At 34.1% G+C, this 68,244-nt stretch overlaps 5 protein-coding genes and 1 pseudogene across 5 annotated transcripts in view; 2 read left to right on the forward strand and 4 right to left on the reverse strand.

The window, feature by feature from the left end:
- LOC146932227 (Tetratricopeptide repeat (TPR)-like superfamily protein) overlaps window positions 1–3,990 on the reverse strand; it is a 4,457-nt gene extending 467 nt beyond the window's left edge. The window contains exons 1-5 of the mRNA XM_085703877.1: window positions 2,557–3,990; window positions 2,006–2,137; window positions 1,481–1,662; window positions 1,082–1,193; window positions 100–234 (exon numbers count right to left, since the gene is read on the reverse strand). Of these exons, the coding sequence (XP_085560003.1) occupies window positions 100–234; window positions 1,082–1,193; window positions 1,481–1,662; window positions 2,006–2,137; window positions 2,557–3,759 (1,764 nt within the window). The 5' untranslated portion in view covers window positions 3,760–3,990. The remainder of the gene's footprint in view (window positions 1–99; window positions 235–1,081; window positions 1,194–1,480; window positions 1,663–2,005; window positions 2,138–2,556) is intronic.
- A 21,540-nt stretch (window positions 3,991–25,530) lies between these two features.
- On the forward strand, window positions 25,531–30,604 carry LOC146932228 (uncharacterized). Its single transcript, XM_085707735.1, has 4 exons — window positions 25,531–25,987; window positions 28,844–29,004; window positions 29,092–29,437; window positions 30,244–30,604. Exons 1-4 carry the CDS (start codon window positions 25,531–25,533, stop codon window positions 30,303–30,305), a joined length of 1,026 nt encoding a protein of 341 aa, XP_085563861.1. The 3' UTR covers window positions 30,306–30,604.
- On the reverse strand, window positions 30,309–33,012 carry LOC146932229 (phospholipase A1-IIgamma-like). The gene is made up of 3 exons (XM_085703883.1): window positions 32,533–33,012; window positions 32,135–32,346; window positions 30,309–31,150 (listed from the first exon to the last, which is right to left on the reverse strand). The coding sequence occupies exons 1-3, from the start codon at window positions 32,930–32,932 to the stop codon at window positions 30,536–30,538; spliced, it is 1,227 nt and encodes a 408-aa protein (XP_085560009.1). The 5' UTR covers window positions 32,933–33,012; the 3' UTR covers window positions 30,309–30,535.
- A 6,068-nt stretch (window positions 33,013–39,080) lies between these two features.
- Window positions 39,081–41,557, reverse strand: LOC146932230 (phospholipase A1-IIgamma-like). Its single transcript, XM_085703884.1, has 3 exons — window positions 41,112–41,557; window positions 40,795–41,006; window positions 39,081–39,928 (listed from the first exon to the last, which is right to left on the reverse strand). The coding sequence occupies exons 1-3, from the start codon at window positions 41,482–41,484 to the stop codon at window positions 39,311–39,313; spliced, it is 1,203 nt and encodes a 400-aa protein (XP_085560010.1). The 5' UTR covers window positions 41,485–41,557; the 3' UTR covers window positions 39,081–39,310.
- A 4,775-nt stretch (window positions 41,558–46,332) lies between these two features.
- On the forward strand, window positions 46,333–47,070 carry LOC146932231 (uncharacterized). Its single transcript, XM_085707736.1, has one exon. The coding sequence runs from the start codon at window positions 46,333–46,335 to the stop codon at window positions 47,068–47,070; it is 738 nt and encodes a 245-aa protein (XP_085563862.1).
- Window positions 47,071–58,120: 11,050 nt separating this feature from the next.
- Window positions 58,121–59,610, reverse strand: LOC146932232 (uncharacterized; annotated as a pseudogene).
- Window positions 59,611–68,244: the final 8,634 nt, after the last annotated feature.

Consider the following 68,244-nt stretch of genomic DNA (forward strand, 5'->3'; position numbering starts at 1 on the left):
TTACTTAGAGTGGTCCTTAACATTGCTCAGAATGGTCCTTTACAATGGTTGTATTGGCATCATTTTTTACTAAGTTCATAAATGTAGACAAATTTTTACCTGATGTACACGGAAAGCAAATCTGACTCCTTGGACAATGAGCTCTTCTTCTTCAGGCCCACCACCAACAGTTTCAAGCTCAGCAGAAACTCTCTTCATATACTTCATAGCCAATTTTACAGATGCCAGCTTTATCTATAACACAATTAACATTGCAAATATAAAACATAAATAAGCTAGCCAATATTTGAGATTTCACCTCACCGTGATTAAATATGAAACAAAAAAAAAAAGGTAATTAAAGACACAAGTATGCGACTTGCGTTTTTCTTTATAATAATTTTAAAGATAAGCATATAGGCATTTTAATTTGTATTCCTTATAAAATATAGTTTCCCTTCAAAGTTGAATCTCCTTCTCTAAAAAGACCAAGCAGACACAAGCATACAGTCCTAATAGATTGTGGAGATCTTGGGTATCTATCTAGGGTCACATGTGTTAAATATATTGAAAACACAGAAACCAGAGGATGAAATTTATCAGCAAAGTTAACAATTGTCTTGTCCTTTTGCTGTCAGCAGCTTGTCAAATATATTGTGCTATAAGAAACTTTACCATGGCTACTGTTTTGAGTACTATAGACAAGTTGGTCAATACTCAATACTAGAAGATTAATATTTACGAAAGGGCCCATTCAACATCAACCAATAAAATAACATCAATTCATTCACTTAATGATCCAAAATATAATAACTGGTTGATAAAAGAAGGGTCATGTTAACTTGTGCCCTAAGGACACAAGTTAAGAAATTAAAAATGGAATTAAAAACTAACTTTTGTATTGAAAAGACAAAATTTCAAACTTTTAATATATTGAATGCACAATTTCCAATGAAAAGTTTCTATGTTTAGTTTCTAAACTTATGCCCTAAGGGCACAAGTTAACATTTCCCATAAAAGAAATAGAAAATTCCATTTTTCTCGTTCGTGAAAACTTATAAAAAAATAATAAACAGTGATAAAGGAACTTGATTAAAATTACCTTGGTGGCATAACCGCTATCAAGCAACCAATCTACAGGTATTTGGAAGACTTTGAATCTCTTTGTTGCTGACTCTCTCATTCTAGAAATGTTGTAAACCCCATGTTCTAATCTGTTGCAACATTTAAAAACAAAAGTGTTCAGTAGTTTTCTATACGTTAATGTTTAATTCACATGTTTATCTTAAATTTGAGTTTCATTTCATTATAAATAACATGTATTAACTTTTAATAAAGTTAGGTGTTATATTCTTATCAAAATTGAAGTTTCATTATTCATATATTTACTTTTTACGCATTCATTTTAATGAAGTTAGGTGTCATCTTCATATCATACCAATATGAAACCTTAAATAAGGTACTAGCTAAATTTATCAAGAAAGTTAACAAATTCACATACTTCTCAAAGAGAGTCTGCATCTTCTTTAGAGCAGGACTACAGAGCTGCCGAGGATCGTCGCGGAAAGACGAAGCCTCGGATTCTAGTTTCTTCAGATCACAATATCCAAATGCCGCTTCACGCATAGCATCAGCCTTCTGCTCAGGCCAATCAAAGTGTTTGAGCACCGCTCTTTCATCCACCTATAACACCAAAAATAGAAAAGACCGTAAGCATAACTTACTCTTATTTTGGAAATTTTGATGAAAATAAACAATAATGACTAATGGACACATTTTTATACGCGTGACACCTTAACTCAGTTGAGTAGATGATTAATTCAGTTCACACCCAAAATTGTGGTTAATTCAACCACATGATTAACAACAATTTTCAATGTGGTCTATATTAACGGTCTACTCAACTGAATTAACCACATTTTTGCATGTGCTTAATAAGGTGTCGTAGGTATGCAAAAAAATGGGTGTCATGAAACATTATGATAAATAAATAGTAGACAAAATAGTTAATTAGAAGAAACGGTACCAAATAGGAGAGTTCGTCGTCAAGCCATTTAACAAAAGGCACCACATCTTCAATGTCCGTAAATGCTGCACCCTCCACTTCTTTAATCAAGTATCTAATAAAATCTCCTTGTGTTTCTACATCAGTTTTTATCTGTAAATAAACAATGATTATTAAGCAGACATTGCCTCAAATACAGTAAATAGAAAACCCTAAATTGATGCTAACCAGTTTAACACTACTATAATTAAGCTTTAAAGTTTAATCACCTACTATTAGTATAAAAATTAGTACTGCTACTTTATTTAACAATATTTATTTGACTTTATTTGGGATTCAGTATATAGAGAATCTTTTCTTTCGTAAATGACCACAAAGTGCCATACTTTTAGGTATATTTACGATTTTGGACATTAAAATTCGAATCAGATTACTGTCTTATCTACGAAAGAAAATCAAATTCAATTAAATTCAAATTAAAGCAATTAAAGCGACTTGACATGTCAGCAGACACTGACATAAATGACAGTGTCAAAATAGTAAATTACGCAGCGAAACTCACGTGAACTTACCGCTAGTAAGTGAGTTGAACGGTTCTCGATTTCTCCGATCATGTCACGTGCATTCGCCGTTGCCGGAACCTCCGCTGCCGTACCGGAGTTAGATTCACGACGTGTTTGAGAGTCTCTCCGCATCAATGAATGATAAAACTCTACCACTTCCGGTACTTTTCTTACCTTTGCCGGAGGCATTTTTCCTCCCTTCGGCGGTGGTGGAGGAGGCGGAGGAGCTGCTGCTGCTTTCGATGCAGGTTTCCGTGGAGGAGGAGGTGGTGGAGGCGGTGCTGCTGCCTTCGCTGGTGGAATCGGTTGCAAAATTTCTTGCTCTGTTTCGGCATTGTTGTTCTCCCCAGCGGAACAGCTCGACAGTGACGATGATGACGACGGTGAAGAAGACGACGGCTTCGGCGGTGGATTAGGAACCCTAGGACCTCTAGATCTGACGTTAACGTTCAAAACTGAGTCAGTACAATCGGCGAGTTCCTCCGAGTTACAACGAGAGTGACGTGGCTTTTCAGTTTCTGAAAACTCTCTTTTCAAATCAACACTTTCATTCTGCTTCTGCATCACGATTCCATGATCCGACATGGTTTTCTTCAACGTCTTCATAAGATTCGACTTCACAGAAACTTCTCCAATCCCCTGAAACCTCTGTGAAGTAGAAAAATGCTCTTCACTATGTAACGACGCCGTTTTCTTAAGTTCGGTAACTTCATCTTCCAACGCTTTCAGTTTCCTTTCACTATCTCTTCGTTCATCTTCCATTAATTGCTTCAGTTCCTCCAATTCTTTCTTTAGCTTCTCGTTTTCTGCTTCAGCTTCTTCTGCTCTTTTTCTGTTTCTTTGAATCTCAGTTTCCCTAACTGTTAGCTCGTTTTCTAAAACCGGAACAATGGCGATGGACTCTTTAAGTAGTTTATGCTCGAGAAGTTCTGTTTTCAAACGAGACTCGCTTTCACGAAGCTCCTCCACCAAACGGAGAAGTTCCGTTCCGTCTGGTGGCCGTGGCTGTACTTGAGCGGATGAGCGCGGGAAGTGGAAGCCGATTCGCGAGAATGAGGATTTATGAGAGGAGGATTTTGCGGAGGAAGTGGTGGTGGACGGTGAAGGAGGTGGTGGTTGTTTCTTCTTCTGCGGCGGAGGAGTGCTGTGTGCATGCGCCGGTGACGGCGACTTGGAGAATCCCATTACTACCTTAACTTTACCGGCAACCATTAGAAAAGAGTGAAAAGGGTTTGTGTTGTGTTGTGTTGTTTAGGGTTTGAGTTTGAAACTCATGAGATGAGAGCGATGAAAGTAACAAAAGACGACGTCGTTTTCTTTGGGTTGATAAAGGAAACTAGTACTAAATTAGAGGAGGAGAATAGGATGGTGTAAAGAGTGGAGTGAAGAGTGATGAGAGAAAGAAATTGAAGGCACAGTTAACGAGGAACGGTCTTCTCTTTTCTTCTCAGAGAGTGAAAAAAGGGATATTAAAATATTGGGCTGTTGTTTTGAAATACCAATAAAATCAAAAAGAGGACATGATTTTTTATTTTTGACTATAATAAAGCAACTCTTCTTATATTTGTATCCCTTTAATTAATCTTTTTAAACTAATTCAACATCTAATTTTTCTATATAAAAAAAATATCAGATTTGGAGTTCCAAAGAAAAAGAGAGGAGAAGGAATTAAGAGGTGAACAAAGGTTTATTTCATTAGAATAGAATATATAACGTATTGAATGACAACTTTATATAAAAGAATAAATATATAATCATGATATTAATAATAGTAATAATTAATATGATATTTAATCTTAAAATATAATCTTTCTTTGTTAAAATATACGACTCTAAAATACTCTAATATATCAAAGATATTTATAGGTGAATACAAACATCTTGAAGGGGGGTTTAATGACAACTTTTAAACTTAAAAAAATGTACATTATACTAAATATTTAAGTATCATAAATGAGGGAGGGGCTAGTCACGTAGTGCCTCTCTTAAGATCGTCATTGGGATTGAGTGATGATAAATATAATTCACATAAAAGAGTTAACTGTATTTAGAGAGTGGAGAGTAGAGACAATCATTTTGAAGGGGTTTAACGAAAGCTTTTGAACTTAAAAAAACTGAAATATACTTTTATATTTTTTTTTTATTTTGAACTCCTTGATTTATTTTTGCACCATTAGTCCAGGAAATTGGATAACTAAAAAGTTTGAATTTCTTAGACCAAGTTTTGGATTAACCACCGTTATGTCAATGTTGCACACACTTTATATTTGTTTGAACAAGATTATCTCTAAGAATACTTATTTGGTTTTGATTCCCAACTTCAAATACAAGCATGGCGCTGTTAGGGGTGTCTTTTTTATATAGTTAGTCGAACAAGAGTATTTGCGAAGAAGGAGTTGCATGTGAATTTTTTGACTGATCCACATGAAGGAAGATAAACACTTAGACCAATAGATGTTTTGGTGTGCATGTGGGTAGGAGGGAAACATGCATTTGTGGACTTGACTGAGGTCTTCCCTCTTGTGCGATTAGTGACCAAGGTTTTAATTGTGGGAAAAACAACCCTTAAAACCGCTTTAAACAAAGTGACCAACACATGAGAAAACATGCTATAACAATCAACGTGTTTTTATACTATTTGTGTTTGACGATTTTGACTGTATAACATAAGAGGTTGTTGATCTTCTACAAATAGTTCAAAGGGTCATGCATAGTAATGTTGGGTCACCTAAATCTATGAACTTTATTTAAGAGGATTGGTTTTACCGATCAAAAATAATTAACGATGCAGTTTGTTGTTTGCTTTTATTCTATCATGTGTAAATTGCATTTCTCTTAGAAAAAGAGATTCACATTGCAAAAACAGTTTTGATTTATTATTATTATTATTATTATTATTATTATTATTATTATTATTATTATTATTATTATTAGGGTTAAATATGTTTTTAGTCCTTACATTTTGCGCCCCTTTGAATAATAGTCCCTACGTTTCATTAAATATTTTGAAAATTCTCACATTTTATCTTTGTTATCAAAATTAGTCCCTCATGTTAATTCTCTAACGGAATGTTGATGTGGCAGTTAGTGGGTCCCGATCATTTTACGGTTAAATATGTTTTTGATCCCTACATTTTGCGTGACTTTGAAAAATAGTCCTTACATTTCAATAAATGTTTTTAAAATCCCTAAAATAATAAGGATTATTCTTCAAAGTCATGCAAAATGTAGGGACTATAAACATATTTAACCCTAAAATAATTGGGACCCACTAACTGTCACATCAGCAATCCGTTAGAGAATTAACAGCAGGGACTAAATTTAATAACGGAGATAAAATGTGACGATTTTAAAAACATTTAATGAAATGTAGGGACTATTCTTCAAAGGGACGCAAAATGTAAAGACTAAAAACATATTTAACCCTTATTATTATTATAGTTTTTGAAGCATTATCATTATTATATTAGTACCGAAGATGAATGTTATTTGAACAACCAATTTGGTGACAACTTATTTGACAACCATACTTTACAAAGGAAAAAATGGTATTGACATGGAAACCATAGCAAGGAAGAGATAAAGTAAAAAATAATGTGAGTATAAGAGAGAAAATTGTTGCAAAAATTGTCAATAAATAGATGTTCAAATATCATTTCTCTATTGTGAATGCAGTGTATACATATGGCAAAACAATACCGGGATGTTTATTTTGGAACTAGAACATTGTCTAACGGTTCTTTTCTGAGACATCATTTGGTTAATTTTAATTTTTTGTCTGAGATCTTGCAACGGTTTGATTTTGAACGACTCGCCGAGTACTGTAGTTTGTCTATCACATAATCTCGCGATTTCTCGTAGTGGTTGCGTGTGCAGTGGGGTCATTTGCTTATCGTTTGCATTTTGCACTGCTAGTCAAAATCAGTCAAGGGATCAGATGCAAGTGTAAAGTAAAATCCAAATGATGATAATGCAATTTATAATTATTTTAGTAAACAATTTATAAATATATATCGTCTATTATATTTGATTTATACTCCCTCCGGTCCTATTTACGAGAGACATTTCAGTCAACAAAAGTTAATGTATCTGGTCTAATTTTTTAACCAGATAAATTAGCTTTTGTTGACCCAAATTTTTCTTATAAATAGGACCGGAGGTAGTATGATTTAGAAATTTCATATCAACAGAAAATAGTTTATTTATGATGCCATCAAATATAAATTTCAGATGAGTAAAAAAAAAAATTATATCATAAATGATAGATTATTGACTTTTATTTTGGTGGTTTCCTAAAAAAAAACTTTCATTTTGGTGGTGAAAAATTATTTTTTGAGATATTTTGGTGGTGATAGATTATTATTAACTAAGCATTGAGTAAAAAATTTAAAGGATTAAGCATAAAGAATAAGTTCAAGATAAAATGCTTTCTAAAGTTAAGAGCTTGATGACCAATATTTATAAATTGATTTTCAGCTTAAAGATGGTATTACTATTAAACAGGGGTCCTTTGCATGTCCTTATTTTTAATGCAGAGGAATTGCGGGAATTTGATGTCATTTGCAAACCATATAAAGAAAGAAAAAATCTATCAAATAAAGGGTAAACTTTCCAATTTGAATTTGTCTTGGAAGTTAGTGTGTGTTTGGTATGGCGGTAGCGAGAATTGATTTTGATAGAAAGAATTGATTTTGGTTAAAAGTGAGTTGGGTGTGAATTGATTATGTTTGGATACACTTATTAAAAGTGATTTTTATGAGTTGATATTGTTTGGATAGTTTGAATAAAAATTGATTTTGATTGCGTAATGACCAAATTACCCTTTTAACTGTGTTTAAAATTAAATATCTTATTCTTAATTTAGATAATCATTTGAATATATCTAAAATCATAAATGGATTTTTATTGGTTCACAAATTTATTTTAAAATAAAATCAGTTTATGAGAGTCTTTTTAAAAATTAAAAAAAAATCATTTGACATATTTTTAAAGAAAAACGTTATTCTCGTTATAAAAAAACTCGCTTAAGCTAATGGGCTGGGTTAGGTAAGAAAATATAACATGCCCAATTAATGCTTCATCTCTATTGTTCTTGAACGAAAGTGGCGTGATATTGTAAAACTAGTTAGATGCGCTCATCATGTATTGCACTATTAGAGACACTCTTAGTTTGAGCTTGTTTTCTCCGTCATCAAGAATTGACCCATTCCTTCTGCACTTTAAAAGATATTTTTTAAATGATTCTAACTTAAATTTCAATTATGTGAGCCATTTTTCTACAACGTACGAACTAATATTCAAATGTTTGTTGTGAGAAGTATACATATTTAATGTTTAGAAATTCCTTGAATATGTTTCTCTCCGTAAAATAAGTGAGAAACAAAAAAATAACACGAGCTTTCTTTGTTGTATCACTATTTATGATCCGACGTGACAATATGATTTAAACTTGAGGATATCTGCTCAAACTCATCTCAATTTTGATGGAGAAAACTCGCTTTAATTATTTGGAGGTGCGTGTTTTGATTTTCTCATATGTTCAAACTTCAAACTACCAAGATGTAGATGGCGTCGATACCTGCCTCTCGCCTCTAAACACGTGATTCCTTTTATTTAGCCACCCAATAATTATAATATATTATATTTATTATCTTAAATATATATTTTTAATTTATATGAACAGAGATGAGGCGGAGCAGGAAAACCTAACTTGTGTGGGCATGTGCCCCCACTTAGTTTTAGCTTGCTTATACATTGGGATCTTTTATGTGTCACATATAGATTTATCAACAATAATAGTCCTAGGTATTGATCTTAATGATAATAGAAATTTACATTTTGCAAAACATATAGAAGAGAACATGCAATATTTTTAATGATATTAATTTATATGTAAATATTGCTCCCATTAATCAAAATTTCTAGGTCGGTCACTTCTTACTGCCATTCTTAGTTGTGGTGGCGATCTCTATCCATGTATCATGTGCTAGCAACAATTCATGTGTTGCATTGACATTTTTTAATCAGGAATGTGTTACATTGACATCATCATTATAAACCGAGTTAAAGACTCTTACCAACTTTAGTAACAAAAAAATTATTGACTTGCTCAGGAAACTAATATATGCATATACCGAGTTAAAGACTCTTTAATGATAATATATGCATAGTTGTTGTCCTATTGGTTGATCAGTAACAGTTTTCACAAATTCAGGTATAGGCAAGAAATAAATACGTTGTTTGGGGACAAAAACAGTCTATATATTTAAGTAAAGTTCTGTCGACAACAAAAAAAATTAGTGTAGTTGGTATTTGGTTAGGGGTAACGGTAATATGTTGCTATGTACGTATAGAGAAGAAATCAAATGGAGTTGTTTTCATACTTTACTATTTTTGGCATGGATCTGCCAATTTCATCAACAATTTTTGGTTAGAAAATTTCATCAATCATTTTTCTTCTATAGTGCACTTGACAAAGCCAACTATGCATATATTATATGATAATATATGGTAATTTTGGTTATTTTCAACCACCATTAGGTGTGAGGCAGTTATATGAATCCATCATGTGAATCATTTGCTTTGGAATTACACAGGGATGTTACATATCAATATCATTCTCATTGCATGCACCAAACAACCACCAATTAACAGATTCTGAAAGATCATCCCCATGTTCTGTCTTCTTATTTTGCCAGCTTCAAATTCATCATAGGACAGAATATGATGAACATTTGATTTTTAACTTAAAATGCTTTATAATAGTTTGTACTAGTGACCGGAACATGAAAGTAGATGAATCTAATTTGTGAAAATGGGGTATGAATAAAAAAAGACAAATAATTGTGAAGGTAAAGAAAGCTAGCATGAAAGGAATGTATCGTGGTGGTGGGCTTTTAATGAGTAAACAGCTAGTGGTCCTCTCAAGGAGACCGATCCTTCATTTGCTACACATTTATAGATACCATGGGCATATCATGGCCAACCAAGCAAGACTTCATGTGAGACAAATTAATAATTTACCAATTTCGATAGTCTTTATCAAAGTAACAAATTAAGTATATGCACAATACTCTCTTTTACATTATTTTTTCTTTTAAAATAAGAAAGTTTAACTGAGTTGGATTCCGGAGTTTACTAGGTCAATGCAGACCTCAAGCTCAACAAGCGTTAACATAAGTATTACTTAAAAGTGTTAACATAAGTAGTTACACATAACCAATTAAAGAAATTATCATGTTAACAAATAGAATTTGAATCCACAACATTGCGAGTGAATCAACTTCTCACTCTAACGAAAATGATTTTCTTTTTTTGGGTTTAAGAATACGAGCCATACAAATGGTGTTTTTTTTTTATTTTTTTGGTTAAACTGAGATATCTCCATGCACAAAGTAAATTTTAAAATATGGCAATAATGATTTTTCAAGAAAAACAATTTTAAAATCTCATGGGTGACAATTTTCTATTTTTGTTTTGATAAATAGGCTTGGTCTCATCGCAAAAGCTAACGGGAACCTGAGCAATATGGGACAAACAACAAACTACAAACAACTTCAACACCCACCCTCACGTCTAGCATGGGCCGATGTCCAATTTCCACCTTGCAATCCTTAATCACTCTCATACCATGATAAATAGGCTTGGATCTCATCCCAAAAGCTTAAAGGATGAGGATACTCACATATTCATACACTCAACAGTCCGGGAAACTGAGCAGCGTGAGACAAACAACAAGCAACTTCAAAATCAACTTCAACATGTTTTATGAACCCATACCGATGTGACTATATATTACCATGTATAAAAGTGTCTATAAAATATAAAGAAAATTACAATGTAGAGTTCTCTATGAGAGGATCCAAAGGTCTTACAATAGTTATGACTGGCAGTGATGGTGATTTGGGCTTAGGGTTGTTTACAATTTGGCTGCCATGGAGAAAGGGTAAGGGCCATGGCCTCACATCACATGGAAGTTAGGAGCAAGAAACATAATTAATTGCATATGAGGAATAAGTACGTGATATGGTCTTATTCACCATTCACTTGTCCGCTCCTATCATTCACGCCATTCCCCCTGTTCCGTGCTGTCACCGTTAGAAAAAAAACCGACATATAATGGTATGCTTAGATGAAATATTTTGAAAGGTGCTTGAAGAGGGTGTTAGATAATTACTTCGTCTGGTGATAAGGAGCTGACTCATTCACGCATGGACATGAGTTCAACTTTCGTTGGAGCTCTTGATGAGCTCTCATCCACTCACACAAACTTTTGTTTATTATACAACTAAAAAAGAAAGTTACTCCATGTTTTTGTATGTATTTGAGATTTAAAAGAAAATGAAAAAAATAATATGATATTTCCATGTAATTCATTTTTATTACTATTCTGAGAAAGAAAAATAAGTCACTCCAACCTAACAAAATTCTTCATTCAAGCAAACTATAGAAGGGTACATTAATACTCTTACGAATTCAAGTTTATGTGATCACTTCAGTATATATCTTTTTGATGGTTACCCTTCACTTAACCTCTCTCCCTTTCACACTTGTCACATTCATACCCTAAAATTTTTAGATATTTGATTTTATAAGCAAGCAAACTAAAAGACATGGTCTCTTAAGTTATATGCTTCCCATGATCAAGAACGTACGTTAAACACATAATTTGATTTAGGAAAATGTTGTGTAATTTCGATGCGGGTGTATATCTTGAAATAAAGAGAAAAAAAGAAATAAATAAAGAGTGAAGTGATAGATATATGGACCAGTTTGTTATAGTTTTTTTTTTCAAAATAAATTTTTGTAGTGTAATATGTTTTTGTTATAATTTTTTTAACAAAGAAATTTTCAAGGAAAGCTTCAAATGGAAAATCCGTTTGAATAACTTATCTTAAAATGTCATTCTAAGTATTTCATCATTTTGTTTAAAAAAAATTTGGATACTAAATTTTGAAAAAATCTCTAAAAAAAAGCTATTTCAAATAGCTTTTCATAAAAATCATTTTTGAAAAATGTCATTTTGAAAATATATGTAAATTTTACTATGTAAAATCTCGAACAATGAATATTTAAGTTAGTGAATGTCAAAATCTCTTTTTTAACTTATACTAAATGAGTTTGAAATAACTTCTACTATTTTTGACTAAATTTTCAAAAAAGTCTATTTTTAGAAATACAAAGGAAAATCCATTTTTTTAGACTCTAAAATAAACGGGCCAGTTTGACGACATGATAGAAAGAAAGAGATAAAAAAAATGTTGAATGAGCATGTAAAGAGGGTGTTAGATAATTACTTCGTCTGGTGATAAGGAGTTGACTCATACACGCATGGACATGAGTTCAACTTTCGTTGGGAGCTCTTGATGAGCTCTCATCCACTCACACAAACTTTTGTTTATTATACAACTAAAAAAGAAAGTTACTCCATGTTTTTGTATGTATTTGAGATTTAAAAGAAAATGAAAAAAATAATATGATACTTCCATGTAATTCATTTTTATTACTATTCTGAGAAAGAAAAATAAGTCATTCCAACCTAACAAAATTCTTCATTCAAGCAAACTATAGAATGGTACATTAATACTCTTACGAATTCAAGTTTATGTGATCACTTCAGTATATATCTTTTTGATGGTTACCCTTCACTTAACCTCTCTCCCTTTCACACTTGTCACATTCATACCCTAAAATTTTTAGATATTTGATTTTATAAGTAAGCAAACTAAAAGACATGGTCTCTTAAGTTATATTCTTCCCATGATCAAGACCGTACGTTAAACACATAATATGATTTAGGAAAATGTTGTGTAATTTCGATGCGGGTGTATATCTTGAAATAAAGAGAAAAAAAGAAAGAAATAAAGAGTGAAGTGATAGATATATGGACCAGTTTGTTATAGTTTTTTTTCAAAATAGATTTTTGTAGTGTAATATGTTTTTGTTATAATTTTTTTAACAAAGAAATTTTCAAGGAAAGCTTCAAATGAAAAATCCGTTTGAATAACTTATCTTAAAATGTCATTCTAAGTATTTCATCATTTTGTTTAAAAAAAATTTGGATACTAAATTTTGAAAAAATCTCTAAGAAAAAGCTATTTCAAATAGCTTTTCATAAAAATCATTTTTGAAAAATGTCATTTTGAAAATATATGTAAATTTTACTATGTAAAATCTCGAACAATGAATATTTAAGTTAGTGAATGTCAAAATCTCTTTTTTAACTTATGCTAAATGAGTTTGAAATAACTTCTACTATTTTTGACTAAATTTTCAAAAAAGTCTATTTTTAGAAATACAAAGGAAAATCCATTTTTTTAGACTCTAAAATAAACGGGCCAGTTTGACGACAGGATAGAAAGAAAGAGATAAAAAAAATGTTGAATGAGCATGTAAAGAGGGTGTTAGATAATTACTTCGTCTGGTGATAAGGAGTTGACTCATACACGCATGGACATGAGTTCAACTATCGTTGCGAGCTCTTGATGAGCTCTCATCCACTCACACAAACTTTTGTTTATTATACAACTAAAAAAGAAAGTTACTCCATGTTTTTGTATTTATTTGAGATTTAAAAGAAAAAAGAAAGTTACTCCATGTTTTTGTATGTATTTGAGATTTAAAAGAAAATGAAAAAAATAATATGATACTTCCATGTAATTCATTTTTATTACTATTCTGAGAAAGAAAAATAAGTCATTCCAACCTAACAAAATTCTTCATTCAAGCAAACTATAGAATGGTACATTAATACTCTTACGAATTCAAGTTTATGTGATCACTTCAGTATATATCTTTTTGATGGTTACCCTTCACTTCACCTCTCTCCCTTTCACACTTGTCACATTCATACCCTAAAATTTTTAGATATTTGATTTTATAAGCAAGCAAACTAAAAGACATGGTCTCTTAAGTTATATGCTTCCCATGATCAAGACCATACGTTAAACACATAATTTGATTTAGGACAATGTTGTGTAATTTCGATGCGGGTGTATATCTTTAAATAAAGAGAAAAAAAGAAAGAAATAAAGAGTGAAGTGATAGATATATGGACCAGTTTGTTATAGTTTTTTTTCAAAATAGATTTTTGTAGTGTAATATGTTTTTGTTATAATTTTTTTAACAAAGAAATTTTCAAGGAAAGCTTCAAATGAAAAATCCGTTTGAATAACTTATCTTAAAATGTCATTCTAAGTATTTCATCATTTTGTTTAAAAAAAATTTGGATACTAAATTTTGAAAAAATCTCTAAAAAAAAGCTATTTCAAATAGCTTTTCATAAAAATCATTTTTGAAAAATGTCATTTTGAAAATATATGTAAATTTTACTATGTAAAATCTCGAACAATGAATATTTAAGTTAGTGAATGTCAAAATCTCTTTTTTAACTTATACTAAATGAGTTTGAAATAACTTCTACTATTTTTGACTAAATTTTCAAAAAAGTCTATTTTTAGAAATACAAAGGAAAATCCATTTTTTTAGACTCTAAAATAAACGGGCCAGTTTGACGACAAGATAGAAAGAAAGAGATAAAAAAATGTTGAATGAGCATGTAAAGAGGGTGTTAGATAATTACTTCGTCTGGTGATAAGGAGTTGACTCATACACGCATGGACATGAGTTCAACTTTCGTTGGGAGCTCTTGATGAGCTCTCATCCACTCACACAAACTTTTGTTTATTATACAACTAAAAAAGAAAGTTACTCCATGTTTTTGTATGTATTTGAGATTTAAAAGAAAATGAAAAAAATAATATGATACTTCCATGTAATTCATTTTTATTACTATTCTGAGAAAGAAAAATAAGTCATTCCAACCTAACAAAATTCTTCATTCAAGCAAACTATAGAATGGTACATTAATACTCTTACGAATTCAAGTTTATGTGATCACTTCAGTATATATCTTTTTGATGGTTACCCTTCACTTAACCTCTCTCCCTTTCACACTTGTCACATTCATACCCTAAAATTTTTAGATATTTGATTTTATAAGCAAGCAAACTAAAAGACATGGTCTCTTAAGTTATATTCTTCCCATGATCAAGACCGTACGTTAAACACATAATATGATTTAGGAAAATGTTGTGTAATTTCGATGCGGGTGTATATCTTGAAATAAAGAGAAAAAAAGAAAGAAATAAAGAGTGAAGTGATAGATATATGGACCAGTTTGTTATAGTTTTTTTTCAAAATAGATTTTTGTAGTGTAATATGTTTTTGTTATAATTCTTTTAACAAAGAAATTTTCAAGGAAAGCTTCAAATGAAAAATCCGTTTGAATAACTTATCTTAAAATGTCATTCTAAGTATTTCATCATTTTGTTTAAAAAAAATTTGGATACTAAATTTTGAAAAAATCTCTAAGAAAAAGCTATTTCAAATAGCTTTTCATAAAAATCATTTTTGAAAAATGTCATTTTGAAAATATATGTAAATTTTACTATGTAAAATCTCGAACAATGAATATTTAAGTTAGTGAATGTCAAAATCTCTTTTTTAACTTATGCTAAATGAGTTTGAAATAACTTCTACTATTTTTGACTAAATTTTCAAAAAAGTCTATTTTTAGAAATACAAAGGAAAATCCATTTTTTTTAGACTCTAAAATAAACGGGCCAGTGTGACGACAGGATAGAAAGAAAGAGATAAAAAAAATGTTGAATGAGCATGTAAAGAGGGTGTTAGATAATTACTTCGTCTGGTGATAAGGAGTTGACTCATACACGCATGGACATGAGTTCAACTTTCGTTGGGAGCTCTTGATGAGCTCTCATCCACTCACACAAACTTTTGTTTATTATACAACTAAAAAAGAAAGTTACTCCATGTTTTTGTATGTATTTGAGATTTAAAAGAAAATGAAAAAAATAATATGATACTTCCATGTAATTCATTTTTATTACTATTCTGAGAAAGAAAAATAAGTCATTCCAACCTAACAAAATTCTTCATTCAAGCAAACTATAGAATGGTACATTAATACTCTTACGAATTCAAGTTTATGTGATCACTTCAGTATATATCTTTTTGATGGTTACCCTTCACTTAACCTCTCTCCCTTTCACACTTGTCACATTCATACCCTAAAATTTTTAGATATTTGATTTTATAAGCAAGCAAACTAAAAGACATGGTCTCTTAAGTTATATGCTTCCCATGATCAAGACCGTACGTTAAACACATAATTTGATTTAGGACAATGTTGTGTAATTTAGATGCGGGTGTATATCTTGAAATAAAGAGAAAAAAAGAAAGAAATAAAGAGTGAAGTGATAGATATATGGACCAGTTTGTTATAGTTTTTTTTCAAAATAGATTTTTGTAGTGTAATATGTTTTTGTTATAATTTTTTTAACAAAGAAATTTTCAAGGAAAGCTTCAAATGAAAAATCCGTTTGAATAACTTATCTTAAAATGTCATTCTAAGTATTTCATCATTTTGTTTAAAAAAAATTTGGATACTAAATTTTGAAAAAATCTCTAAGAAAAAGCTATTTCAAATAGCTTTTCATAAAAATCATTTTTGAAAAATGTCATTTTGAAAATATATGTAAATTTTACGATGTAAAATCTCGAACAATGAATATTTAAGTTAGTGAATGTCAAAATCTCTTTTTTAACTTATGCTAAATGAGTTTGAAATAACTTCTACTATTTTTGACTAAATTTTCAAAAAAGTCTATTTTTAGAAATACAAAGGAAAATCCATTTTTTTAGACTCTAAAATAAACGGGCCAGTTTGACGACAGGATAGAAAGAAAGAGATAAAAAAAATGTTGAATGAGCATGTAAAGAGGGTGTTAGATAATTACTTCGTCTGGTGATAAGGAGTTGACTCATACACGCATGGACATGAGTTCAACTTTCGTTGGGAGCTCTTGATGAGCTCTCATCCACTCACACAAACTTTTGTTTATTATACAACTAAAAAAGAAAGTTACTCCATGTTTTTGTATGTATTTGAGATTTAAAAGAAAATGAAAAAAATAATATGATACTTCCATGTAATTCATTTTTATTACTATTCTGAGAAAGAAAAATAAGTCATTCCAACCTAACAAAATTCTTCATTCAAGCAAACTATAGAATGGTACATTAATACTCTTACGAATTCAAGTTTATGTGATCACTTCAGTATATATCTTTTTGATGGTTACCCTTCACTTAACCTCTCTCCCTTTCACACTTGTCACATTCATACCCTAAAATTTTTAGATATTTGATTTTATAAGCAAGCAAACTAAAAGACATGGTCTCTTAAGTTATATTCTTCCCATGATCAAGACCGTACGTTAAACACATAATATGATTTAGGAAAATGTTGTGTAATTTCGATGCGGGTGTATATCTTGAAATAAAGAGAAAAAAAGAAAGAAATAAAGAGTGAAGTGATAGATATATGGACCAGTTTGTTATAGTTTTTTTTCAAAATAGATTTTTGTAGTGTAATATGTTTTTGTTATAATTTTTTTAACAAAGAAATTTTCAAGGAAAGCTTCAAATGAAAAATCCGTTTGAATAACTTATCTTAAAATGTCATTCTAAGTATTTCATCATTTTGTTTAAAAAAAATTTGGATACTAAATTTTGAAAAAATCTCTAAGAAAAAGCTATTTCAAATAGCTTTTCATAAAAATCATTTTTGAAAAATGTCATTTTGAAAATATATGTAAATTTTACTATGTAAAATCTCGAACAATGAATATTTAAGTTAGTGAATGTCAAAATCTCTTTTTTAACTTATGCTAAATGAGTTTGAAATAACTTCTACTATTTTTGACTAAATTTTCAAAAAAGTCTATTTTTAGAAATACAAAGGAAAATCCATTTTTTTAGACTCTAAAATAAACGGGCCAGTTTGACGACAGGATAGAAAGAAAGAGATAAAAAAAATGTTGAATGAGCATGTAAAGAGGGTGTTAGATAATTACTTCGTCTGGTGATAAGGAGTTGACTCATACACGCATGGACATGAGTTCAACTTTCGTTGGGAGCTCTTGATGAGCTCTCATCCACTCACACAAACTTTTGTTTATTATACAACTAAAAAAGAAAGTTACTCCATGTTTTTGTATGTATTTGAGATTTAAAAGAAAATGAAAAAAATAATATCATAACAAAATAAGTCATTTTTATTACTATTCTGAGAAAGAAAAATAAGTCATTCCAACCTAACAAAATTCTTCATTCAAGCAAACTATAGAATGGTACATTAATACTCTTACGAATTCAAGTTTATGTGATCACTTCAGTATATATCTTTTTGATGGTTACCCTTCACTTAACCTCTCTCCCTTTCACACTTGTCACATTCATACCCTTAAATTTTTAGATATTTGATTTTATAAGCAAGCAAACTAAAAGACATGGTCTCTTAAGCTATATGCTTCCCATGATCAAGACCGTACGTTAAACACATATAATTTGATTTAGGAAAATGTTGTGTAATTTCGATGCGGGTGTATATCTTGAAATAAAGAGAAAAAAAGAAAGAAATAAAGAGTGAAGTGATAGATATATGGACCAGTTTGTTATAGTTTTTTTTCAAAATAGATTTTTGTAGTGTAATATGTTTTTGTTATAATTTTTTTAACAAAGAAATTTTCAAGGAAAGCTTCAAATGAAAAATCCGTTTGAATAACTTATCTTAAAATGTCATTCTAAGTATTTCATCATTTTGTTTAAAAAAAATTTGGATACTAAATTTTGAAAAAATCTCTAAGAAAAAGCTATTTCAAATAGCTTTTCATAAAAATCATTTTTGAAAAATGTCATTTTGAAAATATATGTAAATTTTACTATGTAAAATCTCGAACAATGAATATTTAAGTTAGTGAATGTCAAAATCTCTTTTTTAACTTATGCTAAATGAGTTTGAAATAACTTCTACTATTTTTGACTAAATTTTCAAAAAAGTCTATTTTTAGAAATACAAAGGAAAATCCATTTTTTTAGACTCTAAAATAAACGGGCCAGTTTGACGACAGGATAGAAAGAAAGAGATAAAAAAAATGTTGAATGAGCATGTAAAGAGGGTGTTAGATAATTACTTCGTCTGGTGATAAGGAGTTGACTCATACACGCATGGACATGAGTTCAACTTTCGTTGGGAGCTCTTGATGAGCTCTCATCCACTCACACAAACTTTTGTTTATTATACAACTAAAAAAGAAAGTTACTCCATGTTTTTGTATGTATTTGAGATTTAAAAGAAAATGAAAAAAATAATATGATACTTCCATGTAATTCATTTTTATTACTATTCTGAGAAAGAAAAATAAGTCATTCCAACCTAACAAAATTCTTCATTCAAGCAAACTATAGAATGGTACATTAATACTCTTACGAATTCAAGTTTATGTGATCACTTCAGTATATATCTTTTTGATGGTTACCCTTCACTTAACCTCTCTCCCTTTCACACTTGTCACATTCATACCCTAAAATTTTTAAATATTTGATTTTATAAGCAAGCAAACTAAAAGACATGGTCTCTTAAGTTATATTCTTCCCATGATCAAGACCGTACGTTAAACACATAATATGATTTAGGAAAATGTTGTGTAATTTCGATGCGGGTGTATATCTTGAAATAAAGAGAAAAAAAGAAAGAAATAAAGAGTGAAGTGATAGATATATGGACCAGTTTGTTATAGTTTTTTTTCAAAATAGATTTTTGTAGTGTAATATGTTTTTGTTATAATTTTTTTAACAAAGAAATTTTCAAGGAAAGCTTCAAATGAAAAATCCGTTTGAATAACTTATCTTAAAATGTCATTCTAAGTATTTCATCATTTTGTTTAAAAAAAATTTGGATACTAAATTTTGAAAAAATCTCTAAGAAAAAGCTATTTCAAATAGCTTTTCATAAAAATCATTTTTGAAAAATGTCATTTTGAAAATATATGTAAATTTTACTATGTAAAATCTCGAACAATGAATATTTAAGTTAGTGAATGTCAAAATCTCTTTTTTAACTTATGCTAAATGAGTTTGAAATAACTTCTACTATTTTTGACTAAATTTTCAAAAAAGTCTATTTTTAGAAATACAAAGGAAAATCCATTTTTTTAGACTCTAAAATAAACGGGCCAGTTTGACGACAGGATAGAAAGAAAGAGATAAAAAAAATGTTGAATGAGCATGTAAAGAGGGTGTTAGATAATTACTTCGTCTGGTGATAAGGAGTTGACTCATACACGCATGGACATGAGTTCAACTTTCGTTGGGAGCTCTTGATGAGCTCTCATCCACTCACACAAACTTTTGTTTATTATACAACTAAAAAAGAAAGTTACTCCATGTTTTTGTATGTATTTGAGATTTAAAAGAAAATGAAAAAAATAATATGATACTTCCATGTAATTCATTTTTATTACTATTCTGAGAAAGAAAAATAAGTCATTCCAACCTAACAAAATTCTTCATTCAAGCAAACTATAGAATGGTACATTAATACTCTTACGAATTCAAGTTTATGTGATCACTTCAGTATATATCTTTTTGATGGTTACCCTTCACTTAACCTCTCTCCCTTTCACACTTGTCACATTCATACCCTTAAATTTTTAGATATTTGATTTTATAAGCAAGCAAACTAAAAGACATGGTCTCTTAAGCTATATGCTTCCCATGATCAAGACCGTACGTTAAACACATATAATTTGATTTAGGAAAATGTTGTGTAATTTCGATGCGGGTGTATATCTTGAAATAAAGAGAAAAAAAGAAAGAAATAAAAAGTGAAGTGATAGATATATGGACCCGTTTGTTATAGCTTTTTTCAAAATAGTTTTTTGTAGTGTAATATGTTTTTGTTATAATTTTTTTAACAAAGAAATTTTCAAGGAAAGCTTCAAATGAAAAATCCGTTTGAATAACTTATCTTAAAATGTCATTCTAAGTATTTCATCATTTTGTTTAAAAAAAATTTGGATACTAAATTTTGAAAAAATCTCTAAAAAAAAGCTATTTCAAATAGCTTTTCATAAAAATCATTTTTGAAAAATGTCATTTTGAAAATATATATAATTTTTACTATGTAAAAAAAAAATTGGATACTAAATTTTGAAAAAATCTCTTAAAAAAAAGCTATTTCAAATAGCTTTTCATAAAAATCATTTTTGAAAAATGTCATTTTGAAAAATGTCATTTTGAAAAATTATGTAAATTTTACTATGTAAAATCTCGAACAATGAATATTTAAGTTAGTGAATGTCAAAATCTCTTTTTTAACTTATACTAAATGAGTTTGAAATAACTTCTACTATTTTTGACTAAATTTTCAAAAAAGTCTATTTTTTAAAATACAAAGGAAAATCCATTTTTTTAGACTCTAAAATAAACGGGCCAGTTTGACGACAGGATAGAAAGAAAGAGATAAAAAAAATGTTGAATGAGCATGTAAAATTCTTAAGGGTCTATTTATCAATGTTGTTTGCTTTAAGTGGCAAACCCACTACATTTAATATGCAAAGAGCTTTAACAGGTTATTCTTCCTATTAATAATAGGCTTAAATGCACTTTTGGCCCCCTATGTTTCAAATAGTTGCGATTTTGGCCCCCTAAGAAAAAAAATGGATATTTTGGCCCCCTATGTTTTGTTTCTCTTTTGATTTGCTGATTTTGACCAAGTCAACGCATACGTGGCATGAATGGCCCCCTACGTATGCATTGACTTGGTCAAAATCAGCAAATCAAAAGAGAAACAAAACATAGGGGGTCAAAATATCCATTTTTTTTCTTAGGGGGCCAAAATCGCAACTATTTGAAACATAGAGGGTCAAAAGTGCATTTAAGCCTTAATAATATTACGTAAGTAATACCAAAAGAAATTTCAACCATACTAAAAAAGGGAGATTAGTCACTTTAGTCCATGAATAGGAAATGAGTCATCTCTTTAGTCCTTGAATGCAGATAAATTGCAAAATAGTCCCTGAATGGAGACTCTGTTAGTCAATTTAGTCTCTGAATGCAAACTTTGTTAGTCAATTTAGTCCCTGAATGTACACTATGTTAGTCACTTTAGTCCCTGAAATTGACCAACATGATCTATATTCAGGGATTGTTTTGCAATTTCTCTATATTAAGGGACTAAAGTGACTACTTCTTTCTCATTCAGGGACTAAAGTGACTGATTCCCCTACTAAAAACTAAGATAGTCAATAGTCAAACCCTAACAGTTTAGACGCATGAAAATGGACACCATAGATGTGGACGCCGAGCTCAACAAGAAAATAAAAAGACGCGAGGCTTGAGAAAAAATAATATAAAACTCAAAAATCATAGGGTGTGTTTGTGTCAAGTTTACCAAATTTATTCTTAGGAATAACATTCATTGGAATATAAAGATGAGAATTTTATTCCAAGATATATAAAAAAAAATGTTTGTTTAACATTATAATATTTTCGGGCACCATAAAAATAGATATTACAATAGGTAATTACATATAAATTTAATCCCATCTCCATGGGAACTTTTATTCCCGCCCTTTTCTTTGGGAAAAATTTTATATTCCCAGGAACGTTTTATACCCAAAATAAAATTTAGTAAACTTGTAACAAACCTAGGCATGCATAATTCTATCTTTTTATTCCCAAAAATATATAAATATAACATGAAACAAACGCACCCATAGTAATATATAAGGTTGATATCAAATTTTGTACTATTAAAAAAACATTTCTCAGCTTTTTATTCTCTGAATCCTTCTAATAAATTACCAAATCTACCTTAAAACTAAAAGATCCAAACTTGCATCAAATTAAGGACACAATGGAAGGATTGTGTTATTTTTAATATCCATCTTAACTCAATTACAAAATTAGTTTGTAAGACAAAATTTGCTAATTAAAAGCTCATTTTCAAATCTTATTTAATCAAATGTAGAATTCTTAAACACATTCGCACACCTAGACATCCGAAACGTGGTCGAAGTGACTCGATAGCCGTAACATGAACCAAATTCTAAGAGGAAGTATGCATATTTTTTTTTTTTTAAAAGCTATAAAACATCAGAAACAAAAAAGAGCAAATTGGGGATAGCTGAAAATGAAAAGAGAAAGAGGCTGTGTATGTACCACAGATCTAGATGATACTTTAAGTTGGAGTAAATCAGGTTGTTGAAGGAAGAAATTTTCTATAGGGTGGTGCCTGAGATGGACCTATATGCTTGTGTGTACCACAAACATTGATGTGGGGCGGAATTCTGTTGGAAGTGAGACAGATAGAGATTGAGAAGCAAAGAGATGAGAATTATGACCAGTTTAGATTGACTTATTTTTTAAAGCAAAACATGTTATGTAAATAAATATTCCTCAGTTTTTATATCTTTTGATGTTTTAGCATTTTGCAAGTATTAAGGAATCATTAAATTATATAAACAGTTGTAAGTTTAGGACTAAAATGCCTTATTTAAGTTTTTTGGCTACTCTATAAATTACTCCACCGCTCTTTGTCTACTTCAATTGCATTAAATATTGAAACTTTCAATCTATCTCAAACTTACCACACAAATTGAAAGTGAACAATTGGAGTTATACTACTGTTGTTTTCCCACTATCTCCTTCCAAAAGTTGTTTTGTGTTTAAATTCACATGTGATAAGCCAAAAATCACCGCTCCTTTAATTATTTTATTGTGTGTTTTTCAACAAAAGTAAATTTGGATAAAAAATATTAAATATCCTAAAACATCAAATATTTTGAAACAAAGTTAAAGTCTTAAAACATCAAAAGATAAAAAACAGAGGGAGTAAGTTTTTATGCATTATTATTCTTAAGGAAGAGAGATATGGTTAGCTTACTAACAGATTCTACTTGTGCACAACTCAAGTGAAGTTAAGTAATATCAACTATTGATTGAAAAATTAAAAACTAATATTAGAAGTAGATTATAGAAAATTATGATTTTGTAAAAATGATATTTTTTTATTGTCACACATTACCCTTTATCGTTTTAAAGTACCAAATATTTTAGGAATAAATAATTTTTTATCATACTTTATTTATCTTCCGACTGAATTTAGAATTATTAGAATCATTTTTTCTAGAAAACAAAGCGTTAACACAAAAATAAAATAAAAAAATAAAGTACCAAATTCGTCACGATACTCCATATTCTAAAGCGTAGCTCAATTGATAAGTACAATGCATAATATATGCAAGGTCGGGGTTCGAACCCCGGACACCACAAAAAAAAAAATCCTCTGATGTTTAAGTCTTCACACACACTTATTGATTCATATATTTATTTAAAAATATCCCTAGTTTCATCATAGATATTTGTTTAAAAATATCCTTAGTTTCATCGTAATTGTGTTACAAATTCTCATTTTATTTTAATGCACTAACTATAACTATGTCATAAAATCAAAACATTTTAAATAAATTTCAAAGTAAAATTGGAAAGTATTTGTCAATTATATGTTCGATTTTTAAAATATCAAATGTTTTGAAACGAAAATTGAAAAAATATATAAATAAATAGAGTAGGCATCAATGAGAGCATCTACATCTGAAACAATGCAAACTATAGTCAGAAAAACTAGTATGTTTCTGTATTACTCGAGTTCAAATTATATAATCCAAACAAAAATAAAATTAACAAAATAGAGGGTGTGCAAAAAGTTAGGATGATGGGCAAAGAAATCATTCATCTTAAAATAAGATAAATTTTTTCTTAAGAATCTAATGGGCTTTGGGTCCCAAAACATTCTATGAGGTTTATCAATGTTCTTCACTTAACCCCCCAAAAAAAATTAACATAGGAAAGTAAGTAACAAATGATCTTGTCTCGGTGTCAAAACAATGCTTTCACTGCGTTAAACAAATGATCAATATTGTGTGATATTAAAAAACTACATAAATTTAAACATTATTTCAATTTTGGTTCTTCTTCTTCATGTAACCCAAATTTTTTTTTGGTTCTTCTATATTTACTAGTTCATATAATTGGTCTCATTTTTAAAATCTATTTTTGGGTACCTCACTCAGATTTATAGACTAAAAATTGAGAGTAACTAATTTTTAATCCACATCAACAAATTTTATGCCATATAAAAAAAAAAAAGATGACACGTCTCCATTTTTAGATTCAAAAATATGAATGAAGGACTAAAAGAAATGGATATTCGCAAGGAGATTAGTTAAGTGAAAATAAGGGTCAATTATGTTGATTTTAGAACAAATGTCTGGGTTGAAGGTTAATTTCTACAAAAGTATGCTTACGGGAGTTAATGTTTCAGAATCTTGGTTGTCGGAGGCTGCTAGGGTCTTACAGTGTCGAGTTGGTGCCTTTCCATTTGTGTACCTGGGGTTGCCTATAGGTGGGGATCCGCGGAAACTAAATTTTTGGAGACCGATCTTGACCTGCATCATCTCTAGATTGTCGAATTGGAAGAGCAAATTTCTCTCGTTTGGGGGTCGTCTGATTCTTCTGAAATCTGTCCTGTCATCTATTCTGGTTTACTTTCTTTCCTTCTTCAGGGCTCCCATAGGTATAATTTCTTCAATGGAATCTTTATTTAAGAATTTTTTTTGGGGGGGTGGTGAGGATATTTAAAAAATTGCTTGGGTAAACTGGAATTCTGTTTGTTTAACGAAGGAGGAGGGGGGGTTAGGAGTTCATAGGTTAAGGGAATTTAATGTTGCTTTATTAGGGAAGTGGTGCTGGCGTATGTTGGTGGATAAGGAGGGGTTATGGTATCGAGTCTTAAAGGCTAGGTACGGAGAGGAGGGGGGTCGGTTGAAGGAGGGTGGGAGGGATAGTTCGGTGTGGTGGAGGATGTTGTCTGATATCCGTGGTGGTGTCGGTTTGGGGGAGGGGAGTTGGTTCGAGGGGAATATCCGTAGGGTGGTTGGTGGAGGGAGTAGTACATATTTTTGGCACGACAACTGGGCGGGGGGCACGCCTTTAAGGGTGCGTTTTCCTCGCTTATTTGATTTGGCTGAAAATAAAAGGGTGACGGTGAGGGAGATGGCTAGAAGAGGGTGGGAGGACGGCGGTGATGCTTGGGTGTGGCGGAGGCTTTTGTTGGCGTGGGAAGAGGAGCTGGTTACGGAGTGTTCTTCTTTGCTGTGTTCTGTTGTTTTGCAGGATCATGTGATTGACATATGGCGTTGGGTTCTGGATCCTATTAACGGTTACTCCGTTAAGGGAACTTATCAATTTCTTACGCTTCCTGACACATCAATGGAGCGTGGTCTTTTTGATGCAGCTTGGTTGAAGCAGGTTCCGTTAAAGGTGTCTATATTTGTTTGGCGGCTTCTCCGTAACAAACTTCCTACCAAAGACAATCTTTTTCGTAGGAGGGCACTTCACCAGGATGACATATATTGCATAGGTGGTTGTGGCTCCATGGAGTCGACATGCCACCTTCTAATCCGTTGTGACATCTTTGGCAGCATTTGGTACAGGGTTTATCAGTGGCTTGGTATTTATTTCATCTCTCCAGACTCTGTCAGTGATCATCTACATCAGTTTGGTCACATGGCGGGGTTACCGTGATTTACTCATTCTTATTTCAAGGTGATCTGGCATGCTTGCGTTTGGACTGTTTGGAAGGAAAGAAACAACAGGATCTTCAAAGACAAAGCAGAAGACTTGGAACAACTTTTTGACACTGTAAAGTTTGTGTCTTTTTCTTGGTTACAGGCTAATAGGCTAGCTTCAGCTTTCAGTTATAATGACTGGTGGCGGCACCCTTTAATTTGTATGGGTGTTTTGGGTTAATGTTCCTTTTTTTCTTTTTGTGTGTGTTTTATTTGGCAACAGAAAACTGAACTTTGTATTCTTTTAGGAGCGTTTATCTTTGCACGCCTTGTGCGAGATGAATTGCTCTCGGTGATTATTATATTCCATTTTGGCTTCTTCAAAAAAAAAAAAGTTTGATATGCTGTCATGCTTGATAAATGGAAGATGAACGGAAGATGCGTGTTTGATAAATTGTCATGAAAAATAACAAACAGAGGAGATTATGATAGTTTGGTAGATTCTTTAATTCATGTCGTGAGCTTAGCTCAGTTGGATGAACAATGCATAAAATATGTAAGCTCCGGGGTTCAAACCCCGGCTACTACAAAAAAAAGATTTTTCAATTCATCAAACATACATCCTTATTTATTAATTTTGTTACGTCTGCAACAACTTAACCTAATTTTTTTCCGCTCATTTGCTTTATTAGGTCTGCAATTATTTGACCTAACAAATTCCATCTAAAAAAATGCATTGCACACCAATTTCATTCCTATCATCTTGTTTTTTTTTTGAAGAATATATTTTCTACCATATCAATGATCTTACGGGTTAAAGATTATTTATTGGTCTCTATTATAGTCGAGAAAACCCATGCGACGCACGGGTCAAAAGTCTAGTCTCCTATCCTTATTTATTACTTTTGTTACGTCTGCAGCAACTTAACCTAATTTTTTCCCGCTCATTTGCTTTTATTAGGTTTGCAATTATTTGACCTAACAAATTTCATCTAAAAAAAATGCATTGCACACCAATTTCATTCCTATCCTCTTGTTTTTTTTGAAGAATGTATTTTCTAACATATCAATGATCTTACGAGTTAAAGATTATTTATTGGTCTCTATTATAGTCGAGAAAACCCGTGCGACGCACGGGTCAAAAGTCCAGTCTCCTATTAATCTTCAATTCATTTCTAGGGTTTTACCGTAGAACTCTCGATACCCCCCTCCCGTTCTGATTTTGTTCCTTTTTTAGGTTTCCTTTTATTTTAACTGTGTGAAAGCTACCTACATCAATTAAATTAAACAAAAAAATATATAAAACATTTGGTATTAGGACATTGTATCTCTTATTGAGTCTTTTTCACCTACTTCTTCTATTTTATAATGTATCGCTTTTACATTGCAGAACAAAGACTTTAATTGAATGTGATGTCTCTATTAACATTTTTTTTAAGCTAATTTTTTTTTCTTTCAAATGTGACATTTATTTTGAAATGGATGAAATATATTCAATCCAACCATCATTGAGAATGAATCCCCACTAGTTGATTTTTCTTGTGTTTCTCATGTGTAACAATCCACACCCTTGCATCTTATTTTTAATATTTATATTTCTCTACCTTTTCATTTTTTATTGTCTTGATTTAATTGGACTCTCCTTTCATGGGAGAGAATAGAGCTGTCAATTGAGCCCCAATTCACAAAGCCCCACCTAAAAAGCCCCCACTAAACCCACTAAATATTGAATTTTGCTCTCCACCCAGCACATTTTACTCGCACCCTGCAGCCATGCCAAAATTACCCTTGCGCAAGTTAACTTGCGCCGCGTGAGTTAACTCACGCTAGTTTTAAAATTCTTTACACTTTCTTGCCTCTTGCCCATGCTTTCCTGGCCCATTTCTTTTGCTCTTTTTCTGTTGGTGATGTAAATTGTTTTGTCTATAGTAATTATTGAAGGACATAATTTGGTCCCACCCATTAAACATTCAAGCATGCAGAGAAAGGCAATCAAATGGGACAACAGCGAATCACATCAATTACAAGCAATTGAAAGGCAAACAACACTGTTATCAACAATTTAATATGGAACAACAACAACTTATTTAGAATTTAATTAAGCAGCAATAAAATAATAACAATTGGGTTTGAATTAAAAAAATAAATTGAGTGCAGCGTAACAAAAAGTGAAAAAGGCAAATCTTGATATTGCTACCAGCGTGAGTTAACTCACGCAGCTGCGCAAGTTAACTCACGCAACGTGACTTAAGTCACGCAGTGTTTTACACTTGCGTTACTTAAGTAACGCATCATTAGTTAACTAACGCATAGGTTTACACTTGCGCTAGTTAACTTGCGCAAGGGTAATTTTGGCATGGCTGCAGGGTGCGAGCAAAATGTGCTGGGTGGAGAGCAAAATTCCTAAATATTAGGCCCCCTTATTAAATTAAATTATTTTGATCAAGCCCACAATTTTTTTGTTTTTTAGTGGGCTACGATGAGGGGGCTTTAAGGGGCTTTAGGCCCACTAAAACATCACACTTTCAGCAATTGGAGAGAATTAGAGAGAACACTCTCGTTCGACAAAAAAACACGAGAAACACAAATTGAACTCAGTCTCACTTCTCCGCCTACCTCCTCCGATCGCCGCCGTCTCTCTCCTCTCCTTCGATCGCCGCTGTCTTTGGCTCTCCTCTCCTTCTCGCCGCCGTCTCTCCTTTTCTTCTTCAGGTATAACCAAAATCGTTCCTTGATTTACGATTTTTAGGTTTTTTTATTTGTGTTTCATAATCGTATTGAGCAAGACTCGATTACAGCGAATTTGATGCAAAAATTTAAAAGGTTGTATGAAGAATATGTTAAATACTTTGCTAATCAAAACATTTCCCTTTCTCAATCATCATATGAGTCCATCTCATTGTCTAACCCATCTAGATCCAGTCAGGGGAACAAGACTAAGAAATCAAAGTTTACAAGTGTAAGTTTTTTATGCTAACATAGTTATTAAATTTATTTCATCACATGTTCTTGTTTTTAAATTACTAATATTGATTTAATATATTAGGACTTGCAAAACTTTAAAGCATGGAGCTCAAATGAGAGTACATCTGTCCCTGAAAAGAGTGAGTATGATATATATTTTGAGGAGGAATACATGCAAGTCGATGAAGAAAACAGTGAAGAGTTTGATGTACTTCTTTATTGGAAGGTTAATGAAAAAAAGTATCCAGTGCTCTCTATTATGGCATGGGCCGTGCTGAGCATTCCCATCACCACGGTTGCATCAGAGTCGTCTTTCAGCATTGGTGGACGTGTTTTAACCAAGTATAGGAGTTCCACGCTTCCAGAACACGTTCAAATGTTGATCTGCACTCGGAGTTGGCTGCATGGCTTTTCAGAAAATATTTCTGGTAATAATACTCTCTGCTTTGCACTTTGATTTTATCCGAAATGGATTCTGATTTGTAGCTGCAATAGTTAATGAAACTGACATGAAACTATGCTTGTTCTCGTTAGTTGTGTATATCGTTAATTAACTAAATGAATTCCCTCTGGTTAAAATAGTAGTTTCTCTATCCTACTTGCTGTTTCATTAGCTTCTATTTGGTTGTTTGAACTATGGGCTATTATGAATGTCATGACTTTGACTTGCTGCATAATTGAAGGAAAAATTATCTTTAAATGCTCCTACTGTGATGAATGTGGATCCACCCTTGTTTGTATTTAATGCTATAAAGTTGATACATCAGTTTGTGGAGACTTGCTCTTTTTAATTTTGTAGTACTTTAACTGAGACTTACATGAAACCTCTTCGTGAAATTCTTTAAAAAGCTCAAAAACTCCAAACATGAGTAACATTTTTGACAGTTAGGAATGTACATATTTGGTGTTGTACATTTTTACAGCTACGTTTTAGAATAGTGAAAGTGAAACGAATTTGTTCGTGCTTTGCTTAACATATATGCTTTTGTGTTCTTTGTGACCAATATACAGATTATACTCTAGAAAGTAAGAAGTTATGGTTATGATTATACAGATTATACTTTTAATTTAAGTTTATTTTGTTTGAGGCTTTGTGGATGGGACTGCCAAAATGTAATACTGCCATCTTTATTTAGTAGTCAAATTCTGTAATTTAACAGTGTCTTTTTGGATCATTGGAATGGAATATGATGTGGTTCTACTGTGTTATATAATGCTGTAATCTTATTCACAGATGAAGATGAAAGTAATACCGAGGATGAGGGATTGACTGATGCAGCTGGTCAAGAAGATTGATCATTTACGTGGTACAACAATAGAGTAAAAAACTTCATTAGAAATAGGAAATTATGATGGTGGATGGCTAATCTCCAAGTAAAGTTGTACTCAAGAGTCAACTAGATATTAGCCATACAATTCAAGAAACAACAATAAGGCTACAAACTTGTAAAGATACATAAACACACACACAAAGGCCAGACTATGGCAAATTATTTCAGAAATTTAATAAAATTCACACCAACAATTTAATGAGCACGCATGATTAGAACATCATCATTATGATCATCCATTAGCTTCCAAGTACCATCAGATTGTTGAACCATACCCTTATTCTCAACTACCCTCCAATTCTCAGGAATATGATATTCATCTTTTAAACCATCATTACTTTTGTTTAATAATGCAATGTCACGATTCACCTCTAAATTGAACCCTCCTTTACTTCCTTGTGTTCCTGCAATTCCATGCAAGTAAACCTCCATGTTATGTGCACTAACCCCACTCTTCAAGTACTTAGATTCTTCAGTGTCGATTTCTAATTCCTCTCCAACTTTGTAATAGAAAAACGTGAGACTTTTTGGAACAATATCATTTTCATTTCGAACAAACAATGCACTCAAATCTTTGTAGTCAGAGAAAATCTTTTGAAAGTAAGAATTTCCAACACGAGGTGAACCAAATGCAAATGTTGTTACTGGACATGCTTTGTGAGGTTTTCCTTTTGGTATGTTGAATTTATTAGCAACTATATCCACAGAACTTATAGTTGCAAGTGCACCACCCAAACTGTGTCCCGTTACAGTTATGCTAATTTCTTCATTCTTGTATAGCTCCACAAGTCTGCTAATCTCGTTTAGGACCTTTATATTTGTCACATTACAAATATTAATAATCCAAACTTCCCATCATATACTATAAATATTTAACAAGCATAATAATAAATATTTAGCTTGAAATTATTATTTTTTTGGTTATTTGTTTTTATTTTACTATGTATTTAGGTTATATTTGAGATATTTCAACCATAAAGAGTTATACTTTGCGAAGTACCGGTGATAAGAGTTTAACCTAGAACTTCATGTAACAATTTAATTTTTTTTTATGAGACGGTTGTAACGTCATCATTAATATCAATCTAATTAACAAAAAATTACCGTAAAAAACTTAAGTTTAATCTTTTAAACTATGTAGTGATATATCAGTGCTTATTAAATGTGGAGCCTCTTTTGCATCGATAAGAAGTCATCTAATTTTTTTTTACAAGACCAAAAAGAAAAAGTTGACTTTTTGTATTTCACTCGTTAACATAAAAATTCAAAATTAAATTCCATTATTAACTTTAAAAAGACTTCAAGTTATGATTCACATCTAAAAGGGTCATGTTAACTTATGCCCTTAGGGCACAAGTTAAAGAGCTTAAGATGGAAATTAAAAATAAATTTTATATTAAAAGTATAACTTTTACAACTTTTAAGACATTGAATTCACAAGTTTCAAGAAATTTTTTCTAAATTTGTCTTCTTAACTTATGCCCTAAGGGCACAAGTTAACATTTCCCCATCTAAAAATATATGTTGGGCCGACTCTGGTAACGAGGAAAAGTTAAAGACGAACAAATTGATGTTGTTAAGTAGGAAAGTTTTTTTGTTTTTGTTTTTAAGAATAAATAATGAGATATTTAATCTTAGTCTCATTCCTTTTTAATCTGATGATTCTTGTTTATTCTCATCGTTCTCATATAAGAATATCATTCTCTATGATATGTTTTACACACACACACACACACACACACAAGTGGGTATGTAGCATTATTGGCGATCTATAACACAAAAATAAATAATTACCTGTTTTCTAGCGCTAGAATCATCTGATGGTAAACCTGAGTTTTCAGATGTGTAAAGGGAGTAAAATCCGTTGTGTATTTGTACATTTGATTCCGGACCAAATATTAGTGGTGCAGGATCCAAATCAATATTAAAATTTTGAACCCACTCAGAACCCTGAATTGTTCCTCTCCAAACAACGACTATGTCCCTCCTCCCCAAGGCCTCCTTAGCTGTTACATATAATTGTAAGTTAGTTATAAGATTTACTACTTTACATAAGATCATATAAAATATTTATCTTACACTTATTATACTCAATTTTTCTCATTCTATCAATTTTAAATAATCAATTTTCCCGCAATTTTTGTTTCTATTTTTATCATTGTTTCTATTTTTACCATACTTCTCAACATTACCTTCGTCAGTGGCAACAGCAACATACCCCATCCAATTTGATTCCATACTCCAAGCATCCTTCGAAAATATTGAAGTTAAAAGAAAGGCTGCACTATCACTTGCTTTGGATGTTGCATACAAATATTTGGTCACAGAATACTTGTAAGGATTACCTTCTTCCAAATATACTTTGGAAAAGAAATCCTTTTTAGAATAACGACAATTACCTGCATACTTAGATGCTTTTTCAAAGTTGAAAGCATCATATGTAGCTTGAGCAAATTGTCCATAATGTAGTAAGTACTTACGTAGGTCAATGTGTAAAGGTTCCAATAAACCTTTCCACTTACTTTTGCCACTAAGTTCTCTCCATGTTTTTGCTATGCTACCCATCTCTTTTTTTGAAGGAATGCTACCCATATCTACTTCTCCCTCACTCAAATAGACACAATGTTATGTAATATAACTCAATAGTTATATCAAGCCTGTATATGTTATGCATAGGCTTGATGCATTTGCTTACTTATATACACCCATCTACACACAAAAAGTACTTTAACTTTTGTTAATTCAAGTTTTTTTTATTAATTAGTAAATAAACAGCGCATAGTCTAACCCCTCAAATTAAGTATAGAACCACTTCAGTCAATGGCTCACGAGTTTGTTGAGGTAATTCTTAATTGTCTCTTTAATTTAAAAATGTACTATACTTCACTAAAATATTATCTTATTCAAACTAGGCAATTGGATTTCTCTTGTTATATGATACTCTCAATCTCGAGATTTAATTTTTTAAAATAAAATCTCCACGTGTTTTTCTTGTTTATAAATAAAATCGTATATATTTTCTCTTGAGGGGATAGATAAATATTTGTTGAATATTTTTACTTGGGTCAAGTTGATATATTCAATTACAGAAATAGCTGGAATGGGTTACTTTTTTGGCTTTTTTGAATGGCATAGCTGAAATGGACTTGGTCTTATCGTTACTCATGTTTCCGATGACAAATTTTTCTTAAAAAATGACCTTATGCTGCACGCTCTAATATTAATATTCGTTCATATATACTCTATCCGGTCTCTATTATAAGCAAAAATTGATTTTTTTGGTTCATTCATTAAATGATGTATGTGGTCTATATATAGACTATATACATCATTTATTGAATAAATCTAAAAAACGCATTTTTGCTTATACTAGTGAGTGACCGGAAGGAATATTACTTTCTCATTCTCATAAAATTATCTTATCAAAGTAGATTATACACAAAGTAAAAAAGAAGTTATAATTTACAAATAATAGAAATCGAATAACAAATTTTTTTAGAACTAACTCCATCAACATTTAGTATTAGTTGATTCTCGTTATCATATATGCAAATTGAATAACAAGATTCCTACCAAATACAATTTGGTGCGACATTATCAACCTGGATTCGTTACTATGTTTAGGGGGTTGCAAAAAGAGGAAACTATTAGTCATTTATTTATGGAGTGTGCTTTCTTTGGTAGCATTTAGATTGATGTTATGTGTTGGTTAGGAGTTCAAAGTGTGTAGCCTAATTATGTCGGTCTGCATGTGTCCCACTTGTTTTGTAAAGATATTCGTCATTGTTTTCATGTTATATAGATGTCCTGTGTTTAAGTCATTTGGAATGAGCATAATTCTTGGATTTTCTCAGCTAAAATCTCATTTAAGAAACAACTTTTAGATCGTGTTAAACTTTATTCATGATGGTGGCTTAAAGCTCAGAAGCTGCACTTATTTTTCGGCTTTAACGTGTGGTGGTCTTACCCTTCTATATGTATTGGGTATTATATCATGTGAAGTACTTTCTTCGCTTGTAATCTCTTGTCTCCTATGCGTTAGGCACACATGTGCTTCATAGGAGTGTTTTAATTCAAGATTACTCCCTTTTGTCAAAAAAAAAAAAAAAGAAAGGAAAATTCAAGATTACTCCCCAAAAATATTGAAGATCAACAAAATCTAAAATTAAAGATACCAAATCTATTACGGAAAAAATCTTTACGATATAATTTGGCAATGAATTCCACCCATATTAATTAGATATTAACTCATTACACTAAAAACCCATATTAGCTAACTTATAAGCACAGTTGTTCTCTTCCTATGTAAATGAGATACTTTAAAATAAAAAATTCTAGTAACTTGAACAATTAGCCCACCAATTTTACAACCTCCAAGGAATTAGTAAATGATTAAAAAAAACTTGAAGTTTTTTTCGAGAGGAGAAAAAACTTGAAACTGTTACATTTCAACGATAATATATGTATAAGTGCTTAGGTTACAAGAAAAACCACCCATGAGGCACCTCTGCAATCTCTAAAAATCCTCTCACATGAAGACAATTTAGGATAACCTTTTGAGGCTCCATCAGAATTGTATTTAAGCCACGGATTAGGGGGAGAAATCAAATTAACCTAAATGATATCTTGAGTGAATGAAGAATGACAAGCCACCTTGAAACATTTTAAAATTTTAAATCATGTATAGAAGATTTCATAGTAGATTTGGAGTTTAATGCTGACATACTAATGGAACTATTAAGAAAGTTTTGCAATTAAACATGATTAAGCACTGATTTATAAAATCTAAAATTATTCTTACATCCTCAAATAAGCTGACTATAAGTAGACTATAAGCACAAAGTTAAGTTACAACCCTTAGACAAGAAAATGATTAAGCCTCTAGTAATTGTAGTCAAAATCAAACATGAGAGATGTTGAATTAAACCACTAGTATAAGCTTAACCTTTTCGCTTTAAAGAATGAATATCTTCCTCCTTATGCTGAAATGTGCATCTATTCATCTCTTTCAAAATTACCCACACAAACAAAAAATATTAAAAGCCTTTTGAAATTTGATTTGAGAAACCTTTTACTTGATTCATTTTTTCTTTAGCTGATATTGATTCTTTACTATCAAAAACGAAAATAGACATAAAAGGAAACTATGACAATTGGGACAATAGGCAATTGCTGAAAGTAATAGGGCAACCATGGAAGATCTACTTTTTTAGCTAGAAATTTTATTAAAAAAAGTAAAAATAAATATATTGGAGGACAATATACCTAACCCTGAAAATGAAAATAAAAGAAAAAAAATTGCGGATCAAAGGTTATAATGTTGAGGCAAGAAGGTTCAGGGGAGTAACTATACATGTATGAGGACCGATTCTAGAACATAGAGACAACACCCACCCACCCACCCGCCCAACCCCCCACACGCACACATATTTCTCTCGTACAAATTTAATAACATAATTCAATAACGTAATACATCAATAATAAATAATAATTGCGACAACATAATTAAATATAAACAATGAGTCAAACAGATTGTTTCATCTAGTTTGTCCATGAACACCCTGGTTTCTCTTATATTCTGGGGTGAATCAAACTTGCCCGAATATCATTAACAAATCTGATTAAAGTAACATCTAACTCGACCGGTATATTCGAACTATACTCAACAAATATAGCTAACATAGTTTTCACATCGTTATTGTTTTGAAGTTTTATGTGAGTGAACTGGAGGATTCTATATGAGTCGAACAATAGACGGTGATACCCAACACTGACCATCCTTCTTGTGTCTCTGTGGTCGAAACAACTATTAATTTAGTCTAGTTGATCCTTTAAGTAAGACAATGTAACATAAAAAAGGATTCTAAACACATATTTGGTTTCCCCATGCTGTCGTAAATTGTTGTTGGGTTAATGCTTATTTTGATCGGACAAGTGTTTGTAACACCTGAAGCTGACGAGGACGGGGAATGATCACTAGTGCACAAGGCATGGAAATGAACGACTCCTAGCAACTTCTTGGCAAAATAGAAATGAATTCACATCAAAATGATAGGGATCCTGAGGTCATATATGTATATGACAACATGTTTGAAAGAAGGCTTATAAGAATTGTTTGACACTACCTATACCAGCAAGATGCATTTTATTTTTGGTAGACCATTCCATAAGAACTTCATAGTTAAACATGCTTGACTTTGAGAAATTTTGGGATGGGTGACGTTCTAGGAAACTTCATAAAGTGTGGGAGTGAGAACAAAACATACTGAAAAGACCCGTGTTAGTTTGTGGGATCAATCAACAATACTGAAATTCGTATGGGAGGTTATAGTGCTCATGGTTCTGTGTTGTGGAATGAAAATGAACCTAACACATTTATTTGCAGAAGTTTATTTGTGTATTGTGGACCATATAAAATTTTGGTGCATTACAGGCGTCAAAAAATCATGTCGTTTAATGGTTCAAATTATAGAATTTGAAATGTGCCAAATCCCTAATTCACCCGTTTTTAAAAAAATTTTCCTTCAGTATATTTACATGTTTCAGATTCTATAAATTGAAAGTATAAAATACAATTTAGTGTAGAGAATATGAACCAGAGATACACATTATAGTTTTTTGGACTTGTGTACACCTGTTTCGAACATGTACACTTTATGAACATAATATAACAACATAGAACACAATGTAACACATAATATTCTCCATAATGTAATACCGAAGCTTTAACACATAATATTATCGAAAAATATCATACCCAAGCCTTAACACATAATATCATACAAAATGTAATTAATCCATAATAAAATAAAAACCAAATGAGTCAAGATTAAACAAACAGTGTTGGAACTTGTGTTGGGGGTCTGCTGCAATAACTTGACCAAGAATATGATTAAGATGAATACGATGAAGTGTGCACATAAATTCCAAAGATTGTTGTATATCTTGATTGTTGGGAAGATGCTGTTGCACTTGAAACCTGAAAAGATTAATGGTTATGCATGTAAACTCAAAGCGTATGGGGTTACCATACTAACCTTTAGGTTCGATTCGCCCCCACCAATAACTGTATATTGAATGCAATAAGGAATGACCGGCGAATCCCCTTCAGGATACTATGAGTTCCTTGACGTGTATTGCACAACCACACCAAGCGTATCTCCTAACAGTATTTTACAGATTTATGGTTGCAGCAATTCACTCATGCATTAGAGAATTGATGGATGATTTAAAGTAAGAGAATGAGGGAGAATTATGTTGTTAATGCAACAAAATTCTGTCCAAAGTTGTGTGTTGTTGTTCTTTCTCTTTGTGTGTCCAACTAATGCCCAAATGCCAAGCATTTATAGTGCATTATATGACCCTTCATATGAGAGAAAACACCCCTTTGATTTGAAACAATGTTATGGTTCATTAAACATCCCTTTGTCAAAGGTTATAATCATATACACTTGAATCAATGCAAAGGTTCATTAAGCACCCCTTTGCCAAAGGTTATAATCATATACATTTGAACCGATGCAAATGTTCATTAAGCCCCTCTTTGCGAAAAGTTCCAATGTATATGAATGATTCCCATGAAGAGTTACAACTTTTGGTTCTAAAGTGATTCCATTATTTTGGAAATCACCAACAAACAGAGGGGCTCCCAAGCCTTAACACATAATATCATAAAAAATGTAATTAATCCACAATAAAATAAAAACCAAATGAGTCAAGATTAAACAAACAATAGCTAATTAATCCACAATATAAAATAAAAACCAAATGAGTCAAGATTAAACAAACAATAGCTATATATCTCACCAATTCTTTTTTTTTGGTGGCGGCCGGGATTCGAACCCCGGACCTTGCATATTTTTATGCATTATCCATACCAACTGAGCTAAGCTCACGAGGACTCACCAATTCAACAAAGAAAAAAAGAATAATAAATGAATAAGGCTTTTTTATGACAGAGAAAACTCACTCAGAGGTATATGACTTTTTGCAGCGCTACATCCACAACTTCATCTGAAGGAGCTGATGAAAGAACCACCAACGGAAAAATGGTTATTATGTGGTGTGATACCACAAGGAAAATCACCTTTATTAGGAGGCGATTGGATAAGACCCCTTAAAGCTTTGACCTTCTTTTCTTGATCCAATCTATCTAAACAATGCATTATGAGATTCTTCTTCGCGAGAGTGGAGGAGAAGTTAACGAGTAGCACTCTTCATTCTCTTCTTCATAGGGGGGAGGGGATTATCGATCATATCATATAGCTTGAAGGTACACAAACTGAAACAATAACAATGAGCAACTTCGAGAAATTAGGGCATGTTTAGTTCCCTTCTCTTTTGCTACAATTGGTAATTGGGTCCAAAGCCTACAAACTATTTACTTAGTTTCACGATGTTCTAACAAAATAGGTAAACCCCTCTCTTAGTAAGTACTTAACCCACTTCTTTGATCACACGTAAAACTCTTTCAGATTGAACATTTTTTTTTTTGTAGAAGTCGAACTTTTGCAATTGCTATTGGCGGAATGAGTAGAGAGTGAAAGAAAATTCTCTGGGTTAAAATTTCCAAAAATGATTCCGCTTCTTCTTAACTCCTTTTTTGCGTGTGGGAGGTGTTCTTAGCCAAATATTTGTTGCCAGAAGATTCATTATTGATCAGTCCCAACCTCGTGAGATTGATGTAAAAACGCATTTGATTTAATATTTTGGATGTTTTCCTTTATCATTAGATACACCATTGACAAACAAAACGGGCAAACAACTTAATTTTTATAAACCAATGTCAATAAGTAAAAATTAACATTATTAAAAATACAAGGCTAACATTTAGCTAACTTGTACTCAAGATTAGCTAGCCTTACAATTCACCAAACCACATTAACAAGGATGAAAACTTGTAAAGATACATAAATACACACAACAACCAAACCATGCCAAATTATTTATCAACTTTTATGAAATTCAAACCTACGATTTAGAACGCATGATTAGAACATCATCATTATGATCATCCATTAGCTTCCAAGTACCATCAGATTGTTGAACCATACCCTTATTTTCCACTACCCTCCAATTCTCAGGAATATGATATTCATCTTTTAAACCATCATTACTTTTGTTTAATAGTGCAATGTCACGATTCACCTCTAAATTGAACCCTCCTTTACTTCCTTGTGTTCCTGCAATTCCATGCAAGTAAACCTCCATGTTATGTGCACTAACCCCACTCTTCAAGTACTTAGATTTTCCAGCGTCGATTTCTAATTCCTCTCCCACCTTTGAATATGCAAGAAGAAGACTATTTGGAACAATATCGTTTTCATTTCGAATAAACAATGCTCTCAAATCATTGTTGTCGGAGAAAATCTTTCCAAAGTTAGAATTTCCAACACGAGGTGAACCAAATGCAAATAATGTGACAGGACATGCTTTTTGAGGTTGCCCTTTTGGTACGTTGAATTTATTACCAACTATATCCATAGAACTTATAGTTGCAAGTGCACCACCCAAACTGTGTCCCGTTACAGTTATGCTAATTTCTTCATCCTTATATAGCTCCACAAGTCTGGTAATCTCGTTTAAGACCTTTATATTTGCCACATTACAAATATTAAAAAACATAACTTGCCAAAATCAAGTACTGTAAATATTGAAAAAGAAAAGTGATGTATATTTAGCTTGAGATATTTTTTTTGGTTATTTGGAGTTTAATTAAAGGCCCAAGTCATTAAGGTAAGTGCCATAGGTCTCAAGTTTGTTTTATTTTTCTGTGTATTTAGGTTATAGGGGAGATCTTTAAAAAAAAAAAAGTTATAGGGGAGATATTTTAACCAAAAAAAGTTATACTTTTATTGAAGAAGGCCAAAATAAAATGTTATACTTGAAGTATTATCTTAGTGGTAAAAGCATAACTTAATAAAAAAAATGTTATACTTGAAGTATTATCTTAATTAGTGGTAAAAGCATAACTTAATAACCTTAAGGTATTAAATTTGTCAAAAATAAAGACACCAAACTTTAGGTATTAAATTCAAATCTTTTAAGAGACTGTTGTAAAACAATCATTAATATTTCTATAATTAAAAAAAAATTCTATAAGTAAACTTAGGTATAATCTATTTTTTTTGTCTAGTAGCCTATGGTTAGAAATTCATTTTTTTAAGGAGAATAATTGGAATGACTGAGATTCGAACTCTGACCCCTACATATATTAGGATGTTTAATCTATTTATCATGATATTATTATTCTTGAATAATGAGATATGATTGTACATATGTGTAAAAATTGATATAATTTTTCTTTGTCAAGAAAATAGATATTTAAATAATGAGATATGGCGATGTCGATATATAAATTAATTTTTTTAATTTATAATTTAATTTGTGATGAAGCTATCTAGATACACTATGTAGCATTACCGGTGATCTATAACACAAAAATATATAATTACCTGTTTTCTAGCGCTAGAATCAGCTATCGGTAAACTCGAGTTATCTGATGTGTAAAGAGAGTAAAATCCATTGTGTAACTGAACATTTGATTTAGAACCAAATATAAGCGGTGCAGGATCCAAATCAATATTAAAATTTTGAACCCACTGAGAGCCTTGAATTGTTCCTCTCCAAGCAACAACTATGTCCCTCCTCCCCAATGCTTCCTTAGCTGTTAAAATTAGTTAAGAGTTTATTAGTAAAAGTTGTAAGTTGGTTGTAAGATTTATGCTCAATTTCTTTTTTATATGCTCTACTATATACTTCTCAACATTACCTTCATCACTGGCAACAGCAACGTACCCCATCCAATTTGTTTCCAAACTCCAAGCATCCTTTGAAAATATTGAAGTTAAGAGAAACGCTGCACTATCTCTTGCTTTGGATGTTGCATACAAATACTTGGTCACAGAATACTTGTAAGGATTACCTTTTTCCAAATATACTTTGGAAAAGAAATCCTTTTTAGAATAACGACAATTACCTGCATACTTAGATGCCTTTTCAAAGTTGAAACCATCATATGTAGCTTGAGCAAATTGTCCATAATGTAGTAAGTACTTACGTAGGTCAATGTTTAGAGGTTCTAATAGACCTTTCCACTTACTTTTGCCACTAAGTTCTCTCCATGTTCTTGCTATGCTACCCATATCTATTTCTTCCTCACACAAATAGACACAATATGTATTATAACTCAATAATTATATCAAGCATGTATGTCATGCATAGGCTTGATGCATTTGCTAACTTATATACGAGCGGGACTTAAACTTTTGTTAATTGGCCTTATTAAAAAACTTTTGGTAACTGATTGCTAAGTTTCTCCTATCGAGTCTATTTTTAATTATTAATTTTTTAGGGTCTAATCCCTCAAATTAAGGATAAAACCCACTTCCTTTCAAGAAAAAAAAAAGGATAAAGGATAAAACCCACTTGTTAAATTAAGGATTCATAGAAGTTTATTTAACATGTCACGAGTTGTTGAGGTATTTCTTAATTGTTTCTCTAATTCTAAAATATACTATACTTGTAATAAAAGAAAGACTATACTTCACTAAAATAATCTCTCATTCAAATTTGGTGATTTGATTTCTCTTGTTATATGATAGCCGCCATCTCGAGACTTAATTTTTTAAAATAAAACCAAGACATTGTTTTGCACGTCTTTTTTTAATAAAAAAAAAAATCGTAATTAAATATTTGTTGAAGACTTTTATTTGGTTCAAGTAGATATATCCAAATTACACAAATAGTTGGAATGGGCATCTTTTTTTGTTTCTTCGAATAACATAGCTGGAATGGACTTGGTCATAACATTAATTTCGATGACAAATTTTTCTTACAAAAAATGACCTTATCATGGACGGTCTTACTTTAATAATTGTTCATATAAATATTACTCTTTCATTCTCAATAAAAGCGTGTTCGATCGGTTAAAAATGAAGGCCAAAACAACTTTAGTTATACATATTTGATTTGTAAAACAGTTTTAGAGACAAAATCATAGTAATCAATCCCGGGTAGCGATGTGTAGCGGCCAACCCCAAAAGTAGGATAACTTGTAGCAGTACCTCAAATAGCGGTCACCGATATTTGATTATTTTATGGTCAAATTACATCAATAATACTATAAAGCATAAATAAACTTATATTTAATATACAATTAAATATAACACTCAAATTTCACGAAACATTCATAAATTAAAACACCAAAAAACAAAAGACAGAGGAACAAATAAAAATCCATAAAACAAGAGAAACCATAAAACAAAAGAAAACAGAGAAAGAGTGAAGAGATCCCCCGCGTTGTGTTTTTCTATTGAAAGATAGAAGAGTGTGTTTAGCGGGACAAGTGAGAAAAGAGAAAGAGTTGAAAAATGTTAGGGTTTACAAAATCCCCAAAATGTCCTAAAAAAGGTTTAAAGATAAGGTCAATTTGAAAATTTTCTACTAAAATCAAATAGCGGCTGAAGCGGCCGCTATTTACTACACTATGCTCTGTCGCTATAGCAGATGAAGCGACCACTATTTGATTACGCACAGCTACGACAATTAGCTTAGCGGTTCGTCGCTGCTACGTCACGAGCGGCTGCTATAGCGCCGCTATATTGACTACTATGGACAGAATAAACTAGAAGCAAAGGACATGATAAAAACTGAAAGTATTGTCACTCACTAAAACACAACACAACTTTTTGTCCTACATAGAAGTTGTCTAAAGTACCAAAATAACCATTAATCCACAAAAATTGTATACGATAGAAAATTATTCAATACCATAAAAAAAAATTATTTGTCTTGTGTTGTGTTATTCTGTCTTATACTGTTATTTCCAATACTTACTGTTTAACGGATCAAATACACTTTAAAATTGTCACAATAGATTATTTCCCAGAAATTATAATTAATTCATAAACACATTTGTAAAAAAAAAAAAAAAATCACATTATTTTTCCGAATTAACATTTAACATTAATTGATTCTCATTATTAATTCATAAACACATTTATATAAGAAAAAAAAATACATCCCCCTCCTTTAAATTCTTCTTAAATAGCACAAACACCTCGTGTATTTATGTAAACACTAAACTTCCTTATTTTTCCTTCAAAGTGACAATCACATACCTTCCACCTTAAAACCGTGATTTCGTTAACTTCTCCACTTTCACTTTACACATACAAGCCTTTTTATTTCATTGTCGTGCCTCTTTCTTGTAAGTTAAGTTCCCGTTTCTTTGATGGAAACCAAATTCTAGCAAAACACGAAGCATTCAAAACAACAAAAAGAAACAATCTAAACACATTAAAAAATTGGTGGCAATTAAGTACAAAAGATCATTGACTTTTATTTTTGACACTATTTCCGGGAAGGAGCTTATGCGGAAGATGACAAAGTATAATTTTAGGGATTATCACGGCATTTAGTGCTATATTTTTTGGGAAATGTTAACTTGTGTCCTTAAGACACAAGATAAGGAACCCAACATAGCAACTTATTGTTGAAATGTGTGCATTCAATTGAATTTTTGAATTTACAATAAATGGAATGCACAAAATTCGAGGAAATATTTCTACTTTTGGATTCCTTATCTTGTGCCCTTAGGGCAAAAGACCCATATTTTTTATATGGAGAAGTCATGACATCAAAGAACAAGGCGATAGTTTTGCTAATGTAATCAACATGGCCTGCCTAGATTTACCATTCACGGAGTGGAGGACAATGTGGGACCCATGAGAGTAGTACTACTAAAACTACATAGTAGTGATAGTTGAACAACTATTTGATGAGAATTTTTATGACAATCTTCTTTTTCTATCTTTTTATTAGTCAAAAACATTAGAGAGAGAACGAGGAAGAGAGAGTAAGAATATAATGTTAGTATGAGAGAGAAAGTTGTTTAAAAGTTGTCACAAAATGGTTGTACAAATATAATTTTTCTTAAAACTATCGTCAAGACGGACATGTATGATAGTTGTGAAATTTTATTCGATTGTTTAAAAAGCTTAAATTATTTGATTGGTAAAAAAAATGATAAAATGCAAAAAAAAAAAAAAAAAAAAACGCAAATGATAAAATTGTAAAAAAAATGCTACATAAAAACTTAATATCTTTTTATAAAAAATAGTATAGATATTTGAAAACTTTGATTATTTAAGATTAAATTATAAACAATTTTTTTTACACTAAAGGTAAAATTAAAAAGGAAAAAACCTCACCAAAAATTTGCACCAAAGGAATATAGTATAAAATATGTAAATAAAAAGCACTCAAAATTGATTTCAAACCAAAGGAGAGAAATGAAAGGAATTAAACCTTTGCATAAAGACAATAAACTTCTTGCATTATCCATGATTAGTGAAGAGCAGCACACCAAACGAATGATAAGGTGTCCAACTGAATTTTACTATTTGAACGGGGAGCAAATTTGAGAAACCGTGCTCAGTTCTTTGAGAAACAATATTGCTAATCCCTTAATTATTCGTTGGCAAGAATCCTTTGCCTGTGTAATGGTTCAAGTCTAACAAGAGGAGGAAGGCAATGTTGGGGTCAATGATCCTTTTGAGATAATTGAAATTTTGTTGATTCTCATTTGTTGGTTGAAGAGAGATTCAAGTTGATTCACAAGAGAGGGTTCTAAATTCTATGTCGTCATCATTTATGAAGGGTTTGACAAGTCTAAGTGATAGGGAACACACACATGATATTAAGCTTGATTGATGCGAGATCTCTAGACCATATTACAGGAGTATGCAAAGGTGGGAATTCCTAAGTGACATTGAGGGTGCAACTTCAAAGTAAAAGTGACCGCCATGGGAGAAGAGAGAAAAGCTCCAACAACAATGGAGAAAAACGGTTATGATTTCATTAAGTGTTCACTGATACATGATTAGTGTATATATACAACACCTAACTAAGTGCCAGCTCATCATAGCTTCTATAACTAACTAAATGAAATTGAAATGTAAAATGAAATTTACAAGTAAATTCAAATGAGTTAGTTTTGGTGACTTGCGCGCCAAGCTTCAGGTTATGCTAATACCCCCTCTCAAACTGGAGGTTGGTAGATATCTACCATCCCAAGTTTGACAATACACTCATGAAACTGCTTGGGACCAGAAGCTTTGGTGAAAACATCTGTTGTTTGGTGCTGAGAAGTAATAGGAAGCAAACGCATGACACCTGCTTGCAGCTTTTCACGAACCAGATGACAATCAATATCCAAGTGTTTAGTACGCTCATGAAACACTGGATTGGCAGAAATGTGAAGTGCACTCTGGTTGTCGCAGTAAATAACAGGCAAACGAGATGGAGCTTGTTGCAAATCATGTAAGAGGAAACACATCCACCGAAGCTCCCTTGTGGCAGATGCTAGTGCCCTGTATTCTGCCTCTGCAGATGAACAAGAGACAGTGGGCTGCTTCTTGGATTTCCAGGAAACCAAGGACTTGCTGGACCGTCATCCTATTCCTAGGGGCGTAGGAGCCCTCCGAAAAAGGCTCCAAGCCCTCCAGAGAGACCTGGGCGCCCTCAGGAAAGGCCTGGGCGCCCTCCAGAAGGATCGCTGAGCCCTGGCGCGCCCCCTGAAGGGCGCCGCCTCATTGAACTTCTAGAAGCCTCTAGAAACCGCCCAAAAGCCCCAAAAATACACAAATACCCCTGTTACTTGGATACCAAGCAACCGAAGCCCAAGCCCATAGCAGGCTATAAATACCACTCTTGAGAGCATTCTCAAGGCATCTAATCATCAGTCTAAAACCCCAGTATACGATTCTTAGCCCTAGAATCCTTACCGTACTTTTGCAAGTACAGTTGGCGCCGTCTGTGGGAAACAGGTAAAACTAACCTTGACCACGTTTCTGGATCGCAAATCGTGATTCAAAAACCCTTAAACTAGACCTCTGAATCGTAAAACTCCTTTGCGATTTAGAAACCCTAACCCCTCTCGACCAACCTAAATCGCACCTCACGTACGATTTAGAGAAAAGCCTCTCATCATGGCAACAGCCGAAGAATTGGAATCCATGCGAACCCAACTCGCTCAGCTAAAGGATCACAACGATGCCCTTCAGGCCTCAATGGAGACCATGCAACAAAAGCAACTGGAGGAAAAAGAAGAATCACACCATGGCGAGCTAGATGACCCCGAACCACAACCATTATCCACCGAAATTTGGGACGCACCAGTTCCAGAGGGCTTCAAGCCGCCCCACCTATCCACCTTCGACGGAAAGAACGACCCCATGGAGCATGTCACGGCCTTCAATACACGCATGGCGGTTGTCGGGGCTCCCGATTCTCTGAAGTGCAAATTGCTAGCAGGTACTTTCACTGACGCCGCCTTACGCTGGTACATGAATCTCCCACGGTTCTCCATCCTCAGCTACCAGGACATGACCAGAAAACTCATACAACAGTTCTCCGCCAGTCGACATCGCAAGGTCCCAGCAACCAGCCTTTTCAACGTACGACAAGGGCATAACGAATCCCTCAGAGACTACCTGGCTAGGTTCAACGACACAACCATCAAGGTAATCAACCCCAACCAGGAAGTGTTCGGAGGAGCTTTCCAAAACGGACTAAGGGCAGGGCAGTTCAACGAGTCTCTAGCCCAGAAACCTGCGGATTCCATGGAAGAGGTTATAGCCAGGGCAGAATGCTACATCAAGGGCGAGGAGAGCAACGCAGAAAAGAAAGCCAGAGACGCCAAGGAGCGCGCAAACAATCCAGAATGACGACCTTATCAACCAGCGGCTGGCAGAGATCGCGCCCCCTACAGAAGGCCGGAGAGGCGACCGTTCAATCCGTATTCTCAAAGGGACTTCACGCCCTTAAATACTCGACCAGAGCGTATCATGAAGGAGGTCTTGGAGGCAAGGCTGATCCCAGAGCCCTTGCCAGCCCGCAGCCCCGTCATGGGAAGGGATGAAGACAAATGGTGCAAATACCATAAGGTACGAGGACACGACACAGACTCATGCATTCATCTTCGCCAAGAAATCGAGCGACTAATCCAAAGTGGGAAGCTAAGAGGGTATGTCAGGGACAGAAGGGGCGAGAATAAACAAAAAACGGATCATAAAAAGGAGGAAGTGAATGACGAAAAAAGACACGCCATAAACACTATTTCAGGCGGCTTCGCCGGAGGAGGGGAGTCAAGTTCGTCGCGAAAGAAATATGTGAGACATGTAATGTTGTGCCAGGAATATGAAGAGACGGATCAGAAGCACGAACCAGAGGTATCCTTCGCGCCCAAAGATTTTCGAGACGTGGTACCCCACGACGACGACCCCATGGTCGTCACTTTACAAATCTTCAAGTGGGACGTAAAGCGGGTGTTGATAGACCCAGGAAGCTCTGCGGATATTCTTTACTTCGACACATTTGATCGAATGGGGCTAGACCCGGAACAGCTGCAACCTTTCAGAGGAACTCTGGCGGGCTTCACGGGCAAGCAGGTTCATGTGAGAGGATACATCACCCTAAAGACAACTTTCGGAGGCGGATCTCACGCCAAAACCATTCGAGTCAGGTACCTCGTCGTAAACTCGCCTTGCTCCTACAACATCATCATAGGTCGCCCTGCCTTCAACCTGTTGGGCGGATTCTTATCCACGAAGTACCTAGTAATGAAGTACCCTCTTGACTCTGGAAAGATTGGAACCATTCGGGGCGATCAGAAACTCGCCAGGGAGTGCTATCATAACAGTTTGCGTTTGCAAAAGAACAGAAAGAAGTCAAGTAGCGAGGTAACGCACGAAGTCAACATGATCGATCTGGACCCCAGAGAAGGCTTCCAGCAAGAACGCCTAGAACCCACTGAAGAATTAAAAGAAGTCTCCATCGGACCAGAAGCCCATCATACAACAAAGATTGGCACATCACTACCCCCTGAAGAGGAGGTCGCCCTGGTCAAGCTACTAAAGAAGAATCTGGATCTCTTCGCCTGGCATCCTTCAGAAATGCCGGGGATGGACCCCGACATTGCTTGCCACCACTTATCTATCAAGGCTGGCGTGAAACCGGTAGTACAGCGGAAAAGGAAGATGGGCGAGGAAAGAAGAAAGACAGTTGATGAGGAAGTGAAAAAATTAGTTGAAGCCCACTTTATCAGCGAAATAAAGTATCCCACGTGGTTAGCCAACACCGTCCTTGTTAAGAAAGCAAATGGGAAGTGGCGAATGTGCGTGGACTACACTGATTTGAACATGGCATGCCCCAAAGATCCTTATCCTCTCCCTAACATTGACCACCTGATCGACAGCGCCTCAGGTTACAAAACTCTAAGCTTTATGGATGCCTATTCAGGTTACAATCAAATACGGATGGACCCTCTGGACGCTCCAAAAACGGCCTTTATGACCAGCACAAAGAATTATCACTATGAAGTCATGTCTTTTGGTCTAAAGAACGCAGGCGCCACCTTCCAGCGATCTATGGACACCGCGTTCTCCGCGCAGATAGGACGAAATCTGGAGGTATATATTGACGACCTAGTCGCAAAGACGAAGGAGGGATACAGTCACTCTGAAGATCTGGAGGAGATATTGAGCCAGGTTCGAAGATATAGGATTCGTCTGAATCCATCAAAATGTTCTTTCGGAGTGCAGGCGGGAAAATTCTTAGGTTTCCTCTTAACAAGACGAGGCATCGAAGCAAACCCTGACAAATGTCAGGCGATCATCAACATGAGAAGCCCCACCAACATCAAGGAAGTACAACAACTCACAGGTAGGCTCGCCGCTCTTTCTCGTTTCTTGTCCTGCGCCGGCGACAAAGCCTTCTCTTTCTTCGCCTCCATTAAGAAAAAGGAGAGATTCGAGTGGACTCCAGAATGCGAGGATGCTTTCCAGTAGATTAAAAAGTTCTTAGCTAGTCCGCCCATCCTACAGCGGCCAAATCCGAACGCCATCCTTTTCCTATATCTGGCGATATCTGACAACGCCATGAGCACAGTCTTGGTAGAAGATTCAGCAACAGGAGAGAAGCCAATTTATTTCGTCAGCAGGGTACTCAAAGGGGCAGAGCTGCGATATCAGAAGATAGAACGTCTCGCCCTTGCTGTCGTCGTAACAGCAAGGAAGCTTCGCCCCTACTTCCAAAGTCACAAGATCGTCGTAAAATCAGATTACCCGATCAGGCAAGTACTGGGGAAACCTGATTTGGCCGGAAGATTGGTAGCCTGGTCCGTAGAGCTTTCAGAGTATGACGTTCAGTTCGTACCAAGGGGGAGTATCAAATCCCAAGTATTGGCAGATTTTGTAGTAGAGCTCGCCTCCCCAGTACAGGAACAACCTCCTTTCGTATGGCTCTTATCTGTAGATGGCTCATCCAACCTGAAAGGCAGTGGTGCAGGCGTTATCTTGGAAGGGCCGGACGACGTTCTCATCGAACAATCCCTCAGATTCGAATTCAAGGCGAGCAACAATCAGGCCGAGTATGAAGCTCTAATAGCTGGCATGACCTTAGCTCTAGAGATGGGCGCTGAAAATTTGCGAGCCAAGAGTGATTCCCAGCTCGTAACAAGTCAGATCACGGGCGACTATCAGACGAAAGACACACAGCTAGCCAAATATCTAACTAAGGTGCAGAGCCTCGCCAAGAAATTTAGCTTCTTCGAGGCCATTTATGTATCACGGGAGCAGAATTCCAGAGCGGATTTGTTGGCAAAACTCGCCAGTACCAAACGACCAGGCAACAACAGAACAGTTATCCAGGAAGTAGTGGCAACACCCAGTACGAAGGTGGACGAAGTACTTCAGGTCATAGAGAACACAGGAGGATGGATGGAACCATTGCTTAGATATTTGACAGGATCATTCACACCAACCGACGGCGAGGAAGAACAGACAATCAGGAGGCGAGCGTCCAAATTCACTTTGGTCTCGGGGAAACTCTACAAAAGAGGCCGCACGACTCCCTTGCTACGATGCCTAGGAGAAGACGAGACGTACTTGGTCCTTCTGGAAGTACACGAGGGCGTTTGCGGTAGCCATATAGGCGGGCGAGCCCTAGCCGCCAAACTCCTCCGCGCCGGCTACTATTGGCCCACCATGCTTCAGGATAGCTCGACTTTCGTAAAGAAATGTGACAAATGCCAAAGGTTCTCCGACAGGAAGCACGTCCCAGCTCAGGAGTTGACCTCTGTATACTCGCCATGGCCCTTCCACAAATGGGCAGTCGACATCGTTGGGCCCTTTCCTCTCGCCCCAGGGCAGCTTAAATTTCTCATAGTGGGAGTGGATTACTTCACCAAATGGATCGAGGCGGAAGCAGTCGCCAAGATAACTGCAGAAAGAGTAAAGAAATTCTATTGGAAGAAGATCATCTGCCGTTTCGGCCTACCTAAATGCATAGTGTCAGATAATGGAACTCAGTTCGCAAGCTCAACAGTGTTGGACTTCTGCAAGAACCTAGGGATACAGACAAAATTCGTCTCGGTAATTCACCCGCAAGCCAATGGGCAAGCCGAATCGGCCAACAAAGTTATTCTTAGCGGAATCAAAAAGAAATTGGAAGCCGCCAAAAGTTTGTGGGCAGAGCAACTCCATGAGGTATGAACAATTTTCAGAATCAATTTACTCTCGCCGCAACTTTCCAAAATTTTAAATCTCTTTCAAGCTTCTATACTATATATAAACAAATGCATCGATCAAAATAAGTACAGGTACTATGGTCTTACCACACTACTCCTCATTCTACAACCAAGGAGACGCCATTCACTATGGTTTATGGCACAGACGCCATGATACCTGTCGAAATCGACACTCCCACGTGGAGGCGAGATACGTTTTCAGAGGAAGCTAATGAAGTAGGTATGGCGGTAAGCATGGACGTCATTGATGAGGTCCGGGAGCAGGCACACATCAAGGAATTCGCAGCCAAGCAGAGAGCAGCTAGACGATACAACTCCAGAGTGACGCCCAGGGAGATGAAAGAGGGCGACTTAGTCCTCAAGCAAGTCGTCGCCCCAACCAGAATAGGCAAACTATTTCCAAACTGGGAAGGACCTTACAGAATCAGAGAAAAATACGCCCACGGGGCGTATAAGTTAGAAGAACTGAACGGAGACGCCGTACCTCGCACTTGGAATGTGGCCAATCTGCGTCACTACTATAGCTAGAATTCTTTTTCTTTTGCATTTTAATTTTATTATGTACCAAATAAGGATGATGTAAGATCACCACTGAAACTCTTATATTTTAACTTTATCAATAATACAGGGTTAGGGTGGCACTCTTTTCCCCTGCAAGGGCAGGGGTTTTTAACGAGACGCCCTTTTCCTTTTTCATATCTATGATTCTATCCACATTTTTTCTATCATACAAACATAATTCGCTCCCTGAAAGAAAAAAGATAAAGGATTCACAACGCCAACCTTGATAAAAGCTCTGGCTGCGTCGACGCATCAAATCGCCTCGCCTTCCATCAGAGTTGGAAGTGAAAAGTCTTCCCCCAGAGCGGGAAGCCCAAAGTCCTCCTTCAGAGTAGGAGGCGCCTTCCATCAGAGTTGGAAGTGAAAAGTCTTCCCTCCTTCAGAGTAGGAGGCGCCTTCCATCAGAGTTGGAAGTGAAAAGTCTTCCCCCAGAGCGGGAAGCCCAAAGTCCTCCTTCAGAGTAGGAGGCGCCTTCCATCAGAGTTTGAAGTGCAAAATAATATCTTCCCTCAGAGTGGGAAGCAAAACCTTCCTTCAGAATAAGAGACGAAAGAATAAACCCCAGGCATCTCGACGGGCCCGCCGAAATGCTTATGTCGACATTTTTAGGGCGACGAAACGCACCAGATGAGTAATAGAGATTTAAAAAGAGACGAAATCGCCGAAAACTCTCACTTTTGAAGAAACAACTCATAAAAACGCATTCAACATATAGAATGAAACCGAAGCAACATAGAAAATCGCAAAAATATTTAAACATTTGCAGAATATCAAGCCACAACAAGAAAGAGGTTCCGCATCTGACATAAGCATATGTAAGCATTCAAAGTCACAAATCGCCGAGCAGATAAAAGTGTTTAAAAGGGCGTTCTAAGAAGCCGCCAATATCAAGTTACAGACCAAGAAACATAGTTTAAATAAAGAACAAATAAAAAAGCACAAGACTATTCATCGTCCACCAACTCGCCGTTCACAATGATCTTGAAGGGATCAAGCTCTTCAACTTTGGCCTCTAGGTTAAACAAAAGCACCTGCTCTTTAGCACGTATAAATCCATCCTCAAAATATATCGCCAGAGCCCGCCGACCTTCATCTACCGCCAACTCTGACTTTTCTAGCGCAGCTTTCGTCGCGTCCTTCTCTGTCTCCGCGGCCTCCTTAGCCTGCTTCATTTCTTCTAGGGCGGACTCAGCGGCTGCTTTGTCTTTCAACGCATCCCTAAGACGGCTTTCCAGTCCAGAAGATTTATGTTTCCATTTCTCCACATCTTCCGCAGCATCAGTGTGCTTCTTCTCCACCAAGTCATACTTCGTCTCTAAGCAGTGGCTCAACAGCATAGTTCTCAAAGCCGCCGTATGGATATCCGCCACCAGGTCACTACACTTAGCCTTCACGCCAGCTTCCACGTCCACCTTCGTAAAGGGTACCTGTTCCTTCATATACCTGCAAGACCGTCAAACAATAAAGTCACTAAGGACCAAAGACCAAACAGCCAAAAGGAATCAACGCCTAAGAAAGACAAGAATACTAGTATACCGGCGAATGTCGAACCCAGAATGCCAGAAAGAGTCCATCACGTCATCATTCAGAGAAGTCTCTCCCGTCTCTTTTCCTGAAGGAGGGCGACTACTGCTGGGCTTAGATCCCCGACCCGTCCTCGCCTTCTTAGACGAAGGAGAGGCCGCCTGAGCAGAAGCATTCCCTCCACCAGCATTTTCTAAGTCGTCCACCTCGATCACACCAGAATCTCCTTTAACGGACTCCTTCCTCTTCAACCTCCTCAAGGAAACGCCCCCGGGACTGCTGGACACGTAGCCATCAGGGTTCTTACTTCTCTCCAACTCAGCCAAATACTTCCTCATCTCCGCGCCACTAAGGGGCAACATTTCGCCTGCGCAGAGTAGAACAAACTCAGGTGAATAAATCAAATAAAGTGACAAAGCCAAAACAAATGCGAAACTTTTGAAAGACACTCACGCAAATAGGCTGCCATGCGGACAGCGTCGCCCTCCCTATTTAACAGGTCATGAATATTTGTCAATGGAACCTTCTCCAAGAACTGAGTTAGCTCATACTCATAGGGCGACATCGCATCCAAGTCATACCCTTTCACCGCCAGAGGGGCACTGGTCCACCGAAGAGGAAACTTTGGTTCGCCATTCACTAGAACTGAGGACGTCGAGCACCCAGGCGACCCCTGCACTCTAACAAAAGTATCCCGCCACTCCTTCTTAAAGTTACAAGCGTAGGTGGGAAAGAGCCTCTTTCCAGAGTGAGCAGAGATAGCTATCCAAGTTCCTTTGCTAACATCTTTTGTACCATAAAATTGGAAAAAGGCGGCGACAGAAGGCTCTAGACCCAGCGACTTACATAGGATTTCAAAACCACGAATAAACGCCCAGCTATTAGGAAAAATCTGTGTGGGCGCCACGTTCAGAAACTTCAATACGTCCATCTCAAAAGGCGTAAAAGGAATTTTTACGCCGAATTCCTCTAAGACGGCGGTATAGACAAAGTAAGATTCGTCTCCCTCGCCCGCCATCTCTTGATCACACACGCGCTCGTCTGGGTCGCAAGACAACAGCACCACATCCTCTTCCCGTCCGGTGGCCGAAATATCGAACTTACTTCAAAACGAATCCATAGCAGAAACATCAACATAAAGGGATTCTTCTAACAACACTTCTTCCGCAAATAAAGACATCCCTATTGACCTAGAAGGTATCCTTTTCCCCTCCACTGCGCGCGAAGCTCCCGGAAACGGACGAATTTCCCAGCACTCGTCCTCCTTAGCTGCCCCTGAAGTGGCAGACAGAAACACACAATCACTATCATGGCCCGAATTAGCACTTGACTCGCTCGAAAGGTCACTAAACAATTCTTCCCCGAATAACCCATCATAATAAGCATCCCAATTAATAATCCCATCAGCACCGGTAGCGTGCCTCAGACACACTTTCCTCAAGTTTTCCTTTTCAATCGGATCAATGGGTTGGACCAGTTTCCCCTCACCATCGCACTCCCTAATTAGAACCATCTCCTAACCTAACGTTTTCGCTCTAAACATAAAAATACAAAAAGAGGGGAAAAAGAAGGGATGAGAAGTCAATAAGTACCTGCGAAGGAGTTGGAGACGGATCTGCAGATGCTATAAACCGGCAAACAAACCGTGAAGAAGACCGAAGGGGAAAGCAGCAAGGAGCGTTGGACAAAATGAAAAGTGAAGAAATGAAAACCTCGAAATTCGTCTTTAAAGGAGAGCAAAAGTCACCTCGGGAAGCGTGTCAGGCACAGTTAAGATCAAGACACGTGGCGGTCATCAAGGGTTAAAGGCATATCAAAGGTCCGTAAAAACCCCAAGAGCGCCTTAGGAAGCTCGCCATACAAGAGGAACATACGAGATCGCCTACTGGCGACCTTCTTCGAGCAGAACATACACAAAGCAAAGCCGAATCACCAACCATCTCGCCTCGACCCAAGACTCGTGCTTGGGGGGCTGTAGGATACGGGCACAAATAACATACACCTTCGGTTTCCGTCACAGCATTCCATGACAGACTCAGTACAACGCTCCAATTTCAGGACGTATATCTACCCTCGGGATCTCCGTGACATTCGTAAACCGCCCTGAAGAAATCCTTCGAAATAGTCCGGCTGCATAGCAGGATTTCATGAAACCATCATCACTTCGCCTTGTCCCAAGGCTTGTGCTTGGGGGGCTGTGGACCGTCATCATATTCCTAAATGAATCAAATGATCCCAGAAAGACTCTTCGCATGTCATCATCACTTCGCCTTGTCCCAAGACTCGTGCTTGGGGGGCTGTGGACCGTCATCCTATTCCTAGGGGCGTAGGAGCCCTCCGAAAAAGGCTCTAAGCCCTCCAGAGAGACCTGGGCGCCCTCAGGAAAGGCCTGGGCGCCCTCCAGAAGGATCTCTGAGCCCTGGCGCGCCCCCTGAAGGGCGCCGCCTCATTGAACTTCTAGAAGCCTCTAGAAACCGCCCAAAAGCCCCAAAAATACACAAATACCCCTGTTACTTGGAAACCAAGCAACCGAAGCCCAAGCCCATAGCAGGCTATAAATACCACTCTTGAGAGCATTCTCAAGGCATCTAATCATCAGTCTAAAACCCCAGTATACGATTCTTAGCCCTAGAATCCTTACCGTACTTTTGCAAGTACACTTGCCAATGAAGAAGCAGTAACCAGAAATGGACCTGCGTGTATCCACACATCCACCCCAGTCTGCGTCACTAAAACCCAGAAGCTGCAGGTCAGAAGTTGCAGGAAAGAAGAGACCCCTACCAGGAGAACGCTTCAAGTATCTCAACACTCTTAATGCAGCTTTGTGATGTAACTCAGTAGGAGAAGCCATGAATTGGCTGAGTTGTTGTGCTGCAAAAGCTATGTCAGGGCGCGTAGTTGTCAGATAAAGCAATCTTCCAACTAACCTTCTATAACCAGTAATGTCTGCATAGGGCATGCTACTATCCTGAGATAAACGAAGAGAGGGATCAAGTGGTGTGGATACTGGTTTACAACCAGTTAAACCTGAGTCTGTGAGTAGTTCCAAACAATACTTGCGTTAACAGAGGGAGATTCCTTTGGATGAACGTGCAACTTCAGGTCCCAAGAAAAACTTAAGCTCTCCTAAGTTTTTGATGCGAAATGCCTTGTCCAGAGCCTGCTTGAGACTTTCAAACTCCTTCAAACAAGTACCAGCTAGTATTATGTCATCCACATATACTAAAATCACAGTGTAGGAAGAAGTAGTGGTTTTAGTGAAGAGGGTGTGATCTGAAGTTGCTTGAATGAATCCCTGAGCATGAAGGAACTGTGTAAGCTTCTCAAACCACTGGCGGCTAGCTTGCTTGAGGCCATATAAGGACTTAAGCAATTTGCAGACCTGGCCTTGCTTAGGAGGGATGACCCCTTTTGGAACTTTCATGTATACAGCTTCATGTAAATCTCCATGTAAGAAAGCGTTATTTACATCTAATTGATGTAAATACCAGCCATGGATGGAAGCTAGAGCAAGCAACACTCTCACTGTGGAGAGTTTGGCAACAGGGGAAAAGGTTTCAAAGTAGTCTAAACCTTCTGTTTGACTAAAACCCTGTGCTACCAGTCTAGCTTTGAACCTTTCTATTGTTCCATCAGCATACCTTTTGATTTTATACACCCATTTGCTTCCAATGGAGATAGCATCTGGAGGTAAATCAACAAACTCCCAAGTGTGATTGGCATTGAGTGCTTCTATCTCAGTGTGCATAGCTGCTATCCATCTAGAATCCTGATTGGCAGCTTGAAAATTTGAAGGTTCAACTTCAGTGTTGAGAGAGAAAGCATAAGCCTGATGCTTTGGAGAAAGAGCTGAGTAGCTGATAAATTGATCAATGGGGTAATTACAACTAACAGAGTTGCAAACATAGTCTTGTAAATGAGAGGGAACCTGAGAGATCCTACTTGATCTTCTGACAGGCTCATCTTCTTGCCTCTCAACCTCAATCACATTGTCTGGTTCTAATGTTTCATCATTTTCTTCATTAGAAACAGGTGCATCAGATGATGATGAAGTTACAGGTAACTGATGTGATTGGGAAATCATATCAAGTTCACCATCATTAAGATATATCTGTGTGTGAGGCACAGAAGTAACACTTGGTGAATGAAAGGGAAATTCTAAGTCAAAGAATTTTACATTTCTAGAAACTAGTATCTCTGTGGTATGCACATCAACTAGAACAAATCCTTTAATGCCTGGCCTGAAACCCAAGAAAGCACATTTTCTTGCTCTAGGGTCAAATTTGTGTCTATTGACAGGTAATGTTGATGCATAACTCAAGCAACCAAATACCTTTAAACAAGTAAGATCAGGAACTTCATTGTATAAAACTTCATAAGAAGATTTATTATGCAAAATCTTTGTAGGAATTCTATTTATCAAATAGACTGCATGCAAGACTGCATAAGACCAAAACTTCTTAGGAAGTTTGGATTGAAACATCAAGGCTCTGCTGATATTGAGTATGTGTTGATGTCTCCTTTCTACTCTGCCATTCTGCTGTGGAGTATAAACACAACTCCTTTGATGTATTATTCCTTTTTTATCATAGAAATCTTTTAGCATAAATTCAGGCCCATTGTCACTTCTAATCATTTTAATCTTCCTTTCAAACTGTCTTTCAATCATAGAAACAAAACTTTTAACTTGATAAGAAGCTTCAGACTTATTCTTTAACATAACAATCCATATATGTCTAGTACAATCATCCAGAATTGTAAGAAAATACTTGTGACCATGTACAGAAACTGTATTGAATGGCCCCCAAATATCAAAATGTACTAAATCAAAAGCAGTTTTAGCATTGCTACTGCTTATAGGAAAAGGTAAGATCTTCTGTCTACACATCTGACACACATCACAAGCAGTATGTGTACTAACAGTTACATAGCTATACATTTTATTCATACAAAGCATTCTATCATGTGACAAATGTCCTAGTCTGAGATGCCACAGTACACCATCAGGGACATGCTTATTGTGAACTTCCATTGAAGTTGAGACATTGGATACAGAGACTTGATGCCTTTCATCAGTCTTCAAGTAGTACAATCCACCTCTTTCTTCAGCTAAACCAATCTTCCTCAAAGTGTTCTTTTCCTGTATTATACATATGTCAGCTTCAAATTGCAATTTGCAATTTTGCTCTCTACATAACTTGCTAACAGAAATAAGATTCACTGCAAATTTTGGCAAATAAAGCACATTGTCTATGCTTAGGTCTCTAGACAACTTGACTTGACCTCTGTAGCATGCTTCAATGACACTTCCATTTGGTAAATTGACATTAATAGAATCAATTTTACTATAACTAGCAAACCAGCTTAAGTCATAACAAGTGTGATGAGTTGCTCCTGTATCTACAATCCATCCAGGATCATTTTGCTTACTATGCAAACTAGCAAGAAATGAATTACCTTCAAAAAGTGAAATAGAATTGCTACCTTTCACCACATTAGCTGAACACTTAGCTTCAGAGTTGTTCTTTTCCAGAAGTGTCATGAGACTCTGATATTGATCCTTGGTAAGAGTGATGCCTTCATTATCATCATGTTTACTTGCAGACCCTGAGTTGTTCTGACTTTCAGTATCTTCTGCATCCACCATATTAGTATAAGAGTTACCACCTCCTTTACCCCAATTAGGAGGGTAACCATGCTTTCTGTAGCAGGTATCAACTGTGTGATTGGTCCTTTCACAGAAAGTGCAGTACCTACTACTTCCATTTCCTCTACCATTACCATTTCCTCTTCCTCTTCCTTGAAAAGGAGTGCCTCCTCTACCTTTTCCAAATGGTTTCTGACCATTAACAGCATTAACCAATCCTGTATTATCTTCCAGGGATGTGTTTTGCACATGAACAACACCATATTGCAACTTTCTCTCCTGTTGCATAACCATAGAAAATACTCTATTAATTGGTGGCATAGGATCCATCAAGAGAACCTGAGAAGCCACTCCTTGATACTCTTCATTCAGTCCAATTAAAAACTGTATGATCCTGTCTTCTGCCCTAAAACCCTTAGCATTTCTCATAGCAAGACAGGTACAAGGCATAGGGCAAGTACACTGAGGTATGGGTCTATATTGATCCAACTCTTCCCATAAACCCCTGAGTTCAGTAAAGTAATCAGTGATGTTGTGCTCACCTTGCTTCAGATTTGCAATTTCTTGATGCAATTGAGCTACTCTAATACGATCTCCTCTCATAAACCGATCCTTCAAGTCATTCCACATATCAATTGCATTTTCAATGAAAACTACGCTGTGTGCAATTGAAGGAGAAATTGAATTAATGATCCAAGTATGAACTAGATTATTGCACCTTTCCCAAGCCAAACGATTTAGATCATCTTCACTAGGAATTGGTATGGAACCGTCAACAAATTTGTACTTGTTCTTCATAGCCAATGCTCTTCGCATATTCATCGACCAAGAGTGGTAGTTGTCACCGGTTAACTGTGGAGTAACACTAACCGTCGAAGAATTTTCTGATGAATGAACATAATAAGGATCAAGACTTTGATCCTGGTTCTGATTGTTATTTCTTACCATGATTATAACAAATCAACACAAAACGAAGTGAATTTTGAGATCAAGGATCAAATTGAACAAGAACGTAACAAGAACGAAACTTGAAGTAGAAAAATGCAGAGAAAAAAAAACGAAAGAAGCAGATGCGTGATCTTAGCCAAAGAATCACGCAATCAAGCACAAGAAAACAGAGTAACGATCATTGCGGAAGCAGAGCAAGATAAAACTTGCTCTGATACCATCAAAGTAAAAGTGACCGCCATGGGAGAAGAGAGAAAAGCTCCAACAACAATGGAGAAAAACGGTTATGATTTCATTAAGTGTTCACTGATACATGATTAGTGTATATATACAACACCTAACTAAGTGCCAGCTCATCATAGCTTCTATAACTAACTAAATGAAATTGAAATGTAAAATGAAATTTACAAGTAAATTCAAATGAGTTAGTTTTGGTGACTTGCGCGCCAAGCTTCAGGTTATGCTAATACAACTCGATTGTAAGCTACGATGAAATCCTTTTGTAATTTTTTTTGTCACTGTTTACTTGTGTTTTTAGTAAACAAGAAGATTAGTTTTTAAAAGTTGTTTGCAGGATCAAAAGAGAAATCCTAGGACATGTTGTAGAAAGTTTTTCCCGAAAATGTATGAATGTTCATCATATTCATGAGTTTGTATATGAACAAGATGAATAAAATTGTCTTAAAATGAATAAAACCCCTTTACAAAATATTTATTTGAAAAATAAATTTACAATAATTTCCAATATATAATTTTCATCTTTGATACTTCAACATTTTCCACTATTTATATGAGCCTTGCTATATCTCGCGAGAGATTTGCTCACGAAAATTTCCCGATAGAGTTTTTTTGTTATATTTCAATCCTTTCTTTTAAGCTTTTGGAATGGTTATATATCTTTCTTTGTTTCCTATACTGCAATTAACCAGATATAGACAAAAAAGACCATGTATGGCTTAAAAAGAAAAAGCCACCGCACCGTCACATGAAATCATGGTCAATGAGTTGATACCAGTTTTGCATGCCATGCCAGCTGCCATGAAATCATGAATACCAAGTTGAAGTGGTCGTGGTCTCATGAAATTAAGCTGAGAGTTAACTTTGGATACCAAACTCATCATCTAAGAGAGAAAATAAATTAATTAAACAATACAAGTCGAACAATGTAATCTCGTGAAATAGTCGTGATGTACAGTTTCGCGATATTAAGCATTTCTGTATTTATATTACTACTTTCATCCCTATTTATAAGACCCCTTTACAAAATTTTATTTCCCTTTTAAGACCTCTTCAAAGATCAAGATGCATTAATTAATTTTTCACAAAAATATCCCTAATTAATTGTAAAGAATTAAAGATCAACTATTTCTCTCTCTTAATAATTGAAGGATAATTTTGAAAAAAAAAATACATTATTGACAAATTTAATAAACCAAATTTTCTTAATTTATGTGCTTTTATCAAAAGGGTCTTATATACACCAAAAAAAAAAAATCAAAAGGGTCTTACATATATGGGCGCAGATAGTAATTGTCATGCCGTGTTTGTTGTTCATATGTTTCTAAACGATTAACATGCTCTTAAATGCCGTTGCAAGCTTCTTATACGTTATTTCCTTTGGTCTTATTTATAAGAGAAACTTGAGTCAACAAAAGGTGATGTATCTAGTTAAAAATTCAGTCGAAATACATCAACTTATGTTAACTCAACTTTCTCTTATAAATAAGACCGGATGAAGTACTACTACTTACCTATTTCCAAAATGCCTCACATATCCCTAGTGCCGAACATGCTTTTAAGTGCCAATACATGTTAACGCATTACGATATGTCATTCTAGAATTAGGAGAACATGCCGTCATACATCAACATGGTTCTAACATTTCAATGTCATAAATACCTCACATATGTTCATGTATATATGACAACATGCTCATCTATTGTCATATGATCTATGTGCATAAATTTGTTCTTCTTCTTACTTATATTTTGTCTCCATATTTTCGAGTACTCACCCTTTCGTTGTTTTATGTGTGCGTTTATGAAAAGACAGTTTACATGTTTTTTGAGTTGTCTATCAAAAGCTTTCATGTTCATTCGAAACATAGGAGTATTAATGACATGAACCAAACTCACATGGCCCTAAATCTTTTGTTAGCTCTATGAGATTTGTATTCAAGCTAAGTTCAAACAAGCAACACCATAGGGTAAGGATGAATACATGGATACACACACAACAATGATCATGTGCAACTTAACTATATACATCATCATCTAGTCTATAACATCAACATCAACATTTTATACATATATGAGAAGGTAACAAACATTTACATGAAAATTTTATACAACTATATATCCTCATAAACTAATTATTAATTTCAATAAGATATTGACAATACATAGGTTTATGAAAAGTTTTGAAGTGATTAATGATGATGAGCGTCAGGTCCACCGGGACTTAATCTTTGCAGTTCGTCACGTTTTCCACCTTCTTCTTCTGCAAATGGTTGTATCGAATTCCAATTCCAATGAGAAGTTGCTAACATGTGATGATCACTTACCATTGTTGGGTTCAGATGTCGTGCCTCACTTCCACCACTTAGAACCAACACTAACAAAATGCAACTCAAAATTCTCGTTTCTTTGGTCATTCTATATATATTCTTCTCGATTGTAACGGTCCAATATATGTTGGCTGAACTTAATGTTTGTGCAGGAAATATTAGAGCTAAGAATATGGTATTTATAGCTTAGTTTAGATTTGTTTTTTAATATTTTATTATATGTGTACGTATGAATCACTAAATTGAAGTGCGGTTGAGTGTATCTCATTTGAATGAATTAGCTGAAATCATCATATGTTCAATTCACTGCCTATGCCAGCCTGACGAGTAAAACGGCTGCAAATTGCAAACAAAGAAGGATCAGCCAATGAAAATTTCAAGTTGATGTGTCATATCCACTTTACAACCCCACCAAATTACGATAGCCTAGTTGTGAGTCAGTAATGAGCAGTATTTCTCTTTTTAACTCTTTGTTATGAGCAATTGTCTCATTTAATTTGATTAACAATTGCATCATATAATTAAGGTATGGTCGGTTCCACTTCTAAAGCGATCAAAATTGATTCTGGAAGTGTATAATTGATTCTGACATGTTTGATTCAAGTAGAATAGATTATTCTTCCAAAATTGATTCCACTTGAAGATAAGATTGATAATTTTTTATTTTAGAATTGATTCTCACGTACAAATTTATAACTAAAAAATATTGGTGATTAATTTATCAAAGGAGGTGGAATTTGTTACTAGAAAACCCCGTGACTCCTTCACAATAGTTTTTCACCTTTCCAATCCATACAACTAGGTTACACCTTTGAGGGCGAGGAAAAATAAGATAATGATCAATGAATATAAAAGTATATAACTTATTAGTAGTAAACAACCCTAGATTAAAATCGATACTCGAAGTTGATAAAGCACAAACGAAAAGGTGGTTCTGCTCCTTAATGGAAAGTGTGGTACTTGCAAACACTTCAATGCCGGTAATCTTGTCTTATAAGTATAATAGCACAATAAAATGTGTATATTTCTTAAAGTGCAAGCATCCTTTTAGAAATAAAATTTCATGAGAATTAAAGTAAATTTTGTTTAGGCCGTTGAATCATTCTTCACGTGATTCACGGGTTAGTGTCTGATCATGCAGTGGTCTATATTGCAGAGGGGTGTGCTGGTAGTGCAATTTTCTAGTGCGTTCCACTGGAGTAGAATCCATTACGAATTGGGCTAGGTCAAATATGGAACAGTACTATCTTAGTTATTTTAATTTTATGTATTTTCTATTTTTTTTTTTCATGAACATTCATCTAAACAATAGCATAAATGATAAATGAAATGGGATACAGAGCGTAGTCCTTTTTTAAAAATATTTTTCATATCAGGATAGTCCTTATCTTTTTTTTTTTTTGAGGGAGGATAGTCCTTATCTTGTTATGTTAGCAAATTTTCTAGATTATATTTTTTAAACAATTCTTTATACGATGTCGGCAACAGCATTCTAAAATATATTTTTTTGAAAGATCTGCATCCTACAATATGAAAAACCCCTCCATTTATTTTCCCAAAAAAAAATCTCCATTTATTAAATTTATGAATGCACACATGTACTAGATTTTTTTATATTTTTAAGGTGATTTTTCTTTTTAAATTGAATTCAATGAGTAAAAGAAAAAGAAATTTAATATGAGTCATATTATCAAAATTAATTTATTTAGCCAGAAAAAGTATCAAATGTATTAGTATAACAAAAAAATATTCTATTATAATGACAGAAAGTTTATCTGCTTGCAAATGAATAATATATGATACTTCAAGCTGCTTATGATAACGTAGAGTGATTTGGTAGTTATCCTTTGTGCTCCACCAACGCCATCCAGCTGCAGATTGTGATAAAGAATTCCATTACGGATAAAAAGGTTTCTATTGGATCATAAAAGCTTCCATAATGAAAATCTCATCACACGTAGTGCTATATTTACTGTATCTTTAATGTAACTAACTAATGACCATATCAAACTCACCTGTTTTTAGTGCTTTGACGATGATGGATACAGGTCAAGTTGATGCTCTAAGACTTTGTGAATCACCAATCACCTCTTTCTATTGACACTTCCTGCATGTTTATTTTTGCGATGAGAAAAAATGTTAAGAATGAATTGATTTTACATAAAATAAGTTAAATGTAAAGTAATTTATGTTTAAATACATTTACATAAAAGCGAGGTAAACGATAAATTTTAGTGTATAAATCACGTTAACCTAAAAAATTACAAGTTCTAGCATCATGTTGGAATCAATTATAAAGACAAAACTAATTCTACACAAGAGCAACTATACATGTCAAAATTAATTTTGTTTACATAAAAGTGAGGTAAACGATAAATTTTAGTGTATAAATCACGTTAACCTAAAAAATTACAAGTTCTAGCATCATGTTGAAATCAATTATAAAGACAAAACTAATTCTACACAAGAGCAACTATACATGTCAAAATTAATTTTGCACCTCCAAAATCAATTCTAACAACCGGACATAGACATTAAGCTAATTGACAAGAGTCTATCACTAAAAATATATCTAAACTAGACCAAACTTTTATTTTTAAAATATAGACAGACAAGACTAAAAATTAAAGGAAATTTATTTTGGTAAAAATATAAACCGTTAAAAAAATATTTTAAATCTTTTTTGGTAGTGAAAAAAATATTTTAAATCTGCCAGATCAACCTAATTCAATAAAAAAAAATTAATATTACTTATCATTATATTAAATATTGCACTTTCAATTAAATCATAAATTTACTAACACTTTCTATAATTTAAACATGTTGACCACATCCATTCTTGACATATTTAAAGATACTAATCTAAAATAGAATTCAAATAAAATGTCATATCAAGTTTGATTATTTAAAAATTAAGTCATCTTAGATCTCAAAATATATATATATTTTAATAATGATCTCAAAATATAATTTAATTTCATTGACTTTTTTGGAGGGAATTAATTAATTTCATTGACTTATTAATCTGTTAATCAATATATATATATATATATATACACACACACACACAAAAAAAAACCTATACCACTAAATGCAGGTTTTTGGGAATTAATTAATTTCATTGACTTATTAATCTGTTAATCAATATATATATATATATATATATATATACACACACACACACAAAAAAAAACCTATACCACTAAATGCAGGTTTTTAAGCGTAAAAAAAAAGTGTAAGTTTTTCATAAAAAAAGGAAGTGAAATGAATTTTTAAATAGACTTTTAGTTTTAGCCTTTTGCCAACTTTGAAAATATATTGTTAAAATGAATGCTCTTACCACTATACGATAAGATATGGCTTGATGCTTTAAATTGGTAAACACCATAGCCACAACCTTACTTCCCCATATAAATCATATACTAGTTCCTTTTTAATTATCACATTTACATAACTTTAGGGTGTGTTTGGAGGGTAGGGAATATTTTAAAATTTATTTGTTTGGTTTCATTGTTAGGAGGTAAGGAAAGGGGAGTAAACTTCATCCTATACCCACTTTTTGCTTCCCAAAAAATTGGGGAGATTTGAAGGGGGAGAGAGACGAGTTATTACAATTTTAATTAAATTGACATAATTACCCTCATATTTATTCTATAATGTCAAAATTATCCTAATTCAAAATTTAAGGTTGGGTTGCGCTCCTTCTTTCTTACCCTTGTTTTCTTGTTACCGTGATTTTTTTTCTTCTTGCATGCTTTTCAGTACACAGAGTTATGTCACAACGAAACTTATCAAGATAAGATTCATAAAAATATTTTTTTTTTGAATGGCAAATATATATATATATATATATATATATATATATATATAGGGGGCTGTTAACTTGCACCCACCTAAAAACACTAAGGTGCAAGTTAACAAGCTGCACCTACTAGTTATTTACCAAAACACCCATGTTTTTCTATTATAAACAAATATTATTTATGTTATTTACAAAAATGTCCTTTTAATTAAAATAAAGTTTAATATAGACAAAAAGGTGTTTTAGTAAAGTACAAGTAGGTGCAGCTTGTTAACTTGCACCTTAGTGTTTTTAGGTGAGTGCAAGTTAATAGCCCCCTTACAAAAATGTTCTTTTAATTAAAATAAAGTTTAATATAGACAAAAGGGTGTTTTAGTAAAGTACAAGTAGGTGCAGCTTGTTAACTTGCACCTTAGTGTTTTTAGGTGGGTGCAAGTTAACATCCCCCTATCAATAGTATATATATAAAGTAAGGTTTTTTATGTCACGTGTCACTTCCACATTCATTCTCAATATTTTTATTATTTTTTCTATTTTTGAAATCCAATATTTTATTTAGCATAAATATCGCAACAAACTTTTGATCTTATGCACTCAGTATTTTTTTGAAATTTTTATTGAATTTCTAATATTTTATGTAACAAAAATATCTCAACAAACTACACATCAATCAATCAATAGTATATACATAAAGTAAGATTTTTATGCCACGTGTCACTTCCACACATTCTCAATATTTTTATTATTTTTTCTATTTTTAAAAACCAATATTTTATTTAACATAAATATCTCAACAAACTTTTGATCTTATGCACTCAATATTTTCTTTAAATATTTATTGAATTTCTAATATTTTATGTAGCAGAAATATCTCAACAAACTACACATAATACTTTCAACATAGTTTACATATACAATCTTATTTTATGATTAAAAGACTCCAATTTGTTTATAGGAAAAGAAACTTCAATTAGTTTTTACTAATCTTTTAGCACTATATCATTCAATTAGTTTTTATATTTGAGGGAAAAAAAGGTTCGATTAGTTTTTTTTTGATAAAATAAAGGTTCGATTAGTTATTATGTTATCTTTTAGCATCACATTCTAATGCAAATGTTAACTATAAATAAATAAATTTTCGTTAATCACATATTTACATATTTCGAGCACAAGTAGAATCCCCAAACCTTCTTTTCATCTAACATTTTTCCTTCTTCAGGTTTGCCAAACACCAATTTTATTATTTCTCATACATATACTTTGATATATATTTCAACCACTTTCTTCCCTTTCAATCGATTATTCTCTCTCATACGCATGGGCCACGAAACAAACCCATGACCATAAGGGACCCAAAACTCTTACCACTTGGACTAATTCATTATTGATTTTGTTATACTTTTTATTCTTGCATTGGACATTCATCTCATCATTTATATTTATTTTTATGATATTATTATAATTGTAAATTTAAATAAATTCAATCTAATATACTGACAGGTGTATTCGTGCACACAAACTTATAAAACTTATTTAATATCTAACCCGGGCAACGCCGGGTCTCTAAACTAGTATACATATATATATAGGGGAATGCTAATGCACGCCCATTCAAAAAATAGAAGGTGTGCATTAGCAATGTACACATTTTGTATTTGGACCAAAAACCCATACTTTTCTTTTTAAAAGCTACTAAAGTTATTGGGTTTTATGGTAAATTTAATTTTTTTTTCTCTTTCCCAGCAATTAATGAATAAGAGCAATTCTTCCATAGTCACAAACACAAATAAATAATGTTTGGTCACACACACATAAAAATGTCATTTCTTGAAATACTAAATCATTTTATTATCAATTTCTTTTTCATTATTTAAAAAAATCTTGTAATGTGTGTTAGCCCAAATACTATACATTTGTGTTTGTGACTATAATAGAATTTCTCAATGAATAATCTCGTTTCTCTCTCTGCAAATTTTTTTTTTGTTTACCATGGCTGCCTCAAAATACCATTTCTTTATCCACCAGCCTTCTTATTTACATCCAAAACATTACGAAATTGTTAACTTTGATTGTATGGCAATGGAAAATTTTAGAGACTAGAACAAATTTATTAGCCAAAATGCCTTTGTTGAATCGGGAACAAAAGCAAAGTAAAATAATGCTTTAAAAAAACATCTTTGTTCATCCTTTTCGTTTTATTCCAGTTGAAGAAAAAAAAGGGATTTACATCATAATCATTTGAAATTGATATTATGTAATTAGACTG

This window comes from Medicago sativa, chromosome 4 (genome assembly GCF_051527215.1).
Source record: "Medicago sativa cultivar Bolivia chromosome 4, Bolivia_mono, whole genome shotgun sequence".
In the NCBI taxonomy this organism is placed as follows: domain Eukaryota; kingdom Viridiplantae; phylum Streptophyta; class Magnoliopsida; order Fabales; family Fabaceae; genus Medicago; species Medicago sativa.

Excerpts from the sequence above, each read along its gene's own strand:
- LOC146932228 (XM_085707735.1), top strand. The coding sequence starts at position 25,531 with ATGGCTAGAAGAGGGTGGGAGGACGGCGGTGATGCTTGGGTGTGGCGG. Across the intron at positions 25,988-28,843 it reads CAGGGTTTATCAGTGGCTTG|CGAATTTGATGCAAAAATTT; the intron begins GTATTTATTTCA and ends ACTCGATTACAG. Across the intron at positions 29,005-29,091 it reads AGAAATCAAAGTTTACAAGT|GACTTGCAAAACTTTAAAGC; the intron begins GTAAGTTTTTTA and ends TTAATATATTAG.
- LOC146932231 (XM_085707736.1), top strand. The coding sequence starts at position 46,333 with ATGGCAACAGCCGAAGAATTGGAATCCATGCGAACCCAACTCGCTCAG.
- LOC146932229 (XM_085703883.1), bottom strand. The coding sequence starts at position 32,932 with ATGGGTAGCATTCCTTCAAAAAAAGAGATGGGTAGCATAGCAAAAACA. Across the intron at positions 32,347-32,532 it reads TGCTGTTGCCACTGACGAAG|CTAAGGAGGCCTTGGGGAGG; the intron begins GTAATGTTGAGA and ends TATATGTAACAG. Across the intron at positions 31,151-32,134 it reads ATTCTAGCGCTAGAAAACAG|GTCCTAAACGAGATTAGCAG; the intron begins GTAATTATTTAT and ends ACAAATATAAAG.
- LOC146932230 (XM_085703884.1), bottom strand. The coding sequence starts at position 41,484 with ATGGGTAGCATAGCAAGAACATGGAGAGAACTTAGTGGCAAAAGTAAG. Across the intron at positions 41,007-41,111 it reads TGCTGTTGCCAGTGATGAAG|CTAAGGAAGCATTGGGGAGG; the intron begins GTAATGTTGAGA and ends TAATTTTAACAG. Across the intron at positions 39,929-40,794 it reads ATTCTAGCGCTAGAAAACAG|GTCTTAAACGAGATTACCAG; the intron begins GTAATTATATAT and ends GCAAATATAAAG.